This window comes from Eptatretus burgeri, chromosome 4, assembly GCF_056783735.1.
Source record: "Eptatretus burgeri isolate ZD-2024b chromosome 4, Ebu_testis_v1, whole genome shotgun sequence".
In the NCBI taxonomy this organism is placed as follows: Eukaryota; Metazoa; Chordata; class Myxini; order Myxiniformes; family Myxinidae; genus Eptatretus; species Eptatretus burgeri.
In genome coordinates, this window is record NC_140964.1 from 60,891,294 (window position 1) to 60,963,382 (window position 72,089).

General features: G+C 42.6%; 2 protein-coding genes and 1 pseudogene across 3 annotated transcripts; all 3 read right to left on the reverse strand.

The window, feature by feature from the left end:
• Window positions 1–5,843: 5,843 nt before the first annotated feature.
• Window positions 5,844–8,938, reverse strand: LOC147028172 (thread biopolymer filament subunit gamma-like). The gene is made up of 8 exons (XM_085878308.1): window positions 8,094–8,938; window positions 7,918–7,978; window positions 7,721–7,816; window positions 7,426–7,602; window positions 7,199–7,324; window positions 6,838–7,058; window positions 6,294–6,654; window positions 5,844–6,022 (listed from the first exon to the last, which is right to left on the reverse strand). Exons 1-7 carry the CDS (start codon window positions 8,936–8,938, stop codon window positions 6,297–6,299), a joined length of 1,884 nt encoding a protein of 627 aa, XP_085734434.1. The 3' UTR covers window positions 5,844–6,022; window positions 6,294–6,296.
• Window positions 8,939–22,111: 13,173 nt separating this feature from the next.
• LOC147028173 (thread biopolymer filament subunit gamma) lies at window positions 22,112–53,328 on the reverse strand. 2 transcript variants are annotated; one of them, XM_085878307.1, is made up of 8 exons: window positions 52,503–53,328; window positions 52,327–52,387; window positions 52,127–52,222; window positions 51,836–52,012; window positions 51,609–51,734; window positions 51,249–51,469; window positions 49,288–49,663; window positions 22,112–22,299 (listed from the first exon to the last, which is right to left on the reverse strand). In XM_085878307.1, exons 1-7 carry the CDS (start codon window positions 53,273–53,275, stop codon window positions 49,291–49,293), a joined length of 1,827 nt encoding a protein of 608 aa, XP_085734433.1. In that variant the 5' UTR covers window positions 53,276–53,328; the 3' UTR covers window positions 22,112–22,299; window positions 49,288–49,290. The 2 variants fall into 2 exon arrangements, with proteins under 2 accessions (XP_085734433.1, XP_085734432.1); XM_085878306.1 differs by lacking the exon at window positions 22,112–22,299 and adding an exon at window positions 46,783–46,966.
• LOC147028174 (uncharacterized) lies at window positions 31,795–35,906 on the reverse strand (annotated as a pseudogene).
• Window positions 53,329–72,089: the final 18,761 nt, after the last annotated feature.

The following is a 72,089-nucleotide window of genomic DNA, read 5'->3' on the forward strand; positions in this document are numbered from 1 at the left end:
TTAGGTTGCCATGCCAATTGAAAGGTATCGCAGAAACATTAATGCATAACCCTGCAAGGCCGGTAGTCCAAGTGAAGCAGCTACAGCTGTGTCAGAACAGCCCATTGGACCATGGAGTTATCTGTAGTCAGCGGCCTCAGGACCTGGTGTTTGGGACAAAATTGAGTGCTTCCCCTCATGGTGAACCTTAAACCCTAGGCCATAAAAATATAGTCTTTGTCTTCGTACGTGTGTATATATGTATATGTATGTATGCATTTGTATATGTGTGTTTGTGTGTATGTGAGGTATACACATATGTGTGTGTTTGTGTGTGTGTATGTGTGTTGTTATGTCTGGCTTCCTTCTTGGGACTACAGTGCATGAATATGTCTTTATTTTGATCATGTCCTACTCCTCTTCCTCTTCTTCCTTCACACCCGCAGCCATATAAAAGCATCCTTCCAGTATCTTCCTGTTTTTACAATCTCTAATCTCCATCCATACAGAATCCGACACATTAATTCCCTCCTTAATGTCACCCCTTTCTCTCGATGTAATGCTGTCTTTTACCCAGATTTCTTCTACTCCTCCTATTTTCTCCTTCCTATCATACCGATACACCTTGTAGCCATCTAATCCTGTCCTCCAATTACTTTCCTCATGAAACCATGTATCATTTACTGCAAATATCTCTTACTCCTCGCGATGTACTTTTTCCTCAAGCTCTTCCATCTTATTATTCAAACTCCTGACTTTGGTCTAATATATGTTTAAATATTCCCTTCCTGAAATTATATTTTCTTGCCTGGCCTTACTAATCACAATGACATCATCAGTTCCTTCCTTAATCACTTCCCCACCCTTCACTGACCTAAAAAGCCTGAATACCTTCCCACTAAAAACCTTGCTGCCCCCTTTATATTTATTATACGGCCATCATTCTGGAAACACTCCCTTTGTCCCTGAAATGATTCCCACTGCTTCTTCAATGCAAAACCTTCCTTCCTACACCATTATTCCAGCCATTAGTTTATATCTGTTGCTGTGTTCATAATTTATATTTCACTTCCTCATCTTGGTAGAATCACAGAAAACATTACCTCCTTCATTAAGAATCCCAGATTTCTAAGCATCCAGAAAACATTACCTCACAACCGAGTAAACTTTCCCTGAATAATTTGCTCCTTGGTGGACCACAACCAACTTCTTCCTCCTGTGACCCGATAAAATGTCATTTATCCTTCCTTTCATGTCCCTAACTCCTGCTCCTTCAAAATTGCACAGAACTCTATGTCTATGATCCTTCCTGCAGAATGAAGAATCGACATATTTAGTAGTCTCGTCACCCACAAAAACTGTGTCCCAGACCTCATTCCTACCTGTCTCTATTGCTGTACCCTCACCACTGAATCAAAAAAAATCATGTTTGGTTTAAGAAATAGATATGGCTTCACTTAACGCTTAATCGTTGTTATTTTCTTGAATCAATTATATTGAAATGAAGATTTAAGTGTTTTCTTGTGTCCTTTTATGATCAATTGGCACCGGCCCCCACAAAACGGCAATCATATATCGTGTAACCCACCACGTCATCTCAACCTCAGGTTCATACATGTGGTCTTAGAGCACCTTCTACGAAATGATTTTGACTATCGTCGTAATCTGATGATTCTTAATCAGAAAATTATTCTTCAAATTCACTTTCTGACGAGTTTGAAGTGAGTTGTGTGCCCATTATCCATTGTGTGCTGATAATTTTTTCCCTTCATTACATCATGGCAGTTTTCTGAATTATTTTTTTAGATGTGCTACCCGACAGGTTTGCTTTTATAATTGAAATAGCTCAAAAAATTAGAAAAAAAAACATATTCAGTTCATTGTTTATTACTTAAAAATCAACATTATCGCATTAAAATTTATTTATTTATTTTTCTGATTCTGTGGACCTTTAAATAGCAGCATTCAGGTTAGTTCCATTTTTAAAAAAATAACCCCTATGGCAGCCATCTTGAAATACAAAATTTCAATGGCATATGTGCCACCAGGACTTTTGAAAAACTTTCCAATTAGGTGTTCAACTGATAACATCGATGCCAAGGTTAACACAGCTGATGGACGCAACACATTCCATGGGACTGCCCTTGCAATTTACTGAGTCCCTCCAGATTTTCTTTCTTCTTTTTTCTTATGGCCAATATGGGGTACGCTAAAGGTGAATTTCTAGGTTCGACAAGCATGTGGCTACCTCAGGGGTGGGTTGGTGGAGGGCTGAAAGTCCTCCCGATAGCTGCCACAAGGGTCAGTGCAATGTGATGTGTTCCATCGTCTGGACTCCTCCGCAGTCGCAGAGCGCATCCGGTCTCATCCTCCATTGGTGGTGGGTGCTTCCACAACGACTCTGTCCAGTTCAGAGCCTGTTGTGGGCTGTTCATTGCCTATGTTGGAGAATGAAACTGGATGGAGAAATGGTTGGATACTGTATAATATGTTTATTAGGAGCTCTAACAGCCTCCCAGCTGGCCCTCCACAAGTTGGTTTCACATTGATGGGTGTAAGGAGCTTTATACCATTCCATAGTGGTTTTTTGGACTTGAGGCAGCAGCGCGGATGTTCAACTCGGAGGCGCTAGGCTGGAATTGCGGAAACCAAAATGTGGCTCGAGTATCAGGATGACAGTACTTCCCTTTGGATGACTGTGGAGCAATATTGGAGAGGATAGGGAGCCACTCAGTGTTTCTTGACTTGAGGATTCCAGACACGGCTCTCATTGTGGTGCTTAACTGAAGATTGATAGCCTTTCTATGGGCACTCGCTGACCAGACTGGCACACAATACTCTGCAGTCGAGTATATAAGGGTGAGAGTTGCCATAAGTAAGGTGTTAGCGCCGACTGCCCACGACATTCCGGCAAGTTTACAGAGGCAGTTTACCCATGCCCAGACCTTCTCTTTGCATCTTTGCAGGTGTTCTTTATAGATTCGGGTCCGGTCAAGTGCAACCCCAAGGTATTTGGGATAACAGACATTTTCAACTTTCATACTGTGGGATGTTACATCTTCCTCTGCATTTTTTGTGCAGTTATCAAGATGGTGGGTGAAGATGGCTGTTTTTTTGCGGTTTGGCCGGAGCTTCCATTTTTGTAAGTACTTCTCCAATATTCTCAGATCTCGGATGAGTTGGTCCCAGCAGATTTTAGGTCAGGGCCCTGCGATAAAAAAGCAATGTCATCAGCATAGGTGAGTTTGAAGGATGTCGTCATCAGTAGGTCACTGACATAGAGATTAAAGAGGTCTGGGGCTAGGATGGATCCTTGAGGAAGGCCATCATTTCGGGTTCGAGCATGGCTGGCTTTGCTGTTGAGACTAACGTGGATCTTTCAGTCCCGAAGGAATGCCGATAGTAGTCTGATTCTGGCAATGAAGATTTTTAAGACTTTGAGAAGGAGCGCTCTGTGCCACACTGTCGCAGGCCGACGACATGTCCACCAAGGCGGTTGCCATCTTTTGTTTTCTCTGGAAGCCAGCCTCGATGATGGTGGAGACGGAGAGAACCTGATCCCAGGTGCTGTGGCCGGGTCTAAAGGCTTCCATGCTCATCAGGTAGAAAGGCCTCCAGAGTGCGGGATAAATGAGATAGCAGGGCCCACTCCATCAGCTTTCCCGTCACTGAAAGCAGGGCTACAGGGTGGTAGTTGCAAAGCATGTCTGTAGGCTTACCAGTTTTTTTTAGGATGGCAATAACATGAGCCTTCTTCCAGGCTGCAGGAATTTGCCCTTTTTCATGGATGGCAGTAAAAAGGACCGCCAGCCAGGTATGACCCTTTTCTCCAAGTTTTTAGATCCTCGTGGAGGATCTCTTCGTCTTACTCACGTTGTTGTTCTTCATCTTCTTCTTGTGCACTTTTTTGTTTCACAGCCTACAATTTTCATCAAAACTTCCTGAAACTTGGCATATGTGTAAAAATATCCTGCGCAGACAGTAACCATCTCCGATTTTGAAAATTCCTCCGAGAAAAAAAGTTATGACGTCAAAATATCTCCGCTAATGGAAATCGCCTAAAAAATTATCTCCGAAACTAGGCAAGCTTTTTGAATTCTGTTTGCGGGAATCGAATAGGGCATAAGCAGAGATGAATTACTGCACATATGATACATCACTATGACGTCATATCAATTTTTATGACGTCATTCCTATTTTTGACATTTTTTTGTTTCACAACCCAGAGTTTTCATCGGATCTTCGTGAAACTTGCCATGTATATGCAGAAATCCCACGCACAGGCAGTAACCATCTCCGATTTTGGAAATTCTTTCTAGAAAAAAAGTTGACGTCATGATATCGCGGCTAATGGAAATCACCTAGACTATTATCTCCGAAACTCGGCAAGCTATTTGAATTTTGTTTGCGGGAATCAAGCCGGGCATTAGCACAGATAATTTTTCGCAAACCTGTTACATCACAATGACGTCATATTCGTTTTTATGACGTCATCATTAAGAGGACGAGCATCTTAGCTCATTTGAGCTTGTTTCAGCAATTCTCGGAAATTATATTGACCTCTGTTGCTTTGCCTCCAGATGTGTCAGAATGTGAGTGTTGCTGAGCCATTGAAACTGGTGACAAAGCATCAGCAACAATGCAAAATCATTCCCCCCTCCCGACATTCAATGAAATGTCATCATGTACGATTACAGGAAACTTCAAACCCAGTAAAAGTCCACCAAACGCAAATTTCGAAATGGATCGGTATCAAAATAAAGCTGTGGTGCAACACCAGGCATATATCGATACACTTTGGTGCATCATGGGTGGTGAAGGTTGTGTACAAGTTTGATAAAAAATTGTGTGTGTGTCTGTGTGTGTAGTTTCAGAGAAGAGAGTTTCCATCCATTGGGACCAGACTCCTTGCAGAGCGTTGGTTCTGCTTAAGCTGTCTCCTTGGCTATTGGACACAATCCTGGACGGGTCGCCACTCTGACACAGTACACCAGCATGTTGGCACTCATTTTGCCGACCTCGGAAGGATGACAGGCAGAGTCAACCCCACCTGGTATTAATTCAACAGCCGAGTGGGATTTGAACTCAGGACCCTAGGATCCCAAGCCAACACCAGGCATATATGGGTGCATTTTTTTGTTTTTTGAATGTGCAACCTACCTGTTTTGGGGTGTCAAAAAACCTCTCGTCAACATTGTTAATGAATCCAGATTTTGATGCGGTCGATACATTTTGGTACATGATGGGTGATGAAGGTTTGGGTCAGGTTTCATCGAAATTGTGTGTGTGTGTAATTTCGGAGAAGAGAGCAAATACCTCTTATTATTATTATTATTATTTTTTTTTGGGGGGGGGTCAAAAAAACCCTCGTATACCCCCTTGTTGAACATAGATTTTGACATGGTCAATACACTTTCGTTGGGCATCAGATATGAAGCTTGTGGCCAAGTTTCACAAAATCGTGTGTTTAGTTCAAGCGATACTGACTGAAGTGTTTACGGACTGACTGATCACTGACTCGCATATGAACACTACACGATCCCATAAGCTCACCAGACAAGTCCAGGTGAGTTAAAAATGGAACCAAACCCAGTTTTGCGGTTTAGGGTATAAGGATGTTCCACGAATGAAGCAAAATAAATGCAACATCACATCTGACCTCCACTCATACCCATTTGAGTGTGTGAGTACGATTTTATTGTTACGTTGACTTTTATTACGTAAGTGGTAATAAAAAGGTAAAATAAGGACATTCATAGTTGAGGATGACGCAGAATTTTTTGAGAATTAAATATGAACTCCAGTGCCATCAAAGTGATTAAGCATTGATCTGTAGACGTAGAATAACAAAACAACAACACGTGTACCAGGCAATGTAACTTTTATTTGTTTGCACTCAGATAACTGTCAAGTCTCACATTGTTGTCATCATCTGGATTGTGGGAAAGTGAATGAATGATCTGTGAATGTGATATCGGGGTTTATCTTGTGTGGCTGTCACGACTCAAAGTTGTTTCACAAATGTTGTCAAAAGGCAGCGACGCTGGAAAAGAAAATAGGAAATGACATTTCGATAAGTGTGCACAGATGATGAAGAAAAAAAACGAATGATTCACCTTGTTGAAAATTCTAATGTTTCCTGAAGTCCACATTAGCAGAGAGATCCCATTACATTATCGTGTTTAGACAATGAAGAGGTTTATTTATTTTGCACACAAACGCCGTTCAAAAGGCGCTACAGTACATGAATAGTATGCATTCAACACAATCACAATCACATTGGTTTTTGTACTGGTAACAGCTCGTGTCCTTACAGTTTATTGTTGAAGGATGATGGTGCTGTCATGTCCGCTTGTTCCGTAACCACCAGCAGATGCACTGGCACTCTTGGAGCTGCTTCTCTTCATAGAGCTGCTGCTGTACATGCTGTGTCCACCAGAGCAACTACCTTCCATCATTGCACTACTTCCACCACTATAACTACCTCCTACACTGTAGCTTGCTCCTCCACCTGTGCTGTAGCCTGCTCCTCCACCTGTGCTGTAGCCTCCAGAAATTGCACCATGTGCTGCTGAACTGGCACCATAGCCTCCACTACTTGAGGAAGCACCACCAGCAGTTCCACTTCTGACAACAGTAGCGTGAGCAAAGTCATCAGCCATGGCTGTCCTTACCCTGAAAGTAACATTGGAACCCACACTCATCAACAAATCCATCATGAGAAACATAATATAAAGAATGTACATTCCAAATGGAGAATAGCATCCACGAATCGCACAACTGTCAAACAACCAGATATTTGGTAATAAGTGTTGAATTACTACTAAAACAGCCTATGTTTCAATGACGTAGACGTACATTGTCTCTTGTCCTTCAAGGAGTTTCTTGTACGTCGATATTTCAGCATCCAGAGCCGTCTTCACGTCCAGAAGCTGTTGATAAGTCACCAGTTGCCTCTGCAGGTCCACCTGGTTTCCCTCGATCTCCTGTTCATATCTGGTGTAGGTGTTTTGGAACTGGACGAGATCAATGCTCTCCCTGTTCTGTAAATCTGTAAGTCTGTCTCCAAGGGTTTGGTACTGGTGTGGGGATGGAAATATATCAGGAAAAATGGACAATAAATGGTTACACTGTGTTTATTTCAGAAAGATTCTCTGTTCAAAGCTTAGATGTGAAGTTTACAATTGTACAATACAATTCCTGATTAAAGAATCCTCACCGTGGTCAGAAGCCTCTGGTACTCCACATTCAGTGGTTGCAGCTCTTTTTCCAGAGTATTAATCTCTTTGTCCAGAATAGAAATCTGCTCAGTTGTCTGTGTGGAGATTCCTTGGATCTGATCAATCTGCACATGAGATACAAGTCAGGCAATTAGTCCATCGGGGGATAATGCCAGGATATTGAGAGGAACTGGGATTCGTAATGGCCTCAATTAGAGGAACCTACTTGCATCTTGCAATACGTCTCAGCCTCTTGGACGTTCTTGGTGACCACCTGCTGGTATTCCTCACGCATCACATTGAGGGCGTCGGTAAGGTTGACAGACTTCACGTTATCTACTTCAATCACCGATGTCTGTGCTGGTCCAAGTCTGCCAAACTGCTGCTTCAGGGTGTTCAGTTCCTACACAAGAAAAGAGAATATAAATTATTTATTTATTATCAACACTCAATCTCCGTCACATCATGTGACGTTTATCTCCCTGACATTTTGTGAAGTTAATGATTCACAACCATTTTACCTCTGTTTGTGTTTTCTTCTGGAATGTCAGCTCCTCAGTCAAAAAATTAAACTTTGATTCCAGGTCAACACGCATGTCGTTTGCGGCTTCAAGGTCCTACAAACGGAGATTAACAAACATTCAATCGTTTTTGAAAACTCATCTTTAGAAAACAAATTCATGAATTGTTGAATGGCTGATCTTGTCTTTGCACAAACCCGTTTCATGTTTCCAATGTCAGTTTCAAGTTGCATTCTCACACCAAGCTCAAACTCGTACCTACAAAAAACAACATCGAAATGATCACAATAATCATGAAAGTTAAAGTAACCATTCTCAGTTTTGTCCAAGCTTAAAAACAACAACCCATGTGTCTGCATTCATATGGTCTTACTTCGACTTGATCTCGTCGGCTGTGGCTCTCAGATGGTCGACGTCGATCTCCAGACGTACACGTTCCAGCGTCAGGTTGGAAACCTCTGTCAGCATTTCGGTGACTTGTGTCTCCACATTCTCCAGATTGACGGATGCGTCAGGAGAGAAGGGTACTCCTCCAGTCAGGTTCTTCAGTTCTTCCTCCAGTGTCTCATTCTCGATTGTAAGCTGCCTTACTTTATCTACATAGCTGGCCAAGCGCTGGTTCAATGTGCCCAATATGTTCTTCACCTCATCCCTGCTCACCAGTGAAGGAACCATTCCACCTGCAGGACCCAGTGTTCCAACCACTCCTGACATACCTGCTGAGGTGATGGCACGGCCTGCAGTAAATGCTGGGCTTGCCATGATCCCGGGGCTTACACCCCCCATAAACCCACCAGCACCACCTCCATAACCGATCATCCCACCACTAACAAGGCCCCCAGTACCCCCTGACATACCTGTTCCATAGGCAGACATCCCCATGGCACGGCTGGAAATGCCCATACCTCCAACCCCACTACTTCCCATCCCTGCAGAGCCCACTCTGAAGCTTCCTCCCCCCATTGCCAGACCCGCGGCACCCATTCCAAGCCCCATTGCACGGCTGCTGCTGGAGCCTCCATAGCCACTGGAGCCGATCATAGCGCTGGATCCACCGGTGCGGACGGAGCGGTAGCTGACGGATGAGTGAGAGGCCATTGTTGCTTTTTGCTCCAACTTCTCCCAGTTATTTCTCGACTGCAGATCCCATGGAATGCCTTGTGCTTTTATAAGAGCCTCAGCCTCATTGAAATACATTTTTGACAATAGATTATGCATGCTAGCCTCACCTCCACTCCACACCATGCGATCATGTTTGTTTGAGTTCAATCAAGAAGAAACTTGATTGAAAAGCAATGGGCTTGGCTTTGATTCAGTGAGGCTAAAACCTGTGGATACTCTGCCTGTGAATTAAAGGGAATCTTGAAGGACAATGCACACACCACACTCTTGTGTAGCAGCCTTGTGGCTGCTGGTTGCATCATTGGTTGGGGACACAGCTATGCCGCTGATGCAGTGCCCCTATTACCAGAACACTGGTGCTCATTTCGCTGACCTCAGAAGGATGACAGGCTGGATTAACCCCACCTGGTGTTAATTCAGCGGACGACGGGGCTCAAACTCAGGACCCTCAGACTCAGCAGGATCCTAGGCTTCTGGACCCTAGGACTCAGGACCGTAGGATCCCAAGCCAGCCTCCCGAATCACTAAGCAATACCAGGCTTCAAAGGACAATGACGGTGATGAAGAGTTACATACCAATGATGAGTTTGCAGAACAACAGAGGTTTCGTCTGTTGGAGAATGTGGTCATAACCAAACTTTATCAAGGTCGCTTATCAAGCATTGGCTCAATGTGGCCAAGATGTTGTATACCTCATCTGCTCATTGGTGAAGGATCAATTCCACCTGTGTGGCCCACCGGACACATTTGGACACACTAGTGGGCCCGTTGTCCGATGGACCAAATTTTAATTGGACACTCTTGCACACCCGCCTGCTGCCTTTTTGCACACCCGCCTGCTGTGAGCTTGAGCATTAGCTTGACTTTTACAAAGCCAGATGTGATTGGTGCCAGCACAGGGATGATATGTTCGTTATTAGTGATAAATGAAACCAGTATTCTTGTTATTGTTGTAAATATTAGTATTAATTAATATATGCTATATAGCAACGTAATCATTACCTCTGCCACAAAAGGTGGAAGGAAGCTATGTTTTCACACCTCTCTGTGTTTGTCTGTTTGCTGTGTGCAGGATATCTCAAAAAGTTGTGGACGGATTTGGATGAAATTTTGTGGACAGGTTTGGTGTGCGACAAGGACGTAATGGTTAGATGTTGGTGAAGATCCGGATCTGGATCCGACTACGAAATTTTTAAAGTGATTCTTCACCATTGAGAGACGTCCAAAAACGGCATATGACATAATATTTCCAAAAGTTATTGTTCTCGATATGTTCCATGGATCAGGCATTGCGTGACAGAGGTATGCGCTCTACCGAGTGCACTTCCAGTTGTTTTTGTTGTTACCTCCGCCACCGAAGGGAGAAGGAGGTTATGTTTTCACCCCTGTCTGCCTGTTTGTTTTTTTTAAAGTGTATCGGTCAGTCGATTTTGTTATTCTGTGTTCATTTGTCTGTCTGTTTGTCTGTCTGTTCGTCGCCTACAGGTCACAATTCTAAACCGATCATCATGAAACTTTACCAAGTTGTAGAGGTAGTACCAACTGAGAAGCCTATTGATTTTGAGGTCAAAGGTTAAAGGTCATCTTCTGGTCATATTTCTAAAATCGTCATATTTCATCTGATTGACTTGACATTTGAACAAGATTTGCATATTGCGTCAATTAATTGGGGGACCAATTATTTTTGAGGTCAAAAGGTCAAAGGTTAACTCAACGTCGTACTTCTAAAATCAGTTTTTATCTGAAAAATCGTCAATTTGAATCCGATTGACTTGAACATCAAACAGCAATCTCATAGTGCATTACTGAATTGGAAAAGCAACTACTTTTGAGATCAAAAGGTGAAAGGCCAACTCAAGGTCAAACTTCTGAAATCATCAATTTTCAACTGAAAAATCGTCAATTTACCTCCTATTAACTTGTAATTTGAACAGGATTTGCATAGTCCATCACTGAATTGGGAAAGCAACTACTTTTGAGGTCAAAATGTCAAAGATCAACTCAAGGTCAAACTTTTAAAATTATCCATTTCAATCTGAAAAGTAATCAATTTTCATCCGATTGACCTGAGCTTTGATGAAGATTGTCAATTTTAATCTGAATGAAATGGACAATTTGATGTATTCATGACAACCTTTGGAGAGGGGGTGGATTTTGCAAGTATCGTGCTCTGCATGATGTCTTTTGTTTGTTTGTCTGTCTGTCTGTGTGCAGGATATCTCAAAAAGTTGTGAACGTATTCAGTTGAAACTTGATAGGTTTACAAGGACGAATTGATTCGATTTTGGTGAAGATCCGAATCCGGATCTGTACATGAGAATTCTTTAATTGTTAAAGTGATTCTTCACCATTGAGAGGTTGGACCAAAAACGATATATAGCATGATATTTCTAAAAATGTATTGGGCCCATTATGTTCTCTTGGATCAAGCATTGCGTGGCGGAGGCATGTGCCCTATCGAACGCCTATCTAGTTTACTTCCTCCGCCACCAAATGTGAAGGAGGTTATGTTTTCACCCCTTTCTGTCTGTTTGTTACTTGCAAAATCGAAGATTTTTCAAGTATATTGGTCAGTCGATTTTGTTATTCTGTCTGTCTGTCTCCTACCAGTTGCAATTTTAAACTGATCTTCACGAAACTTCGCCACATGGTGGAGTTTGTCGTCTGGAAGAAGCCTATTCTTTTTGAGGTCATAAGGTCAACATAGACCGAAGATCAACAACTTTGGTGAGATTTCTAAAATCCTCAATTTTCATCCTATTGAATTGAAATTTGAAGAGGATTTATATTTCAGATCACTGAATTCAACTCGTCAAATATTTTTATTCAGTCAACATATACCAAAAGGTCAACATCGGCCAAAGGTTAACAACTTACCTGAGATTTCTAAAATCCTCAATTTTCATCCGATTGACATGATATTTGAAGAGGATTTTCATATCACGTCACTGAATTTAACCACCAATTATTTTTGCGGTCAACATAGGCCGAATTTCTAAACTTGTAAATTTTCATCTGGTTGACTTGAAATTTGAAGAGGATATAAATTTCAGGTTACTGAATTCAACCAGGCAATTTTGTTTTTTTTGGTAAACATAGACCAAAAGGTCAACATAGGCCAAAGGTCAACAACTTACGTGGGATTTCTAAAATCCTCAATTTTCATCTGATTGACTTGCAATTTGAAGAGGATTTATATTTCAGGTCACTGAATTCAATCAGCCATTTTTTTTTTAGGTCAACAGAGAAAAAAAAGTCAACATAGGTCCAAGGTCAACAACTAAGGAGGAATTTAAAAATCCTCAATTTTCATCTCATTGACTTGAAATTTGAAGAGGATTTGCATATCAGGTCACTGAATTCAACCACGAATTATTTTCCAGATCAACATCGGCCAAAAGGACAACATAGGCCAGATTTCTAAAATTGTCAATTTTCATCCGATTGACTTGAAATTTGAAGAGGAATTGCATATTTGGTCATTGACTTCAACCACCAATTATTTTTGAGGTCCAATTTTTTTTATGGAGTTCGCAAGTATCGTGCTCTGCACGAAGTCTTCTTCTTGTTGGATGGTCGCGAGACTACCACTATTCTCAGGTTTTCCGTCTGTTAGGTGGTCGCTAGAATACCCTTATTTTAACTTTTTCCATCTGTCTGTATGTCTGTATGTTTGTATGTTTGTTTGTATGTAATGGACAGCTCTGGAGGCCAGAGGAGTCAACCAATTTTGATGAAACTTGACAGGTAGGTTCACACCACTATCTAGTTCTATGCTTTTGAGCACCGTTGCTCTGACACCACCGTTGCCTAGCAACTGGACTTTGAAATTTTTGAAGCTTTTAGATCACTCTGTCATAATAAAAATTGTTATGGATTTAGTCAGGTTCCTTGTGTCCATAATTCGACGTTCGTTGGAATTTTTTGGAGAGTAGCTAACCCCAACATTTTTGGAAAGCTTAAACAATACGAAAACAGAAAATCCATGTTTCACATTTTTTTCAATGCATATAATGTGGTCAAATCGGTCGTTTTGGGATAAAAACCATTTTTTTTTTAATTTCAGCTCTGAAAATTCAAAATTAATCGCAAGCAAGCAACTGATGATGCATAATTGTTAACTAGAGGAAGTTCTTAATACAGAATACATATATCTGTATTTTGAGCAATGGTTGCCATAGAAACGGCTATCATTTTGTCAAATTACCGTTTATTTAATGTATTGCTTTCAAATCTTGAAACAAGTAATGCATGAATATGTGATCAGTGAAATGTACTGAATGTCAAATATGAGTTTGTAGCCAATTGGCATCACTCTCTCTAATGTCACTCATCATTGCCATCGTCATCATCACTATCGTGGTATTGCCGTTCAATGTTTGAGTCCTCGTCATTCTCACACGAAGTGCTGCACATGCAAAGATCAGTGCATGTTAAGTTCTTGGTCCTGCAGGAATATCTCTGTGATGAACATTCTGTCTTGCACTGGCACCTTATCATCTCGATAATTGCCTTTGGTGCAGGGAGAATGTCTGTTGTTGTCGGTTTGAGTTCACCACTCGTGTCCTTGTGGAAGCCATTCTTTAATGGATCAAGAAATGTTTGCTGAGAAATTGCTGCTTGACCCCAAACGTATGCCTGGATATGTACCCGCATGATATGCTGCCTCAGAGCACCGACAGTTGGTGGTAACTTGTCATTCTCAGCCATGTTCTTACAGAAGAGATGCCACCGAAGTTCAGGGATGCTGGAAATATTGACACCACTTGGACAATAACCTGAACAGACAAATCTTGCTAAAGTTGTGTATGGGTCCTCTGACAGTTCAGCATCCTTACAGAGCATAGCAAAGACATCTACCATGTCGTCATCGTCCTTCAAGTAGCACTGGAACCACTTTGCCTTACCATGTCGAGCGAACCGCCCAGTATTATCAGCACCTGTGAATGCGTGGAAGGCTGGCAATGCTTGGGCCCTCTCCTCACCTAGGGCCTTCCAGATTGGCTCGATTTTGACAATGCTAGATGACATTGAGATAGATGTGTGTCTTGGCAGGAGATGATAGTTTGCTATGGCAAGAACCAGAACATCCGTATCAGGTGAGACTATCGTCAGGTCATGAATGTCAAATCTATCATATGTGATACAGCCTATAAAACTCGGGCTGTGTCTATGTCTAGGGCCATATCAAGGGCACAAATAACATTCATCACCATAAAAAGCAAACAGATGAGAAAAACAACATCCTTATTTTCTTTGACTAATTTATTGACCTAAACTTATGTGATTTAAATGGAAGATGCGGGGAAATGTCACAATGATAGAACTTTATTAGAATCCAAAATAAAAACCGCTACTAAGACGTAAAATTACCTGAATAAAATAAAAGCAGAGATGAGTGGGAAATCAACAATACGCGCTAACTACATGCCAGTAAACTAAATAGAAACTCCAAATAGACTCCCTCTGTAATTCCAACCTCCAGGCACAAAGCTAACCTAATCCTATCCTATTACACAGCAGTTAATCTAATGGAACAAAATACGTCAGTGACTGATTACATTGATGGTGACTTTCTTTCCAGATAAATGAAAGCACGAACCAGCACATAAGGACATATTTAAAGATCAACCCGAAATAATAGAAAAAGGATAAACACAGCTATAACATGACGACTGCCCGACTTCCAACGCCTAGCCTAACAGGAAACGCAATTAACACCTCCAACCAATTGGCCATTCAAACCATAATCTTACCACATACAGAAGAACATAAAATGACAAAAAGGTACATACAACTCAAAGGCTATCAGAACTTACCGAAAAAAGGAAGAAAGGTGTTGAAAACTGAATATGATGAAACGAAGCTCTGAAGTAAACCGTCATGAATAAATCGAGAATAAACGAAGCGAATTGAAAATGACGTCATAGTGCTGCACGTGCTTGGACGCGCGCCGCGCCACATCACGACGTCATGCCACGCCCAGCAACCGTAACCTGAGGCGATGGCGTGGCGTCGCGACGTGGCGTCACCTATGTTCCCTATAAGATCACACTTGCAATACAACAAACTACAAAAACTTAAAATCAAACGATTTACTACTGAAGGTGCCGAAACCTTCTGATATTGAACAACAGACATACCAATGTTTCATTGCACAGATGGCCATTTCCATGGCAACCAACTGTTCCAATACTTGAAAATCATAATACTTATGTGTAAGTTAGTCATGGTCACTATATTTAACAATTATTTTGGCCATCCGATGGAAAATATAATTTAAAAAAATATATTAAAAAATGGCAATTCCACTCCAAAAATGCTGTTTCCATGGCAACCGACGGTCAAAATGCAACATTTTATTATCTTATACAATCCATTGTTAGCCATTTAACAGTAATCCATCATCAGTTGGTTATTTTGTATTGTTTCAGATTTTTTAAAATTGGAATTCAAAAAAAGCGTTTTTCACCCCAAAACGACCTTTCCAAAAGTTGAAAAATGCGAAACATCATTTTTTAATTTAAATAGATTTTAAACTTCTCAAAAATCTATAGGTTTGCTACTCTCCAAAAAATTCCAACGAAATTACACAAGGAACCTGACTAATTAGATCCTGCCCATTATTTCACAGCTCCTGGTTTATCTTGGAGTGCAATGTTGAAAATGACAAAACAAGATATAGATTTAATCAGTGATGTAGATATGCTTTTGATGATTGAGAAGTCGAAGAGAGGTGGAATATCACAAGTATGTTCAAAAAGATATGCGAAAGCAAATAATAAATATCTTCCAAATTATGATAGTGAAAAAGATAGTAATTATTTGATGTATTTTGATGCTAATAATTTGTTTTGATGGGCAATGTCTCAATCTCTGCCTTATGGTAAATTAGAGTGGGTGGAAGAAAAGGATTATGAAAAGGCTTTGATAAATATTGTTATTTATTCTCAAGAGGAATTGAATGAGAAAGAAGAAGGTTATTATTTTGAAGTTGATTTGAGGTACCCGAGTGATCTTCATAATAAGCATAAAGACCTTCCTTTTGCATGTGAGAAAGAAACCCCTAAGAAAGAATGGTTAAGTGATTATCATAAAAGTTTTACTATTAAAGGCAAATCAACAGAAAAGTTATTAACAACATTCTATGGTAAAGAGAGATATGTTTTGCATCAGAGAAGCTTAAAACAGTTTTTGAGAGAAGGATTGAGAGTCGCTAAAATTCATAGTTTTAAAATTTAAACAAAGTCCTTGGATGAAAAAGTATATTAAATTCAATACAGATATGAGAACAAATACAAAAGTAAAATTTGAAGGGGATTTATATAAATTGATGAATAATGCTGTCTTTGGAAAGACAATGGGGAATGTTAGAAACAGGCAAAACATTAGATTTGCAACATCTTGGAAAGAAGCTTCGAGATTGATAAAGAAACCAAGTTTTAAGAGAGAAGAGGTTTTGTTCAGAGAACTTTTCTGCTATTCATATGGAAAAGGAAAGTATTGTAATGGATAAACCAATTTATATTGGAACAGCAGTTCTTGATTTATCAAAGATATTGATGTACGATTATTTGTATAATGGCTTAAAGAAAGAGTATGGTGAAAATGTTTCGTTGTTGTATATGGACACTGATAGTTTTATCCTAGATATAAAAACTGATGATGTTTATAAAGATATGAAGAAAAATATTGGAGTATATGATACAAGTAATTTTAGTAAGAAGAGCGAGTTATTTTCCAAAAAGAATGAAAAGGTTATTGGTAAGTTTAAGGATGAGTTGGGTGGAAAAGTAATGAGTGAGTTTATTGGATTGAGAGCAAAGGCATATGCTTACAAGTATGGTGATCAGATTGATAAGAGGTTAAAGGGAATAAAGAAATATGTAATAAAGAAATCAATAACTTTTAGAAATTATTATAATTGTTTGATGAATAAGAAAGAAGAATATAGGAAAATGAATACAATAAGAAGTTATAAACATAACATATATAATGAAGAAGTAAATAAAAAGGCATTAGGAGCCTTTGATGATAAGAGATTTATTTTAGATAATGGAATATATTGTGTTCCATATGGATATTGTATGATAGAGTGTATAAAATAGATTGTGTTTTAACGATGGGAAGATGGGTTTGGGTTTTTTAAGGGCTACCGCCGCATTTTTTCACAATATAGAAATGGTCAAACCAAGTATTAATCAAACTAAAGAGTGGAGAAAATTTCAGTCTTGGTATATAAATGGAAAACATAATGAATGTGAAAAATATCAAATAAGTCTTATTGAAAAAATTACTAAAACAAAGGTAAATAGAACAAATAAGCGAATCAATTTAAAAACTAGTAAGTTAGAGGATGTAAAGAAAAAAATATATATCCTTGAATGGACTGAAAACTTTGATGGTTATCAATTGAACAATGGAAAAACAATTTACTATAATCTCAAAATGATATGTGACTCAGGAGGTGGTCAAACAAGAGCATTAAGAGACGTTTATCATTTTGTTTTTAAATATTTTAGATGGGGATTATTGTGCAAATAAAATTAAACTGTGAAGGAATTTGAGAATCAACAAATCTTTATAGGTTCAATGAGTGAGCTAAACAATATGCATTGGTTATTTGAAAAAGAGTGTCCCGAGGCTTAGATGTTTCAGATATTTCTTTAGAATCACCTCTAACAAATCACATTACTACTTTACTACTTGAACAAGTCTTTATCTTATTTTTTTTTTTTTGTATACCTTGGTCGAGGCTCGTATGAGAGCTAACACACAACTCACAGCAAGGAGGCATGAGACAAGAGGGGCGGGAGTGGAAGGCACAAAACAGTGGGGAACAGACACATTAGGTGAACTGTGGAAGAGAGAGGAATGGGGATGGGACGGGGAACATGGCGAAGAGAAGATGGACATTTCAGGGACTTTCAGGAAGGAAAGCAGGATAAATGAAGGAAGTGGGCTTGGGTGGATTATCGGGGGTAGAAAAGATCGAGGATTTGGATGGGGGAAGATAAGAGGTGGTGGTGAACAGCTGTTTTGAAAGCCTGGAGGGAAGAATGGGAAAGAATAGAGTGAGGAAGTTTATTCCAAAGGCGGGAAAAAAGAGGAATGAAAGAGTGAAGATGAGCAGTGATTCGTGATTTTGGTAGTTTTACCAGAAGGGGGTTGTTGGCGGACCTTGAGCGCCCTGTGGAAATGTGGTGGGGACAAATCGCAGAGAGAGCAGGGGGGCAAGGCTGGAGAGGAGTCGGTAGAAGACAGAAAGACCACCGACCAACCTGCGGTGATTGAGTGAGAGGCCCAAAGACTCAGCTTCATTGCGGGAGATGCCGATGATCTTAAATGCCCTGGTTTCGACAGCGTGAAGCCGAGAAAGGTGGGAGGCAGGAGCAGCAGCCCAGAGGGGAGAGCAGTACTCCATCAGGCTACGGACAAAAGCTTTGTCAGTGGTCAGGAGCTCAAGAGGGCCGAGGAAGGACTTAGCACGATGGAGGATTCCCAGTCGGCGACTGGCTTTTGAGGCGAGTTTGGAAATGTGACTTTCCCAGGAAAGGTCATGGCAGATAGTGAGACCTAGAAGCTTGAAAGAAAAGACTTCTTCCAGAGGATTGTTGAGAAAGTGTATGGGGGGGTTTTGTAAATGGTCCTTTCGAAGAGACATAGTGAGAGTGTGAGATTTTTCTGGATTGAAAGACATGTTCCACGTGTTGGACCAGTTTGTGATTTTTATCCAGATCTGCAGTGAGCGAAGAAGCTGCTGCTTGCCGGTCTGAGGGATGACAGATGGTACGGCAGAGGGTGGAGTCATCGGCAAAGAGAAATAGAGGATTTTCCAGAGAGTCCGAGAGATCATTGATGAAAACCAGAAAAAGAACAGGGCCCAGAACGCTACCTTGAGGAACTCCAGCCTGCACAGGAAGAGGGGATGAAAGAACTCCATTTAGGGCCACACGTTGACTGCGACAGGAGAGGAAGTCTGCGAGCCATGAGTGGAGATGGCCTTGAATACCATGGGAAGAGAGTTTGGTGAGTAGGGCAGGGTGCCAGACTGTGTCAAAAGCACGTGATATGTCCAGGGATTCGGCTCGGATTTCCTGTCTGGCATTGAGGACCTCCATCCATTGATGGGAGAGCAGAAGCAGCATATCCAGGGTAGAGTGACCTGGTCTGAAACCAAATTGATGATTGGAAATCAAGCCATTGGAGAAGAGGAAGGATTTCATGTCTGAAGCGAAGATGGATTCCATCACCTTGCTGATGATTGGGAGAAGGCTGATTGGTCTGTAGTTACAGGGATCTGTTTTTGCACCTTTTTTATGCAGGGCAGTGATGTTAGCAGATTTCCAAGCAGATGGCAGATGACCTTGGGCAAATGAGAGGGTGAATAGAACAGAGAGTGGGTGAGCAAGAGCAGAAGAGCAGGCTTTGAGGACACGTGGGCTGATGCCGTCTGGACCGGTTGCAGAATCTGACTCGAGGTTTGAAAGCAAGCTCTCCACCTTGTTAGGAGAAAAGGACACAGAGTCCAGGGACAGTTGGGTGCGACTCAGTAAAGTGGGTAGAGATAGTGGTATTTATTGCATTGGTACTTTGAAAAAAAGTGTCCCGAGGTTAAAAGGGGAGACAAATAAATATACCTTGGCTTAAAAAGGGGGTTTACTTTTTAGGGAAAAAAAAATGAATCGCTGAAAATCCCCCATTCATTTACATGGGGAAAAGTGAGCCAGAATCAGTATATTCACCCTACTGAGGGCTAGGCCCAAATTTATAATAGACACCAACACAGGCGACGGGAATCATGGTTGTTCGAACCCATAGTTGAAAGTGACAGGCGTATGGGAAAGCCCTGGGGTAGTTTAAGGTTAATAAATGTTAGGATAGTTAGGGAATGTACTCCTTCGCACCATCCATCCCTTCGCTCTCTGTAGACCGCTGGACCCACCTTGGTAGATTGCTGAAATCTGAGGAGGCCATTCTGAGGCTTTGTTGGGCTTCGGGATAAGACACTCGTCTCTCCTTATTCCCCTCCAGAAAGGATTTTAGGGGTTGGGAGTCGGCGAGGTTGACAGGATAGGTTAGCCGGACAAAGACAGAGAGGGGGTTAGGGAGAAGGAATTATAAGAAGAAAAAAAAAAGTAAATAAAAAGGGGCTACATTTTTTTTTGTTGTTATTGCAAATTAAGTGTGGGTATGGACAGTCAGACAGGCAAAGGTGATAGGTTGGGGGGAGACAGTAAGGTAGGTCTGAGCCCGACTTCGGAGTGGCCGGCACCACCACACTCCCTCCCCAGAACCTCCCGGATAATCCCAGAGGCCGGCCAGCTTCACATGCCGGCCTGCTTGTGCTGCATCGTCTGGTCCGCATCTGCCTTGCCATGCCTTGTTCACCTGCCTCTGCCATAACCCTATGCCTGCTACCCTGTTTTGCATTGCCCCTGTGTCCACCAACTATCCATGTGTGCCAGGATCATCCAGTGTTTTGCAAGGACTGCCCTGCAGGCGGCTACACCATCCATATTCTGTGTTTTGCATCATCCATCCATTTCCGTAAGCCAGAGACTGCATTGAGCAGCCTGGCCACCACTTCTGCATGATGGCCAATTGAAATGGCCTGTGGGATGGCACATAGCATGCCGTGTTAGGGTGAGTTGCTTTCAGCAGCTGGGGGTATGAAAGGAAGAGAGCAAAAGGTTCACTGAAAGGAACACTCAAGGGGGACCTTTTGAGCAGGCCCTGAGGACGACTGACCTTCAGCTGCTGAGCACTCACCCACACCCACACAAACTGTTGACATTGCTGTGCCTTTCTTTCCCCACAGATGGTAGGTACTGGGCCATGGTTCGTGTAAATATTAGTTAAGGTAAAAACTGTAAATAAGTTCTTAACCCACCTGTATGTTTGTCTTAGCGCCGGCAATGTATTTAAGTTGTCCGTGTGAGTCTGTTAGTTACGCAGCGCATTAGGTTATTTATTTTTGGGACATGTATGAAAAAGTGTCGCACTCAGGGATCCGAAGGTAAAATGTACTAGGGGAGAACTTACACATGTTGGTCACTCGAAAATTTGATGACTCGGGACGAGTCTGTAAAAATGGGAGGGGGTTGTGTTGCGAATCTGGAAGCCATGAGCACACGACATTCAGGTCCTTATAGCTCAGTTATTTCAATAAGTAAACGTGGAGAGATAGCTCCCTTTCCCTCGTCTAATGGGGTGAATAAATGTATATGTGCTGTGAGTTACTTTGATAGTCAGGGTTTTCTTTTATTTTTGCACCACCACCATCAACTACAACCATGCCAGCACCACCCTCTCCTTCACCTCGCTGTGACTGACACCATTGCATCTGAATGCATCAGTTCGTTGCTGTGTTTCTTCCATTGGCTTAGCGTGATGCGTGTTGGTGAATTATAAAGGCTATTGCCGCTGTAAAGGTACATTCGGACCGAAGGAACTTCGCCAACCGTCCACTTGGGTTGCGCATGGGTTGAGCACGCTAACGGCTCGACTCGTACGAGGGCCGTTGAGGTTGAATTTCCCCGGTAGTTTGGATGACGTGGGTATTTAGGTAAATTGAAATTGGCAATCGACCCCACCCCACGTGGTCGACCTATTGGCGAACTTCGGTCTGATAAGGGACCCGTCGGCCCCGGAGTTAACCAGGGTGCCGACCTATAAATTCCGGGTGTCGGTGGAGTCGACTCTACTGCTCCATCTAGCGGTCGTGCTCATCGTTGATACCCGGTCTGCAACAATAATGCAAGAGGTTTAGGAGACTCACCATTAAAGATAAAGCTTTTAACTGAAAGGCCTGCAGTCACCTTTTTTTGTCCCCCAGCATACAACTATTAGCTTCAACTTCAACCGGAGGTACTGCTGCCAACCCATCTGAGTGACATTTTCCACAAAGGACAACGACTGAAGGGAGACGACCTTGCTCTGATGAGGCTTCTCTGGTCTCGTCGTCATTTGACATTCGTGCAAGTGAATATTTGTTCTGGTTATTCTTACGAACACTAAATCACAACTTTACCCACAGGTTTAAAAATTGCATCACAATACCCCTTTGAGTGTTTGAGTAAGACTTCATGGTATGTCTACTTTTTAATTTTTAATTTTTTTTTTAAAGGGTCAAAGAAAGGATGTTCACATTTTGAGACAAAGCATAATGTTTTGAGAATTAAATATGAACTCTAGTCATCCAATGCTATCCCACTGGTTAAGGATTGATCTGTAGATGTAGAATTACAAATGAATAACACACAGATATACGAGGCAATGTGACTTTTATTTGTTTGCACTCAGATAACTGTCAAGTCTCACATTGTTGTCATCATATGGATTGTGGGAAAGTGAATGAATAATCTGTGAATGTGATTTTGGGGATAATCTTCTTGCATGGGTGTTGAGACTTGCAGTGTTGTTTCACAAATCTTTTCCAAAGGCAGCGAGTGGCACTGGAAACGGAAATAGGAAATTGGATTTAAATAAGTGTGCACATTATTAATAAAAATGATTATTGTTGAAGTGGTTTATATAGTTGCTTTTTCTACCCCACTCTACACCCCCACCACATTTGTCCCCACCACATTTCTGCAGGGCACTCAAGGTCCGCCAACAACCCCCTTCTGGTAAAACTAACAAAATCACGAATCACTGTTCATCTTCACTCTTTCATTCCTCTTTTTTCTCGCCTTTGGAATAAACTCCCTCACTCTATTCAATCGCACTCTTCCCTCCAGACCTTCAAAACAGCTGTTTTCATCCTCCTCAATCATAATAAAAAAACCTCGATCTTTTCTACCCCGGATAATCCACCCAAACCCACCTCCTTCAAATTCCCTGCTTTCCTTCTTGAAAGTCCCTGTAATGTCCATCTTGTATTCCCCATGTTCCCCGCCCCATCCCTCTCCCCTCCACAGATCTCCTAATGTTTCTGTTCCCCACTGTTTTGTCCTTCCCACTCCCGCCCCTCTTGTCTCATGCCCCCCTTGCTGTGCGTTGTGTGTCAGCTCTCATACGAGCCTCGACAATGTGTATAAATTTTTTTTTTAAATACCTCTGCCACCTCCTCCCATAGCTCCTCCAGAGGCAAACATCCCCATGGCACGGCTGGAAATGCCCATACCTCCAATCCCGCTGGAAATGCCCATACCTCCCATCCCTGCAGAGCCCACTCTGTAGCTTCCTCCCCCCATTGACAGTCCCATTGCACCCATTCCAAGCCCCATTGCACGACTGCTGCTGGAGCCTCCATAACTACTGGAGCCGATCATTGCGCTGGATCCACCGGTGAGGAAGCGGTATCTGACGGATGAGTGACAGGCCATTGTTGTTTCTTGTTCCACCAGCTTATTCCAGGTATTGCTCGACTGCAGAACCCATGGAATGCCTAGTGCTTTTATAGGAGCCTCAGCCTTACTCAATTGCATGTGTGACAATAAACTATGCATGCTAGCCTCACCTCCATGCGATCATGTTTGTTGGAGTAAGACGCCTTGGATGAGCACAATTCTGTCATTCCTTGGCTGAGAAACATTCACACCTTACCCCCCAATACAATTTGCCTCTTAGTTACACTGCCATGACTTTGGAGAGGAGATTTACAGGATTTGCAAAAGAAGCAAGAGTAAGAGAATGGAAATTGAAAGTTCAAATGCACTGTGATGACAAATCTTAACAGCCATTGCCTTTTTCATGGAAAAATTAAGTTGAGTATATTAAATTATTTACTTTCATCAGATACATTTCATCGACGAAGTCATCATTGCATCTGATATGTTTGTAAGCAGTGCTGGATCAACTTGCTTGTGGGCCCTTGGCCAAACCTTATCAGTGCCCCCCCCCCAATTTTTTTTGTTATATATATATATATATATATATATATATATATATATATATATATATATATATATATATATATATATATATATAGTAATATTGTAATGTAAAAAAAAAGAATTACAATATAATGTAACACATCAATAATTTTTAATCAAATTAGTTCCATATGAAGTACATCAGTGTACATCAAAGTAAATCAAGTTCCATATCATGTACATCTTACACATAGGAATAATGGAAAAAATACAATTAAATTGAAGCATAATATATTTTGCACGCACATAACAACTATGTGAAGTTCAAAATGACATTTTCCTGCTTTTTTCGATGGCAAATTTGTCAATGATACTCTTTGTGTCAAGGGATTGTTGGAGGTCAGATTCAATGCATAGTAATGAAAGTGAGTTTAATCTCGTTTGTCCCAAAGTTGATCTCAGGTGATTCTTCACCCTAGATAGAGAAGAGAAAGACCTCTCTCCTTGACAATTTGTAATGGGGATGGTACGGAACATTCTTACCAAGATACTAATGTTTGGAAAGGCAGTTGTCAAAATATCATCCTTAGACCTCAACAAAGTGGAAATGTTTGTCACTGACCTGTCAGATTCACAAGACAAAATGTCTTTAAACTGCAAAAATTCATCTAAAACAGATGCTTCCAGGTCACTGGAATAGGTACTGACAAGGAGTTCCAGTTGAGCTTTGTTCATCATAGTTCATACTGTCATACTCTGTTAAAAAGCGAAACAGATTCTTTATGTCTAGATAGATACAGTAGATGGATGGTGGGAAAGGGGCATTTAAAAATGAACTGTTATATTTTTCGTTACCTTATTTTATATTTTATTCATTTTACTATAGGCTCTACGAGCCTACTCCTTGGCCGATCAGAGAACCCACAAGTCTCCGGTGGGCCCCCAGTTACTGGTGGACCCTAGGCCAATGGCCTATGTTGCCTATTGGAAAATCCAGCCCTGTTTGTAAGTACAAAAGCTTCCTACTTTGATCATAAAAGTTCATCCTTTTTTGAAGTAAGAATCTGCTGTCAGGATTACGATATTGCCCTCTTATGAAGATATTTAATTGATTTGTTAATTTTGAAGATTGTTTTTTTTTATTTGGATCTAGCAGGAGTGCCCAGCACTGCTGGGTAAAGCTGTGTCCCTCCTCCCACCCTCCATTCGGACTCCCACCCACCCCTTCCCCTTCCCCTAACACCTCCCACCCCACTCCTTCCCCTTCCCCTAACACCTCCCACCCCGCCCCTCCATCCAGACTCCCACCCACCCCTTCCCCTCCTTCCTCCCATCCCTGCCTTCTCCCTCTGGACTCCTGCCCCATCTCACCCTTTACCCCACTCCAGACTCCCACTCCCCCTTCCCCTGCCTCCTCTGATTGGTGGAGGTTGGCTTTGGGGATTCACACTCTCTGGGAATGTGTACAGTGTTAGTGTTAGGGTTAGCCTCCCTCAGGGAACGTGACCTCCCTCAGGGTCAAACCACATGGTCAACCAAAGTCACCCCGTTCTCGTCTGAGATATTTGCCCTCCTTGCTCTTCCACATCCTCTTCCTCATCCTCATCCTCCTTCTCCTTCTCTTTCTCCTCCTCTCATTCTCACCCTTCCTCTCTATCGCTCTGCCTCTTGCTACAATGTTGTCAGTCATTGTTCTCCAACACACTAAAGCTCACCTGTAGCCCTTTTATTTGTGTGAAAGTTCTGATTTCTGATTGAATAATTAAAGGAACTAGTGTTTTATCTGTGAGGAGTGAGTGTGTTGAATTGATAAGTGAAGTTTCATATTTTCATTGACAGTGTTTTCCGTGTGAACACAAGCGATTTCCTTCATGAAGATTGTGCCGAATGAGGAGAATTGTGTCAAGTGTTTTGGAAAATGGTTAAATGAGACTGAAATTTGGGTGAAAAACAAGCAAAATGTGCTCATAGTTTTGAAGAAATTGTCTTTCTTTTTGCAAATGATCTCAAAGTTTTCCTCATTGTGTTTATAGTACCAGTTACAGTGTGTAAACAATTGAGAAAAACTAATATATCACAGGTGATGAAGGTAGTGCAAAGGTTTCCTCGGAATTGTGTGTCGTTTCTCAGAACAAAGCAAGTACCTATTTGTCATGAACAAACTAATGTCATGAATAAACTTTGGTAAATCATGGGTGATGAAGGTTGTGGTGAAGTTTCATCAGAATTGTGTTTAGTTTCTGAAAAGAAAGCAAATACCTCTTTTGGGGGGAAACCCCCACAGACCCCTTTAGGGCCAGATTTTTCGTAATGCCATGAACAAAATTTGGTACATACATGGTGATGAACGTTGTGGGAAAGTTTCATCAAAATCGTAGGTGTTGTTTCGGAGAAGTTGAAAGTATTTGTGGACAGATGGATGGACGATGCGCCATCCCTTTAAGCTCCCCAGAACTACGTTCCAGGTGAGGTAAAAATAACCAAAGAAAGTAGAAATGACACTACATTACAATGCCACAATATGACACCAGAATCCTCTTTTGGTATTTGTGGGCGGACGGACGGATGACGCACCATCCCATAAGCTCCCTGAAACTACGTTCCAGGTAAGCTAAAAACAACGAAACAAGGAAGGAATGACATCACATTACGATGCCACAATACGACATAACAATTCTCTTCTTTTTTCTTTTTTTTTTTTTTTTGTATACCTTGGTCGAGGCTCATATGAGAGCAAACACATAACTCACAGCAAGGAGGCATGAGACAAGAGGGGCGGGAGTGGAAGGGACAAAACAGTGGGGAACAGACACATTAGGTGAACTGTGGAAGGGAGAGGGATGGGGATGGGACGGGGAACATGGCGAAGAGAAGATGGACATTACAGGGACTTTCAGGAAGGAAAGCAGGAGAAATGAAGGAAGTGGGCTTGGGTGGATTATCGGGGGTAGAAAAGATCGAGGATTTGGATGGGGGAAGATAAGAGGTGGTGGTGAACAGCTGTTTTGAAAGCCTGGAGGGAAGAATGGGAAAGAATAGAGTGAGGAAGTTTATTCCAAAGGCGGGAAAAAAGAGGAATGAAAGAGTGAAGATGAGCAGTGATTCGTGATTTTGGTAGTTTTACCAGAAGGGGGTTGTTGGCGGACCTTGAGCGCCCTGTGGAAATGTGGTGGGGACAAATCGCAGAGAGAGCAGGGGGGCAAGGCTGGAGAGGAGTCGGTAGAAGACAGAAAGACCACCGACCAACCTGCGGTGATTGAGTGAGAGGCCCAAAGACTCAGCTTCATTGCGGGAGATGCCGATGATCTTAAATGCCCTGGTTTCGACAGCGTTAAGCCGAGAAAGGTGGGAGGCAGGAGCACCAGCCCAGAGGGGAGAGCAGTACTCCATCAGGCTACGGACAAAAGCTTTGTAAGTGGTCAGGAGCTCAAGAGGGCCGAGGAAGGACTTGGCACGACGGAGGATTCCCAGTCGGCGACTGGCTTTTGAGGCGAGGTTGAAAATGTGACTTTCCCAGGAAAGGTCATGGCAGATAGTGAGACCCAGAAGCTTGAAAGAAAAGACTTCTTCCAGAGGATTGTTGAGAAAGTGGATGGGGGGGTTTTGTAAACGGTCCTTTCGAAGAGACATAGTGAGAGTGTGAGATTTGTCTGGATTGAAAGACATGTTCCACATGTTGGACCAGTTTGTGATTTTATCCAGATCTGCAGTGAGCGAAGAAGCTGCTGCTTGCCGGTCTGAGGGATGACAGATGGTACGGCAGAGGGTGGAGTCGTCGGCAAAGAGAAATAGAGGATTTTCCAGAGAGTCTGAGAGATCATTGATAAAAACCAGAAAAAGAACAGGGCCCAGAACGCTACCTTGAGGAACTCCAGCCTGCACAGGAAGAGGGGATGAAAGAACTCCATTTAGGGCCACACGTTGACTGTGACAGGAGAGGAAGTCTGCGAGCCATGAGTGGAGATGGCCTTGAATACCATGGGAAGAGAGTTTGGTGAGTAGGGCAGGGTGCCAGACTATGTCAAAAGCACGTGATATGTCCAGGGATATGGCTCGGATTTCCTGTCTGGCATTGAGGACCTCCATCCATTGATGGGAGAGCAGAAGCAGCATATCCAGGGTAGAGTGACTTGGTCTGAAACCAAATTGATGATTGGAAATCAAGCCATTGGAGAAGAGGAAGGATTTCATATCTGAAGCGATGATGGATTCCATCACCTTGCTGATGATTGGGAGAAGGCTGATTGGTCTGTAGTTATAGGGATCTGTTTTTGCACCTTTTTATGCAGGGCAGTGATGTTTGCAGATTTCCAAGCAGATGGCAGATGACCTTGGGCAAATGAGAGGGTGAATAGAACAGAGAGAGGGTGAGCAAGAGCAGAAGAGCAGGCTTTGAGGACACGTGGGCTGATGCCGTCTGGACCGGTTGCAGAATCTGACTCGAGGTTTGAAAGCAAGCTCTCCACCTTGTCAGGAGAAAAGGATACAGAGTCCAGGGACAGTTGGGTGCGACTGGGTAAAGTGGGTAGAGATAGTGATGGGTTTAGGACACAAGATTTAGCTGCAAACACCGAGTTTAGACATTCAGCTTTATCACGTGTGGAATCAGCAGTGCGGCCATTTGAGGTAAGGGAGGGGATGGAGGGGGAACATACACCAGAAACAGATTTGATTAAACGCCACCAGGATTTTGAGGAGGGAGAGAGGTTTGAGAGTTCAGACTTGAGATGAGAAAGATGTTGTTTTCTGGCTCTCCTGAGGGTAGATACACACTTGTTCCGAGCTTTGTGGAAAGAACTGAGATTACCCTCAGTTGGGTTTGCTTTCCATGAGGCAAAGGCAAGTTGTTTCAGGACAACTGCCTCGCCACAAGCTTCAGTAAACCAAGGGCGGGAGGAAGGGTAAGACAACTGAACACGAGAGGGGATAAATCTGTGCATGAGGGAGAGCAAGTTTCTTTGAAAGAATTCCCAGGATGAGTTGATGTTTGAGAAAGTAGTAATAGGAGACCAGTCTGTAAGTTTGATGGCTGCTCGGAGACCCTGCCAGTCGGCTTGAGTGAAATGCCAGACTCGACGGCGGTGAGGTGGTTCTCTGATAACAGCCAGAGAGATGTCCACTTTGACAAGGACGTGGTCAGAAGAACCAATTGGAGCGAAGGAAGAGCAGCAGATATTGTCAGGGAAATTTGTCAAAACCAGATCCAGAAGAGATGGAGTACCATTGGTTGAGATCCGGGTCGGGAAGTTGACCGATTGAGTCAGTCCCAATGAGTCACAGAAAGCTTTTGCTGAGGTGCCATGGCAGGTGAGAGAGGTACCCACACCTAGCCAACTGGCATGATGACAATTGAAGTCACCACATAAGAGGAAGAGAGAGAGTTTGGATGAGAAGATAGAAGATGGTCCATGTTTTCGGATAATGAGGTGTAGATGGAGTCATCACTGTTCGGTGGACGGTACAGTACACATATAAACATGAGGTGGGAGTGGAGGGGAAGCCGAAGCCAGAGGTATTCCTGGGGGTGTGGGGGAGTGAGAGCAGTGCATGGAGAGTGAGGAATAGAGTCTTTGATGAAGAGAGCAACACCTCCACCAGGACGAGGCTCAGGTCTGTCATACCGTAAGAGGGAGTAGCCAGGGAGAGATACTTGGGAGTCAGACACATCTTGGGAGAGGAAAGTTTCTGTTAGGCAGATAATGTCTGGTTTGTCAGTGGCAACCTGTATGGAAAGATCTGAAAGGTTTGAGCGAAGGCCCCGGATATTTGAGGTCCACACTTTTAATGAAGAGGAAGGGGAGGAGGCTTTGGGTGCAGGAGGTGGAGGGGGAGGGGGAGGGGAGGACAAGGGACGAGGGGGGCAGGTAAGGAGGGTTGCTGAAGGAGTGTGGGGTATTGCAGAACAGCGAGGGGAGGGGGCCGAATGAGGATGAGAAAAGGCTCTGTGGTGCTGGGGGAGAGGGGGGACAAGAGACAAGGAAGAAGGCAGTTGAGGATTTCAGGAGGTGGAGTGAAGAGATGGAGGTGAGAGGGCAGTGGAGGGAGGCAGGTTGGTGGATGAGAGGGGGGCAACTTTGAGAAGGAAGAGTGAGGGGGATGAAAGGTGGGAGAAAGGTGAGGGGGAGTTTTTGAGAGAGGTGAGAGGGAGGCTTGGAGGGAGAAGAGTGGGATGGTTGCTTTGAGAGTGAGAGTGAGGGGTGAGGGGGTGAGTTGGCACTGAAGTTGGAAAAAAAGAATGGTTGATGGAAAGCGAGCATCCATGGCAAACTGTGGTTTTTAAAAGTTTTAGGTCAGAGATGCGATTTAACACAATTCTTGATGGGTGCAATGAAGGCGAATTCAGAGCATGGAGAGAAGAAGCGCTGTAATAGTTGGATTTTTTAGGCAAGGAATGAAGGAGAGGTCGAAATGAGAGCAGTCTGTTAAAATAGCAGAAGAGTAGTGCATTGTGAAACAGTAAAGAGTACCACATGTGTGAGAGAGGAAGATGAAGCATTATAAGATCGTTTTTGTTGTTAAAAATAATGTATGAGAGAGTTCAACAGATTAGGTCATGGAAGTGCAAAAAAAAAAAAAAAAAAAAAAAAAAAAAAAAAAATCGAGGAAGAAGACGAGGAGTAGGTTAAGAGGAAGAAGAAGAAGAAGCAGAATCGGGAGAAGGTGAGCGTGTTGTTGTTGTTGGGTATATATATATATATATATTTTTGTTGTTAATATTGATATATGAGAGAGTTCAACAGATTAGAACATGGAAGTGTAAAAAAAAAAAAAAAAAAAAAATCGAGGAAGAAGACGAGGAGGAAGTTAAGAGGAAGAAGAAGAAGCAGAATCGGGAGAAGGTGAGCGTGTTGTTGTTGCAGTAGGGTATTTTTATTTTTATTTTTTTTGAGATAAGAAAGAGATTAGTTGGGAGAATGGGGGATGTTTGGAAAGTGGGGAGGATCAAAATTGAAGGTAATGGGGAGGATAGAAATTGAAGGTAATGGGGAGAAAAAACAAACAAACAAAAAAAAAACGATCGAACACCGAGTGGAACCGGTAGGCCTCAAGCCTAGGCCTCAAGCACAGGTAAGAACGTCGACAAAAATACTCACAAAATAGCACGATTTTTGAAACAAAACCGAACTAGCAACACACAGTAACATGTAGGTGAGAAAATTAAACAGTTAAAACGGGACAAATAACAACCGGAAACTTAGCTTTGAGAACGTCAGCAGGGAGCCCCGAAGGAGATCTCTCGCTGCTCTAAAACCGGAACCGGAATTGCGATTCCGGATTTCTGGTTTAGCATCACAATATATCTTGACATTTTACTTTTGTTGTGGGATTCGAATATGGAGGACATGTAATTCAGTTTCGCAAGCCAATAATCATCCTGAAACTTCGAAGCCTTCTCCCTGTCTTCTTCAAAGAACACAGGCAATTCGTCTTTCAGAGCCAGAACTCGGGAAAGCACTTTACCTCTTGATGGAACTGGACTTCTGCATTAACAGCAGTTTTGTGTGCATCGCATCCATATCTTTGCACAGCAGCGACAACAAATGGGAGTTCGTGGCACGTGTTCGGACAGTATTCACTATTTTTCGCAGTATCTTGAAGGACCTCTTCAAGATCGTTGTTCACAGCCTTTTTCACACAACCAACATTCACAGATCGCCAGTTTGCAGCCAGCACATCCCTATGAATCAAACAGCGAATCAGAAAACAGTTTTGAGATACGCTTTTGATGCGTGTGACCACTCTTTGGTGAGCTCCAGTTAATGCAGCAGCTCCATCAGTAGTCAGAACCACACGTTTGTTCCAATTCAGGCCTGCCTTCTGGACAAATTCATCCATCTTTGTAAATATTGCATCTCCTATCGTTTGCACACCAAGTGGGAGGCAGAACAGATAGTGCTCTGCTAACTTCTTTGCTTGCACATCAGCAAATTGGCAATATGTAATCAGCTAAGCCTCAATGCCACATCAGTTGTCTCATCAAATTGCAGTCTGAAGCAAGGAGTTTCCTTCAGCCTTACAAGCAATTGATCTTTTAAGTTGTCTGCAATTGACATACATCTCCTCTTCATTGTACATTTGGATAGAGGAATTAGCTTCACCTTGTCATTTGCCTTCTTTCCTCCATGGAGATACTCAATGCCCAACTTCCAGACATGGCAGGATCACGTTCTCTGCTTCGATGAATGGCTGCTTCTTCTGGAATAGGATGTGAGCAATCTTGAGAGATGCCAAGACAAGTGCCTTCTCATCTCGGTCCTGGTAAACCACTGGTCTCTCCAGTGAGTTCTGCTGGTTCCAGTGTGCAGCTGGTGTTGTCTCGAAGAAGGATGCTGGATGTTCCAATGGGACTGCAAATTTGAAGGAGGCAAGACAAGCATTGTTGTACCTCACAGGGAAGAAAAGGCACTGTGCCAGAGGAAAAGGGAACCAAGCACTCATCTCTTGGTAAAAATAAGCCGTACTTCACATATTCCTCCTTCCATTTGCAACGCTTAGACTTCGCTGGACCAGAACATCCTGGCAGTCGTTTTCATTTTGTTCCCTTTGCTTTCTGTCTGCTGCAGTTATCATGTACTTCATGCTTCTCTTCGACATCTTCCTCATCATTATTGGGATTCTTGTAATCTGCTCTGCCATCTTCAACATCCACTGCTGACATCTCTCTCTCTCTCTCTCTTTCACGACGAAGGTCACCTTCTCAGTTTCCTTTTCTTTCATCACTGTTGTCTTGAAGTACTTATCCAGAGGCATTGCAAGAAAGGCATGATCTTGCAAGATATGTGGAATTAAACATACAATCTGTCACAATAAGGAATAAACGACCAGAAACCAATTATCATCTTCCTGATGCATATATACACATCGTTAAAAGTAAATAATGACCTCGGAAAATGATCTTATATGATGACATGGTTTTAATCCCTGCTTGATAGAATGCCACATAGTTATTTGGGTGGTGAATCAGTTAACAGACCGCTGCCACGATCACTGAGACCGATTTTCACAACTACCAATCATATACATGTTTACGGACATGGCAGGTGACGGTATGATTTTTTTCCCAAATATAAATTGTGGGTAAAGTCAGGCGAAGTCCAGCCAATGAGTGGAACGGAATGTCACAGACAGACGGGCGGACACACAAATAAACATTTTATTATTAAGACTTTATAAAAGCCCATCAAAACTGACGGGTTGGAGTTATTTTATTTGACACTCGCAAATACCACCTGTCACTTTTGTTGACAGGAACACTAAAAGGTTGGTGGGGGGTGGGGAGAGTGGGGAGAGAGAGAGGAGGAGTGTGGGAAGGGACCATAACATGAGGTTAGAGGAAGGGAAGGCAGACATTCAGTGGAGCATTAATTAATTACAATTCATACTGTATCATCAAAATGATTCTGCATAGAATAACGGTGAAGATGGAAACAAAATAATGTCTGAAATCCATTTTGTACCGGTCATGCTATAAATACCGCCAGGACCTATTCAGAGATAAACACAGTCCAGAAACAAACACTGCTTCGAGATTAACACCATCCGGACATGTCTGGAGACAAACGCTGTCCGGACACGTCCAGAGAGAGGGAGAGGGAGACGGAGACGTAGGAGGGGAGTTCGCAGAGAGAAAATGTTATTCCTTATGAAAACACACACACACACACACACACACACACACACACACACACACACACACACACACACACACACACACACACACACACACACACTCGTGCTTGGGTGATATCGGCAATTTTTCAGGAATTGGCACATAGGAGTCAGTGTGATTACCAATTACAGTACGTACTGTATACATACCAAAAACCTTGAGTAGCCTTCACTATTGTTTGGCGGAATTTTAATAAACAAATTAAAAAACACAATGTTGCATTTGTATTGTTATGTTTGTGGGGTAAATGGAGGAATCTCATCGCAAAGGTAAGATTGTATCAAGTAGCATGGTATGTGGATGAGCAGAAGACATCTCAATGCAAATACGTAGGGAAAATGTCAGCTTAAGTTGTTATGTTTCACCGCATAGGGGCCGGTGCTGTGTAAATTAGGTGAGGATCAAGGCCAATTTCTCCCAGAATGTGATTGCTCCTGTAACCTTTTCCTGTGTTTCTGTATTTACAAGATTGGCGATAAAAAGGAAATACGTCCTTAAAACAACAACAACCAAGCCAAGCGTTCCATGCAATTAAAAACCCTGCCTCCTTACTATTACTACTACCACCTGCACCCATGTCCCCTGCACCTCCTCGTCATCCCCCAGTCCGATCAACTGCAGCCTCTCACTACCCAACCACATATGGCCCTGCCCAATGTGTAGTTGGCAGTCGTGTTCCATCAGGAAACTCAATCCCAGGAGACAATGGTCACATACCTCGGCCACCCATACCGCCACATTCCCCTCCAGACTGCCTAACTCCATCCTCATAACCCCGCTCCCCAATATTGGAGCAGTCGCCCCCGTAGCCAGTTGAAGGCTGTGTCTTACTAACCTATCAATTTTATCCCAGCCTCCAACTCTCTGGTAGAATACATTCGGATTTATAATGGTGTCACTGACCCCAACGTCCACCACACCCTCACAAAATTCCCCCTCAATTTTGCATCTAACCATCAAATTACCTGTGCCAATTCTTCTGCAATTCACTATATTCACCAAAGAAGGGCGCTTCTCCACACAATTGCCAGCCAAACATGACCCCGTATGCTCGGCTCGCTCTAGTTTCCCAGACAAACCGCAGCGGCTGCCGGGCCCACCCTATGCAATGACCCCTTCTCCGGACCCTGTAATCCATTGGGAGGTCCTTCCCTCTCCGAGCTGTGAAGCCTGCTCGGGGGTCTGCGTATGGGTGGGTTCCGACAGTATCGCTGCATGTGCATGTGCCCTCTTCTCAACACATGTAAAACAACTCCCCATAAATGGACCCTTCAGGAATCCGGACAGAGCACTTTGCCCAAATCCCGGGCCAACCTGTCGAGGGTCGGGCTGCCCTGTTGGCGACCCCGGATTGCCCCGCTGTGACTCACCCGCTACAAATTTCCCCTTTGTCAAATTTGACAGCTGCCAGCTGATCCCCCTTAGCAACCGGATAATGTTTGATTCTTCCTGCGTCTCTTCCTCATCCCGTACCTCCACCTGTCGCACCGTAACTAACGGCCTGTCTGATATGCGGTTCGACTTCTTCAAAATGTCAGTCTCTCAGCCGCTCGGTGCACAGTGGTCAGGCCCTGCAGTTCCATTTTTGTTCGGACCTCGGAATCAGGAAGAGCGGCCTTAAATCTTTGTCACAAGCTTGTCCCACGTCTCTTTTGCCAGGCCCCTATATGCAGTCCTCACTGATTGGTATACATCCTGGGCCAGCTCCTGTAACGTTTCACCAGGTTTCATTTCACGATGCTGCAGCTGTGCCCGGATCAGATCGCGCCTCACATCCATCCCAAACCTATGGTTCAAGACATCGCAAATGCCCTCACGCATCCATGTATCCTCTGGGATCATGTTTAAAACGTTGGCGGCTTGGCCCAGCAGTGTCACCACCAGATTTCCCATGTGCTGTCCCCCCCCCCCCAACCATTTAGCTGAGACACGCATTTAAATTGGAAAGCCTCTGGACTCCCTAACCCATCAAAATATATTAAGGGGACGACACTTTTTTTTAAACTCTTCTCCCCAATCCTTCCATATCCAATTCCAGCTCAGGGCCAAGGCACCCCTCGCCCAATATTGTATTTGACTTGGGAGCTTCTGATACCCAAATGTAATTTAAGGTGGGGGTCCCCTGAGTCATTTTAGTCTCATCCTGCATCTGCCTAATAGACCGACTCACTTTGTCTCACAAATTATGTTGGACCCAAGAAACCTTTGCCTCAATGTTACTGTGCACAATGTTCAGCCGCTCCTGTAACATCTCATCCACTCTGTCCCCATTCAATTGGGGCTCCCTTGGGCCTCTATCAATTAATGCCCGTTCTCGTTCTGCCACACTGGCCCCCAGCTTTTGCACCTCTTCAGTCAAACCACCACTCTGGCACTTACAAAATCTCATTTCCTCTTTCTGCGGTTGCTTTATGTCCTCCAGGTCCTCGTTTACTTGGTCAATTATTTTGTTTGTGGACCAAATTTTGTCTTCCAGCTTTTCTCCCATTGTGACTGCCTGGATTTGACCCTATTCTATTTGTCCCAATATTTCTTCCCTCTTTGACTCAAATCCCTTGGCCGTTTTCGTATCCATTCCTCTAAATCGAGAGACCAATTTCGTCTCAAATTCTCCCAGTCTGTCCTCCATTCGGAGCTCTGCCTCTTCCTCCACTTTCCCAACTCGTACCTCCAGTTCTTGTTTTATTCCCTTCTAAATTTCGTTCATTTGATCAGCGATGCCATTTATTTCCGCTTCAATTTTCCTTTCCAATCGTCCATTCATTTCTTGTTTCATTCCTTTGTTCCCTTATTTCATTCGTTAGTTTATTCATTTGTTCTCTCATTTCATTCATTTCTTTTCATTTCATTCCTTTGTTCATTCATTTTGTTTTCCATATAATTAATTTGTCCCATCAATTCTTTCGTTTGCTCAATCATTAGTTGTTTTAACATGACCTGGAAAGTCATTGCACCTGCTCCTTGTGTCTCATCCTCTATTGTGTCTCATGAGAGGAAGGGGAGGCTCCGGTCAAATTTGCAGCCAACAAGGCCAATTATACCAACAATGTATATTTCACGGGTTATTGAACTTTTGGATGTCTCCAGGGTTGTTCTGCATGAAGTAGAAACTCTTTTGTGAATGAAGTCATTATGCGAACAAATTCATTTTATTTCTTTAACTGCTTCGTGTGCCGTGAAGACCTGCTTTGAAGTTAAATGGATCCTGTATGGTATGCAGCCATAGCATGGCCAGCTGTTCCTTTCTGAACCATTTAATTGGAGTGCTTGCTTGAGTGCTTAAGCCACTTGCCAAGCACCCTATAGTCGACAGCGGAACCACGACACATCATTCTGAGCTCATCGTTCACTTCCTGTGATCGCTTTTGCCGTGCCACATCATTCAGAGCGAGTAGTTCCTGCTCCGTCATTCTGGGCAAGTAGTTCCTGCTCTGTCATCCTGAAGGAGTGATTCGTGATCCGTCATCCTTCGCGAGTGGTTCCTGCTCGTCATCCTGGGCAAGTAGTTCCTGCTCATCATCCTTCGCGAGTGGTTCATGCTCCGTCATTCTGGGCAAGTAGTTCCTGCTCATCATCCTTCGCGAGTGGTTCATGCTCCGTCATTCTGGGCAAGTAGTTCCTGCTCATCATCCTTCGCGAGTGGTTCATGCTCCGTCATTCTGGGCAAGTAGTTCCTGCTCTGTCATCCTGAAGGAGTGATTCGTGATCCGTCATCCTTCGCGAGTGGTTCATGCTCCGTCATTCTGGGCAAGTAGTTCCTGCTCGTCATCCTTCGCGAGTGGTTCATGCTCCGTCATCCTGGGCAAGTAGTTCCTGCTCGTCATCCTTCGCGAGTGGTTCCTGCTCCGTTATTCTGAGCGAGTTGTGAAATAACCCCCGATTTCCAAGCCGTTTGCTGTATTAACATGTTTTCTAAATTGCCGAGCCAAATTACTTTTCCACCCCTCACTCGCAGCTGTTTATGAAGACTAATGTTTGTGAACATATCCCTGAAACGTCGATATAAATGTAACGTTGTTTTTCGGTGAAAGCAACTCAAGGTTTTTGGGTTGTATGCATGACGTACAGCAGTCGGTAATCACACTGACTCCAACCTGCCGATTCTCGAAAAATTGTCGATATCGGCTCAGCGTGTGTGTGTGTGTGTGTGTGTGTGTGTGTGTGTGTGTGTGTGTGTGTGTGTGTGTGTGTGTGTGTGTGTGTGTGTGTGTGTGTGTGTGTGTGTGTGTGTGTGTGTGTGTTTTGTTCCTAACGCATAACATATTCTCTCTTGTGCCATCCAACACCCTCCTGCCACTCCTCTCTCTCTCTCTCGGTCTCTCTCTGTATCTCTGTCTCTCTGCCCCTCTGTCTCTGTCAAGCTGTCTCTCTCTCCCCCTCTCTCTCTCTCTCTGTCTCTGTCTGTCTCTGTCTCTCTCTCTGTCTCTGTCTCTGTCTCTCTCTCTCTCTCTCTCTCTCTCTCTCTCTCTCTCTCTCTCTCTCTCTCTCTCTCTCTCTCTCTCTCTCTCTCTCTCTCTCTCTCCTCTCTCTCTCCCCCTCTGTCTCTCTCCCCCTCTGTCTCTGTCTCTCTCTGTCTCTCTCCCCCTCTGTCTCTGTCTCTCTCCCCCTCTGTCTCTGTCTTTGGACATATCTGGACGGTGTTTGTCTCCAGACGTGTCTGGGCGAGTTTTGGCTCCGGACGTATCCAGATTGCACTTATCTCCAGATGTGTTCGAATGGTGACTTACTCTTCCACAGACCTGTGAACCCAAGGGGCATAGCAAGAGTGCTTGTATCACCTTTTTATTTCGGGGAACCTGGGGGAATATAAACCTTCTTAACTGCAATGAATAAGGCAAGAACTGCTGGACAAGAAAATAATGATGATAACATAATCAAACAGCTGCTTCTCCAACAACTGCCAACCGATACTCAGCACATCCTTGTTTCAAACAGTGACTTGATTACCATTGACCAACTCGCTTACATAGCTGACACAATCGTCAAAGTCGCCACCGCAAACATGTTCTCCATCAGTATTGTCACATCCCAGTCAGGTGATGGATGTCTGCCCCAGCTATGTCCAACATGCAAGGACTGCAAGCACGAGAAGACCTCTTCAAACACGAGTGGAGTTTCCAGAAGTGTGTTTTATCCAACAAGGTGCATGCTCTTAGATGTCATTTTAAGTTGAAGTTTTAGAAAAATATCAAGGGCAGAGACAACAATCTCTTCTGCTTGATGCGCAGCAACATGCTGGAGGAGCGGTGGGTTATCATTGTCTTTTGGAAAACATACCCATAAATGTGTTCAGCCCTGCAGTTTTGCCTGCTCGCCCTGTTTCACAGTCAGGAAGTGTCACACCCAAATGAAATAACTTTATTATAAATCGAATTAAGTGCAGTAGATTTGCAAGTAAACAGTTACAATTTTGTTTTCTGCCTTTATAAATTGTCATTGGCTGACTAACCATTCAGTTGTTGTAGTGACTGTTTCAGAATAAAATCAGCTGTTCCTGTATGTTTCCTCTGCTGGCTCGTGCATTTCACAGCAAAAACTCAACCATGAGAAGCAAGAAGCTTTCAAAAGACCTCTGGGATAAAGTTGTAGAAAGGCACAGATCAGGGGATTGATATATAAATATTTCAAAGTCCTTGAATATCCCTTGGAGCAGAGTGAAGACAATCATTAAGATGTGAAAGACGTATGGTACCACCAAGACCCTGCCAAGATCAGGCCGTTCTTCAAAACTGGATGACGAAGCAAGGAGGAGACTGATCAGAGAGGCCACCAAGAGGCCCATGGCAACTTTGAAAGAGTTACATACCTTTATGGCAAAGACTGCTCACTGTGTGCTTGTGACAAAAATATCCCAAGCACCCCACAAGTCTGGCCTGTGCAGCAGGGTAGCAAGAATGAAGCCATTACTCAAGAAAGCCCACCTTGAGTCCCATTTGAGGTATGCATTAAAAAAACACCCTGGAGATTCTGAAGCCATGTAGCAAAAAGTTTTGTGGTCTGATAAAACCAAGATGGAACTTTTTTTGTCGTAATTGCAAAACATTACGTTTGGCACAACCCCAACACAGCACATCACCCAAAGAACACCATCCCTATTGTGAAGCATGGTGGTGGCAGCATCATGTTATGGGGATGTTTCTCATCAGCAGGGACTGGGGCACTTGTCAAGATAGAAGGAAAAATGGATGGAGTGAAATACAGAAAAATCCGAGAGGAAAACCTGCTGCCCTCTGCAAGAAAGCTGAAATTGGGATGGAAGTTCACCTTTCAGCATGACAACGACACGAAGCACACAGCCAAAGCTACACTGGAGTGGCTAAGGAACAAAAATATAAATGTCCTTGAGTGGCCCAGTCAGAGCCCCGACCTAAGCCCAATCGAAAATCTGTGGCATGACTAAAAATTGTCTCTCAATGCGCCTCACACAACTTGACTGAGCTTGAATAGTTTTGTATAGAAGAATGGGCAAATATTGCCCAATTAAGGTATGAAAAGTTGGTAGAGACCTGTCTCAACAGACTCACTGCTGTAATTGCTGTTAAAGATGCTTCCATGAAGTATTAACTCAGGGGGTGGACGCTTATCCAACCAACCAAGATATTCTTGTTTTTTATTTTAAATTAATTTTGTGAAATTTGTAGAATTTGTTTTTCACTTGGAAGTTGTGCGTTATAATGTGTAAATAAATGTGGGAAAAAGTCTGATTTAATGCAATTTAATTCCAGACTATAATGCAACAAAAGGTGAAAATTTTGAAAGGGGGTGTAGACTTTCCATCGGCACCGTATATGGTCCAGAATAAAACACTTGGTGACTGGAGGCCCTGTGCTGACAACTGAGCACCGGACCAGACAGGTACCTCATACCACACCTACAGGATTTTACTTATCAGCTGCAGGGAATGCAAGATTTCTCCAAGATCGATGAGTCAGAACATATCGTCAGATTCCTGAAGAGCCTGCTGCACATACAGAAGACAGCTACTTCAACTCCTTTTGGCTTGCTCAAATTTGTGTGCATGCCTTTCACACAATGAAATGCTGCTATAGTTTTCCTGCGTTTCATCGATGAGGTTATTTAGGATGCCGAAATTGACGAGTTGCTCATAGCCAGTGAGACGTTTGAGGAGCATGAATGGCATTTATAGCTCTTGGTCTCTCGCTTATCGCAGTATAGCATCATTATCAACCCTGCCACATGTCAGTTCTAGTGCCCTTGTTACAGTTTTTGGGACACCTTATCAACTAAAATGGCATCCTTCCACTGGCCAACAAGGTTGATGTGTTCCAGGACTACCCACAGCCAGCATTGGTGCATGAGTTACAGGTGTTTCTTGGCATGTTAAATTTCTGGAGGAGATTTTTCTCGAACTGCTCAGACCCTCATCATCTGCTAACTGGCGTCTTCACACAGAACAGGTCTATGGTTTGAACCAAGTAATGTGCTGCAACTTTTACCCCAGTAAAGTCTACTCAAGCAGAGGTGACAATGCAGCTCAGAGACAACCCCACATGGTATTAGTTCAGCGAAGTGCCGATTCCTACTTTTGAAGGGACAGTTTCTTATTACCACTACCCGTCCTTACAATCCTGCCAAATTCAGATGTGTGTTTGACGCAATCTGTCTCATTAAATCTGTCTCATCCTTTTATCAAAGTAACACAGCAACATGTGACTCAGTGTTTTGTCTAATCTGGTGTAAACTGGGACATGAGGAACTGGTCCAAAACTTGTTTACGGTGTCACCGAGTGCAAGCACATCATCACACTGTGACAACGTTCAGTACCTTATCATCTTCTGATGCTCCTTTTAACTGTGTGTGCATTGATTTAGTTGGTTTAGTTAACATGATTTAGTTGGTCCTTTTTCCCCATCCGACGGTAACACGTCTGCTCACATTGTTGACTGTTTTACTGTGTGGTCGAAAGCTTTCATGTTCCCTCACATAGTGGTGGAGACAGTAGCTAAAGCTTTAGTTTCCAGATGGGTAGCAATGTTTGGTTCCCCATCCATTTTTGCTACTGACAGGATGGCAATTCAAGTCCTCACTTTGCAAGGCACTGACTGAGTCACTTAGGAGTAAATGCACCAGATTTACTTCCTACCACCTGGCTGTAAATAGACTTGATGAATGCTTCCATTGACAACTTGTCTTCCCTCAAAACACAAGCAGAACTGCAAGGTAGTGCCGTCAAGCATCTGTGCTCCTGTGAAAGCTGATCTGGGCTACATCACAGATGAGTTAGTGGTTGGATCAGCACCTGCCCTCCTGGGCAATTTGTTACCCCTGATAAGATCCAAACCAGTTTTGACCCAAGCATTTACGTCGGCAGACTGCAGAAGAAAATGAGCAAGTTACATCCAACTCCCACTGCAGTTTAACATCATGTCATGGAGATAGACAAAAACCTTTTGGTCTTGTACTCACATGCTCTTATGCAACGATATTGTCTGACTCCGAGCTGCAACCTTCCTGGTCCCCTTTCAGGTTTACCAGAAAAGAGAAGTACTTCATCTGACATTTCAGTGGGAAGTCCAAAACTGCAAAAACTGTCAGTTAAGTTGTCTGCACTGACAAAGAATCTGAGTCACCTCGAGCCACTGTTCAAGTGATGCAGATTCAAGCTACAACAAATTGTGGCACTGTTCCCACTTGCTTTCAAGCAACACTGATTCCAACTTGATCAACTTCTGCATAAACTCATTTGCCACTGAAAACTGCATCAGATGTGAGATTTGTGCAGATATGGGATTAGGGCTTCAGCTTTTATTACCTCCATCACCCAAGGTGAAGGAGGTCATGTTTTCACCCCTGTTTGTCTGTTTGTTAGTTGCAAAATGGAAGATTTTTCAAATATATCAGTCAGACGATTTTGTTATTCTGTCTCTGTCTGTCTGTTTGTTTGTTTAACGGTTTGTCGCCTACAGGTCACAATTTTAACCCAATCTTCACGAAACTTCATCATCCTTCTTCATCAAACTTCATCATCACTTAGTAGACTTCACGAAACTTCATCAAACTTCATCATCACTTAGTAGAGTTTGTCATAAGGAAGAACACTCTTGTTTTTGAGGTCAAAAGGTCAATATAGGCCAAAGGTCAACAACTTAGGTGAGATTTCTTAAATCCTCAATTTTCATCCGATTTACTTGAAATTTGAAGAGGATTTATATTTCAGGTCACTGAATTAAACCAGCCAATTATTTTTGAGGTTCACATCGGCCAAAACGTCAACATAGGCCGAACTTCTAAAACTCAAATTTCATCCGATTCACTTGAAATTTGAAGAGGAGTTGCATATTTTGTTATTTAATTCAACCACCAATTATTTTGTAGGTCAAATTTGTTTTCTGGATTTTGCAAGTGTCGCGCTCTGCATGACGTCTTCTTCTTGTTAATTGCTGGAATCCTTTGGATTTCGGCAATTATGTTGGTCGGTTCTGTGTGTCTGTCTGTCTGTTTGTTTGTGTGTTTGTTTACCCTGTAGCAGCCACACCATTTCAGCGATCATGACGAAACAGACGTCGGCAATGGTCCAACTTCGACACTTGTCATTTTTGGTGAATGTAGGTCAAGGTCACCGAAATTCTTATTTTCGCAATAACGTCCGCTAAAATGGTCGTATCGACTTCAAACCAAATCCAAAATGTGCACCTTCCAATTCTGCATCCAACCATATGTCTCATTGGGGTGTCACACCAACACCCTTCTTAGCGGTCGGGGGTCGAATGTCAGGGGGGGGGGTCGGGTCAAAACTTTCAAATTGCGATAAAAAACGCCATTTCAAGTCCGATTGACTTCCAAGTTATGATCATGACCAAACTAAGTGCTATAACTCATTAAACAGTAGCACTATCGACTTATAAGAACCAAATTGATTTCCAGGTTTTTGTTTTTTCAGAGATCATGGAGATATGACAAAGTTATTCCGGCAATTCCATGCTCAACGAGCAATTTCATTGGTTTGTTTGTCTGTTTGTTTGTGTGCAGGATATCTCAAAAAGTTTTGGATGGATCTGGATGAAATTTGGTGGGCAGGTTGGGTGTGTAACAAGGACGAACTGATTAGATTTTGGGTGAAGGTCCGGATCCGGATCCAACTATTATAATTTTAAGTGATTCTTCACCATTGAGAGATCGGGCCAAAAATGATATACAGTGTATGTGTGTGTATGTATATATATATATATATATATATATATATATATATATATATATATATATATATATATATATATATATATATATATATATATACACACACACATCACAATGTCTCAAAAAGTTGTGGACAGATGCAGGTGAAACTTGGTGGACATGTTGGGTGGGCAAGAAACAATTGATTCAATTTTGGTGAAGATCCGAATCCGGATAAGTGAATTTTTTAAGTGATTCTTCACTATTGAGAGATAGGTTTAAACTACAGGGTGCCCCACAGAAAACCAGGAAATTTGAGATTTTGAGATTTATTTTGCCATATTTTACCATATCAATAAACTAACATATAAATTTTCTAACCGTTTTTTTATTTTATTTCAGAATGCAGCAGTTATCAAATTTTCAACTTGAGGTGATTGTTTTACACTACATCTAAGTTTGCTTTTGTTTTGTTTTAAATAAACTGTACCAAATTTCCTGGTTTTCTGTGGTGTCCCTGTAATATGTAGCATGATATCTCAAAAAGTTGTGGATGCATTCGGATGAAACTTGATGGACAGGTTGGGTGTGTGACCACGACAAATTGTACGATTTTGGTGAAGATCCGAATCCGGATCTGGATATGAGAGTGATTTCATTTTTAAATGATTCTGCACCATTGAAAGATAGGGCCGAAAACGATACAGCACTGTATTGCATATTTCAAAAATGCATTCGGCCCAATATGTTATTGTGGATCAGGCATTGCATGGTGGAGGTATGCGCTCTTCCAAGTGTCCTTCTAGTTATCTATCAATTAACGTATTAATTCATTTTTTGGTCCATAGGTTTGAGGCTCAGGGAGGTGCAAGAACACAGAACGGACCAGGACATAACATAACAAAAAGAGCAGCAGAAAAATAAGTGGGAGAGGGGACACACTGATTCTTTAAACTCATTGATCCAGATACTGTAAGAGCTGGATATAGTGACTTATTATTTCTTATTATGCACACCGTGGCTGTAATTATTTATGCATCATTAATTTTTCCTCACAAATATAATCTGTCGCTTTTCTGATGGGACTATTAAGAGGGAGGGGGGATGGGAAGAGGAGAGCAGAGGGGAGAGAAGGGTGGGCGAGAGACAAGGGGTAGAGGAGACTGGTGAGTGGGGGGGGGAGAAAAATTCTGGCAGTTGTGATGCCTCGAATAATGTCCATCCAAGAGACGAAATACACATTGATGAATCGCCCTGCCTGTGAAACACCGGGATGACAGTTTATAGCTGGGTTGAGATTCGCGATTCCAACCTGTGCTCCACAGCTTAGAGCGAGCATGCATACCTCTTGGCCATCATGCCATGGTTTGGGGATTCATTGTTTTGCAGCCACTGAAAACATTTTTCAATTCTCTCCTGAACTCGCATTTCACTTGTCCCGTCGCTTTACTCATTGTAATCTGATGATTTTTTTTTGCCTTCCTAACTCTTGAGATGTCTCCATGGATAACTGATCCATCGTATCGCCATGGCAGCTTGTAAAGATCGAAGCTTGTAGAGTGCTCACCAAGTGGCCAAAGCACTCAAGCAAGCATTCCAACAAATCGGTTGAAGAAACATTAAAAAATGAAATGTTTAATCTTTTTTTATATGTATCCATCTATGTCGAAGTAATGGGTCATGTAATAAATAATAAGCAGATGGCATTGCACAACATTTTCAGCAGGCGAGGCACTGCATGACAATGCTCAGCCCAACAAATGTGGGTGGGACCTGAACTTTGTACGTCGATTCAGTGACAGTGCACATACTTTTCCTGGGTATCGCCATGGCTTGCAAACGAACAACCAAGCAGCAAGTAGAGCACTCGCCAATTGACTTAACCACTCAAGCAAGCACTCCAACAAAACGGTTAATAAGGAATGGCTGCTGGCTTGGCAAGCAGCAGCAAGCTGATTGGAAATGTCACCCACCCACAAAAACCAAAACATTGCTTAATTCTTCACATTTTCAGATTTCACTCCAGATTTTGACAGTTATTTAGTCCATGTGATCCGATCCTCAAAACCGTAATCATATTTCCGTTAAATACTTTAATTAGTCCGTGATAGTATATCTTGGAAAATCGCATCATATAATGCATAAAATTGCTCCAAGATCCTAATTTATAAACTATAGCACCTAAAAAACAATGTATACAGCGATTTGTTGGTATTAAGACCAGGCATTCGATGATGTGAGTGAGGAAAGTGGAGAGAAAAAAAATTGGAGCACTTTATCATTAAGAAACCATTGCGGCCTGTTCCAAGTCAAGGTATTGTTGAGAAGGCCAAAACAAATGGCGAACTTAGTAAGACCCCTGCGAGTGTGAGCGTGCTCACCAAGAATCCTTTTGTATGCATGCAAAGTTTCAGGCCGCTAGGTTTCATGGTTTTAGAGTTATGGAGGAGACACACTGACACACACACACACACTTTTATTATTATGGAGGATACACACCCATGAAACTAATCATTCATGCCTTGGCAAGAAGCTCACACGATCACGATTGGCAGATTAGCAGGAGATCCCAATGACATTTCTGTCTCTTTTTTTCCAATGCTACCAGAAATTTGTTTTTGATGGGCATGTGAAGTGACAGGCACGGTGCCAACACGTGACACACAGCACTGTTTTTAGGGTTCTCCCTTTATTCGTCGGCATTCAACGTGTCAGGGTTTCACAGAACAAAGCAGTTTTTGCTTTTCTCGGAGTGGATTGCGACGCCAATGTCCAGGAACTTTCACGAGTGCATCTCGGATCTGTAATCACCGACACTAGCACCACAATGGATCATAATTCATTAACACCAGCGGAAATTTGGATGCTGGCTCATCGACATGACAACTTATGTGGACTCATTCGAGTTCAGATTTGACTTTGTTGGTTGATACTGCATCCAAGCTGTCTGAGTGACCATTTCCATGAAGTGTGACGACCGAAGAAAGACGACCTCACTCTGACAAGGCATCCCAGCCCACTTTATAATTTAACATACATGTGAGCAAATAGTATTTCTGGTTATGCTAACCACCACTGAACCACAACTTCATCCACAGGTTTAAAAATTGCATCACAATACCCCTTTGACTGTTTGACTAAGACTTCATGTTGTGTTTCTTTTCTATTTAAGATTGGGGAATAAAAGGGGAAAAGGATGACATTCATTGTGAGGATGAAATGTAATATTTTGAGAATTAAATATCAACTTTAGTGCCATCCCAGTGATTAAGCATTAATCTGTAGATGTAGAATTACAAAAGAACAACACATGTACCAGGCAATATAACTTTTATTTGTTTGCACTCAGATAACTGTCAAGTCTCACATTGTTGTCATCATCTGGATTGTGGGAAAGTGAATGAATGATCTGTGAATGTGATTTTGGGGATAACCTTCTTGCATGGCTGTTGAGACTTGCGTTGTTGTTTCACAAATCTTTTCCAAAGGCAGTGGCACTGGAAAGGAAAATAGGAAATTGGATTTAAGTAAGTGTGCACACATTATTAATAAAAATGATTATTGTCGAAGTGGTTTATATAACATTCGTGAAGTTTTCATCACAATATGTGTTGAGCAAAGATTATTTTTTGGATAACCATTTCCAATGCACCCTCCTGTGATCGTGATATATATATATATATATATATATATATATATATATATATATATATATATATATATATATATATATATATATATATATATATATATATATATATATATATATATATATCATATGCATATTCAGCTGAGATTTTATCTGTTATGAAATCAAAGGAGTTCAAGATGTTTTAACAGCAGCCATCTGAAACTTTGCATCGATGTGAGCATTCCATCACGAAAAGGTAGTTGTGAGTCACCTTTTTGTGAAAATAACTCAAATGTGTACAAATCAAAGGAGAGACATTGAGTGATTATTAATGAGACAGGTGTTTCAAATAGGTTGATGTCTCATAAAACACAAATTAAAACACCCATTGTCGCCTAGTTCTTGTTTTACTATTTATATATCCAGTAAGACATAAAAGGAATGCATTCAATGTAAATGACATGGTGTGTGAGATCGAGATTACAGTGATGACTAGTTTCCCATGAGCAAGCGAGGAAGCCCTCATGATGTGCCTCCATAACATTGTGTGTGAGTAGCTGTCGATAATTATGCCGTATCTGATACCTCTGCTAATGAACAGGTTAGTGTTTTTTGTGGAGATAGTCAAGGCTTGTGGAAGAGCTAGCACACTGAGTGAATCAGGACATCACAGACAAACACCAGAGGAAAATCGCACATGCATGGAGTAGGAATTCATTCAGGAGGAAAAACTGGAAAATAAGGAGGGATTTGGGTGTGTTTAACGAGGTTAGAAAAGAACATGGTTTTGGATTGGGGAGGATCTGAGATGGTGGTGAACAGCTGTCTTGAAGACTTGGAGGGAAGAATGAGATTGAAAAGAGTGGAAGTTGATTCCACAGGTGGGAAACAAAATGAGGAACAAATGAGTGGAGGTAATCAGTAATCTTGGCTTTAGGTTGTTTTAGCAGAAGAGGGTTGATCGTGGATTGTGTGGGCCCTTCAGAAACCTGAGGGTGGGTGGGTGGGGGGGGGGTGGGAAACACGGAGAGTTGAGGGTGCAAGACCAGAAAGGAAGCGGTAGAAGACAGAGAGACCACTGACTTGTCTGTGATGGTGAAGTGAGAAGCCCATAAACTCGGCTTCAGCGCAGGAGATTCCAATGATGTTGAAAGCCTTGGTTTCTAGTGTAAAGATGAGCAAGATGTGAGGCAGGGAAGCCAGCCCAGAGGGGAGAGCATTACTCCTTCAAGCTGTGGATGAAGGCCTTGCCGGTGGATCGGAGTTCGGGTGAGCCAAAGAAGGAATTTGTATGACAAAGGATGCCCAGTCAATGGCTGGCTTCGGAGGACAATGTTGAAATGTGGTTTGTCCAACAAAGATCATGGCTGCTAGTCAGACCCATGAGTTTGAATGACTGAACCTCTTCCAGAGGTTGGTTAAGAAAGTAAATAGGAGGGTTTGTCTTGCCAGATGATCCTTTCAGAGAGACATAGTGAGAGTGTGAGATTTGTCAGAATTGAAAGACATGTTCCAAGTGTTTGACCAGTTTGTGATTATTTCAAGGTCTGAAGAGAGGGAAGAGACTTCAGCCTGCCTGTCTGAAGGATGAGGAACATCAAGGTAGAGGGTGGAGTGATCAGTAAATAGTTAAAGAGGATTTTCCAGAGTCAGAGAGATCATTAATGGAAATCAGGAATAAGACTGGGCCCAGAACCCTGCATTGGGGCACTCCAGCCTTGACAGGGAGAGGATATGAAAGTATTCCATTGAGTGCTACATGTTGGCTCTGAGAGCAGAGGAAGTCGGTACGCCATGTGTGGGAGTTGGCCTTGAATGCTATAGGCAGACAGTTTGGAGAGCAAGGCAGGATGCTAGACTGTATCAAAAACATGGCATGAGTGTGAAATTTGGTGTAAACTAACTTTCATACCTTTATGAACAAAAATTGTTAGTTTTGAGTTCCTTGACATGTGCATTGTCACGTTATCCGTTAACATAGTCATAAGGTTTATCTTCTTGCAAATTCTGACCATTTCTGAAGTACCCATTAGGAAAGGGATTCCGTTACATTATCTAAGATGGACGATTTTGATGCATTAAATAATTTCACAAACAAACACTTTTCAAAAGGTGATCATTAATTGTATTCATCAATGCAATTATAATAATATTGGTTTTTGTGTTGGTAATATATTGTGTCCTTACAGTTTATTGTTGCAGGATGATGGTGCTGTCATGTCCGCTTGTTCCGTAACCACCAGAAGATGCACTGGCACTCTTGGAGCTGCTTCTCTTCATGGAACTGCTGCTGTATGTGCTTTGTCCCAGCATGGCGCTTCCACCAGAGGAACCACCTTCCATTACTGCACTAGCTCCACCACTATAACCACCTCCTACACTATAGCTTGCTCCTCCACCTGAGCTGTAGCCTGCTCCTCCACCTGAGCTGTAGCCTCCAGAAATGGCACCATGTGTTGCTGAACTGATACCATAGCCCCCACCAATTGAGGAAGCACCACCAACAGTTCCACTTCTGACAACAGTAGCATTAGCAAAGTCATCAGCCAGAGCCGTCCTTACCCTGAAATGAACATCAGAACCCACACTCAGCTGCAAATCCATCATGAAAACATAACATAAACAAGAAAAAGAGCAATCAGAGAGTGCAGACCATCGCTGGGACTTATTTTGTGTGGTGTTTGTTTAGTTTTGTATGGTGTTTGTGTACTGGTGTGTTACATCATTAATAAGCGACATAACTAGACCTAACTTCCACTTTATAACTGCTGGCAGTGATGACTGGGTACCAAGATGTCCCTCTTTGATGCAACCCCGCTTTGATTGGACACCCTGACCCATGACGTTTTTAAAATTATTATCCAATTGAATTCAGAAAGGGTTTAAAATAAATGAAATTCAAATCAAATGGAGGACCAAAGAGGTTCAGTCCTGCATTGCAGTAATCATATCATAAGGAACCTAAACAAGCAAAAAGCAAATATTAAGTCATCAGGAGGAACCTGGATAGGATTCGCATTTCAGCTGCTACTCCTCTACCCTCAAATCCATCCAGGCACAGGCAAGTGAGCCTTATACCCCTCCTCCCCCCCCCCACCAAAAAAAGAACCCAGATCAAAAATAAAATAATCATGGCTGTCAGACCATTGTCTGATCAAGTTGAAATTTAAAATATGTATTTTCCTTCACTACGAGATCATAGTTGTGAAGTTTCACGTCGATTGATTAAGCTGTGCCAGAGGAAACATTCAATATGTTTTCGTAAATCAAATACGGCTGCCAAGCCATGTGACCTATCAATTATTCATAAATTTGTGCACCTAAGGCTTGAGGAAGATTTGTGTTAAGATTCCCCTCGATCTGTCTGGCCGTTCTGGAAATGAAGATTTTTTCTATAGGTTTTAGGGTAAATCCAATATGGCTGCCAAACAATGTGACCTATGATGTCATGTGTGAACGTTTTGTTCCTCGTGCATAAGAGGTCATACTTATCAAGTTTCACCTTGATCTGTTCAGTCACTTCAGAGAAGATGTTTGAAGGTTGTTTTTTTTTTTTTTAAACAATATGGCTGCCTAATCATGTGATCGCTGGCATCATCAAATATTTTTCCTTCGACCATTTTATCCCTAGATGACCCTAAAAATTTTTCATACTGATCAGATGTAGCATTCTACATATGCAATTATGACGTCATAATGAAGGCACCTATAATATCATAAAAAAATGACACTTATTCCCCATGAAGAGTACTTGCCATTTCCCAAATTTCAATTTTTTCTGTGATGTGGTTTCACAGATACAGGGGTCCAATTTTTTTTTCCGTTTTTCCAATATGGCTCCACACCACGTGACATATGACGTCATAATTATCATTAAAACATTCTACATGTGCAGTTGCACCTATTTTGTAAATATTGTCTCAAACAGTCAAGCAGTTGCGGAGAAAAGCATGAAAGTTCTGTGCGGATAAGCAAACAAACAGACCCAAATGCAATTCCCTCTCCTGCGGTGAGGGTAACAATGTACATCCATTTCATCATGGAGAAATAGCCTCCACAAATTACACACCTGTCAAACAACAAGATATTTGATAATAAGGTGTGACAAACAACTCAAACATCGTATGTTTCAATGCCATAAGACATACATTGTCTCTTGTCCCTCGAGGAGTTTCTTGTACGTCGCTATTTCAGCATCCAGAGCCGTCTTCACGTCCAGAAGCTGTTGATAAGTCACCAGTTGCCTCTGCAGGTCCACCTGGTTTCCCTCGATCTCCTGTTCATATCTGGTGTAAGTGTTTTGGAACTGGACGAGATCAATGCTCTCCCTGTTCTGTAAATCTGTCAGTCGGTCTCCCAGGGTTTGGTACTGGTGTGGGGATGGAAATATATCAGGAAAAAAGAACAATAAATGGTTATACTAAATTTATTTCAGACAGATTCTCTGTTCAAAGCTTAGGTGGAAGTTTACAATTGTACAATACGATTCCTGATTAAAGAATCCTCACCGTGGTCAGAAGCCTCTGGTACTCCACATTCAGTGGCTGCAGCTCTTTTTCCAGAGTATTAATCTCATTGTCCAGAACAGCAATCTGCTCAGTTGTCTGGGTGGAGATTCCTTGGATCTGATCAATCTGCACATGAGATACAGGTCAGGCAATTAGTCCATCGGGGGATAATGCCAGGATATTGAGAGGAACTGGGATTCGTAATGGCCTCAATTAGAGGAACCTACTTGCATCTTGCAATATGTCTCAGCCTCTTGGACGTTCTTGGTGACCACCTGCTGGTATTCCTCACGCATCACATTGAGGGCATCAGTAAGGTTGACGGACTTCACGTTATCTACTTCAATCACCGATGTCTGTGCTGGTCCAAGTCTGCCAAACTGCTGCTTCAGGGTGTTCAGTTCCTACACAAGAAAAGAGAATATAAATTATTTATTTATTATCTTCACAATCTCCCTCATCTTGTGAAGTTTATCCACCTGACATTTTGCGAAGTTAATGATTCAGAACCAATTTACCTCCATTTGTGTTTTCTTCTGGAATGTCAGCTCCTCAGTCAAAAACTTAAACTTTGATTCCAGGTCAACACGCATGTCGTTTGCGGCTTCAAGGTCCTACAAATAAAGATTTAAAAAAACATTCAATTGTTTCTGAAAAGCTCATCTTTTGAATACAAATTCGTTAATGGATGAACAGTTGATCTTGTGTTCATACAAACCCGCTTCATGTTTGCAATGTCAGTTTCAAGTTGCATTCTCACGCCAAGCTCAAACTCGTACCTAAAAAAAATAACATTAAAATGATCACAATAATCATGGAAGTTAAAATAACCATTCCCAGTTTCATACAAGCTTAAAAACAACAACCTATTTTTTTGCATTCCAAAGGTCTTACTTCGACTTGATCTCATCGGCTGTGGCTCTCAGATGGTCCACGTCGATCTCCAGACGTACACGTTCCAGCGTCAGGTTGGAAACCTCTGTCAGCATTTCGGTGACTTGTGTCTCCACATTCTCCAGATTGACGGTTGAGTCAGGAGAGATTGGAACACCTCCAGTCAGATTCTTCAATTCTTCCTCCAGTGTCTCATTCTCAATCGTAAGCTGCCTTACTTTATCCACATAGCTAGCCAAGCGCTGGTTCAATGTGCCCAAGATGTTCTTCACCTCATCCCTGCTCACCAGTGAAGGAACAATTCCACCTGCAGGACCCAGCGTTCCTACCACTCCTGACATACCTGCTGAGGTGATGGCACGGCCTGCAGTAAATGCTGGGCTGGCCATGATCCCGGGGCTTACACCCCCAAAATACCCACCACCAGAACCACCTCCATAACCGATCATTGGCACCCCACCACTGACAAGCCCTCCAGCACCTCCTGACGCAGCTCCTCCATAGGCAGACATACCCACGGCACGGCTGGAAATGCCCATACCTCCAATCCCGCTGGAAATGCCCATACCTCCAATCCCACTGGAAATGCCCATACCTCCTATCCCTGCAGAGCCTACTCTGAAGCTTCCTCCCCCCATTGACAAGCCTGCGGCGCCCATTCCAAGCCCCATTGCACGACTGCTGCTGGAGCCTCCATAGCCACTGGAGCCAATCATGGCGCTGGTTCCACCGGTGCGGACGGTTCGGTAGCTGGCGGATGAGTAACTGGCCATTGCTGCTTTTTTGTCCACAAACTTCTCCCAGGTATTGCTTGACTGCAGATCCCATGGAATGCCTGGTGCTTTTATAGAAGCTTCAGCCTCATTGAAATGCTTTTGTTACAATTGATTACACATGCTGGCCTCACCTCCATGCGATCATGTTTGTTGGATTTTGATCCAAGACGCCTTGGATGAGCACAGTGCTGTCATTCCCTGGCTGTGAAACACTCACACTGTAAGCATCTCTCTTTAACGCTCATTTTAGAATTTGCACAGCTGATGAAGATCGCTTGAGTTTTACCCTTTATCACTCTAACCTGACCTTGCCAAGTCATCTTCTCTTGTCCTTTTCTACCATATCATACATCAGGGATCTATATTTTGGAAAAACGTTTTTCTTCTTCATACTTGTTGGTTTGAAGTCACAATTAGACTTATCTTTTGCCACATTTTCTCAAACGAGTCATGACCTCATCTGCCTTGTCAGCCATGGAATATATGAAACTTTTTCATCTGCCTTATCCACCGTTGTGTCCTTCTGGTTATAATGTAACCACCTGAGAGTTTCGCACTTTAATCCATGAATGGCCAGTTATCCCTCTGCAGGAGCCGCCCTTCTTTTACATGTCTTGTTGTTTTATCCAACAATGTATCCAGACACCCTCCTCCATGAGTGGTCTCAACGTCCATCCAAGGGGGGCTGATGGTTTAGTCGTGACAGCTCGACCAAAGCACAGAGCAGTACACTCACATGGTGCTGTAGCCATCCTGCGGTGCTGACTGGCTTGAACGTCTTGTACGCCTTGTTTTTTAATTTTTTTTTTTTATCAAATATGACGTTCATAGAAACATCTTGTCTTGTCTCATGCTACGATCTTTGTGGTGTACGCACGAGCTTCCTCACTCATAATTAATACTAACATGAACCTTTATTTCCTTTTCATGCCGAGCACAGCATCTGTCTGTCAAACATGGTTTTCACCATTCAGACCAGGTAAATAATTCACCTGACGAGAAGACCCTTCAAATTTTCCAAGATTTTTCACATCCCATCCATCCATTGGGACCATACTCTGTGCAGAGCATTGTTGTTGCCGAAGCAGTCTCCTTGGCTGTTGGGCACAATCCTGGACAGGTTGCCCCTCCGACACAGGATACCAGCAAGCCGGCACTCATTTTGCCGACCTCGGAAGGATGACAGGCAGTCAATCCCACCTGGTATTAATTCAACAGCCGAATGGGATTTGAACTCAGGATCCTAGGGTCCCAAGCCCACCACCCGAACCATTAAGCCACCACCAAGCATTTTCACATAACAGAGGCCATTTCATTTGCAGTGAATTTCCATGATCGTTTCTGATCGAGCTTTCCTTTTGTAAATGGAGATGATATATTATGTACAGCAGGAATATTATTAAATTATTGTGGACGTTCCTCACCATCCCATCATGTACGATAATATGGGTAAGGCCTCATGGAGATTATCTCCACGGTCCTTTAAGATTTGACCAGAATTCCAGCAAGACCTCTGGTTTTACCTCTCCAGATAATCTTAATCGCAGTTCCAATTTCTTTGATTGGCAGAAGCGCATCAAGGCCATGTCGTAAAGGTAGATATTGGATTTTTCTTTTCGTGATCATTTAGTAATGCTTCAAGGATGGTGCAACAGATCTAGAAACCCATCTGTCTAAGACTTGATCTCTCTATAAGCAGCATTGTGTTCTCATCTGCACTCTTCACAGATGCTACATCATTATCCTATGGTCAGTAAACTTCCTCAAATGCAGCAAAGAAAGCTTTTGTATCATCTTTGTTAGAAATTTTGAGAATCACTCAGTTTAGTATAAAAAAAAAACAGAACCAAACTTTGGCTCTGTCAGCTTTTAAGAGCCGTCCGTCCCTTAGTTCTCATCGAATAACCGGACAATAACCCCGCTCAAGCTTTTCATTTTTTTTGAAAGGGGAATCTGAGTTAAATCATCAGAATTCACCAAATCAATCTGCATGGCACCTTATCGGCCACCTTAATGTCATCGCAGAAGTTTGGTAAGTCATATCGCACATTGTTTTACACTGCTCATTAACATTGCAGGTGGAATGACGGAACCAAATTGCTCTAGCTTGGTGGCCAAGTTGATCTCAAGTTGATCCCACGTACCTGCATTGTCAGGTCAGGGTTAAATTTTCTCATGACGTTTGCAAGTCTTCGGTAGATGCTTGATGGCAAAGGAACACTTCACGCAAATGATTACATGGTCAGTAGAACATATTGCTGCACACATGGCTTCAATATCAGAAAGATCCTTTTGATGCACGAGAACATCATTTTCGAACATGAGTGTTGCCAGGTTTACTGCCGTTTGACCGAAAGTTGGAAGTGCATCATTCTTGGCAACGGTGAAGTTGTACTCTGCACACATGCACAGTGTCACCTTACTAATAGAGTTGGCATCTTTCCTAAACTTCCCAAGAACACGATTCCAGGCTTGGTAGCTGTTTTGCAACTCTTGTGTAAAAAGTCACCCATATCATGGATTTTGTGCATCTTTGGGATGCGAGAAAGTATTTTGTGCATCTTTGGGATGCTGGCAAGTATTTTGTCTGCCTTTGGGTGGCTGGCAAGTATTTTGTCTGCCTTTGGGGTGCTGGCAAGTATTTTGTCTGCCTTTGGGATGCTAGCAAGTATTTTGTCTGCCTTTGGGTGGCTGGCAAGTATTTTGTCTGCCTTTGGGGTGCTGGCAAGTATTTTGTCTGCCTTTGGGATGCTAGCAAGTATTTTGTCTGCCTTTGAGGTGCTGGCAAGAATCTTGTCTGCTTTTGGGATGCTGGCAAGTATTTTGTCTGCTTATGAGGTGCTTGCAAGTATTTTGTCTGCTTTTGGGGTGCTTGCAAGTATTTTGTCTGCTTTTGGAGTGCTGGCAAGATTATTGTTTGCATGAGGGGTGCTGGCAAGGATTTGTCTCCTTTGAGGTGCTGGAAAGTAATTGTCTGCCGATGAGGACGTGCCGGCAATACTATTGTCTGACTTTCAGGTTCTGGCAAGATTATTGTATACCTTTGGGGTGCTGGTAATATTATTGTCTGCCTTTGGGATGCTGGCAAGTATTTTGTCTGCTTTTGGAGTGCTGGCAAATATTTGGCTGCCTTTGGGGTTCTGGCAAGATTCTTGTTTGTCTTTGGGGTGCTGGCATGATTCTGATCTGCCTTTGTGGTGTTTTCAAGTGTTTTGTTTGCCTTTCGACTGCAGGAGAGTGTGGTGATCAAAAATGCGTAGAAATTTCCTTTGGTCTTATCAGGATTAAATAATTTTCATAAATGTGCCATCATACGTTGTTCATACATTCAGTGTTTGCATGTAACAGCTCTGTTTTGAATGCCAGTATTGATTACATCTGGAGAAGCCACATCTTTGCCACTGTGTGAAGATTTATATCCTTGATCTGAAGCTTCCCGCACTAAATTTGTTACGTTATGCCATGTGGGCGTTCATTAAGCATGATTCATTGTTTGCATATCATAAAGAATATGCAGGCAGGCCACCTCATTTTGGCTGGCAGTTTGGATGAATATGATTAGTTCAGGGCCTTGGCTCCCTGAAGCAGATTCATCCAGGTTATGATTGTATGATGAATACACCATCAGTGGCATGGAAGCTTTTAGGTCCAATATCATCCTGAGGATCGGTGGACATATACAGTGACCTGCAAAAGCATTCACCTTCCTCTTTGCTGCCACCTGAGCTTATTTCATGATGCTCTCAAATCAAAATCAATATACAAGTCTTCACAAACTACTCCAAAGTGATAAAGCTAAAAAGATGCAGATAAAATTTGACTGAGTTTGATTTACAGAGAAAATCAGTTGATTCTCAGTTGCATAAGTATTCAAACCCATTGCCTAATTAACCCTGAATCACTTTTGGAGCAAATTATTAACTTGAAAGGTTACAAAATAACCATAATAGGTTTCACCTGTATACATACAGTGGTTTAACTAAAAAATTAAGTTTCCCCACTTATCTAAGGAGTTTTAAGGTGCAACTCACTTGGTCAATAAACAAGGCAAACATGAACACCAAGGAGCTTTCCAAAGAAGTGAAACATAAAGTGATGGAGAAACACCGTTCAGGAGAGGGTTATAAGAAGATTTCAAAGTCACTCATTATCCCTTTGAGTATGGAGAAATCTATCATTAAGAAGTGGAAGACGTATCGTACCCCCCCCCCCCCTCCCCAGACTCTACCCAGATCAGGTTACCTATCCAAACTCAGCAGCCAGACAAGAAAGAAACTGGTTTGGGAGGTCACAGGCAATCCAGCAATGATTTTGAAAGATCTGAAAGGCTCTATGTCTGAGATTGGGGTCGGTGTTCATCAATAAACGATATCTTGTTCCCTTCACAAAGCTGGCCTCTATGGACAGGTGGCAAGAAGGAAGGCATTAATGAAAATGACGCATCTAAAAGCTCATATGGAGTTTGTGACAAAGCATCTCAATGATACTGCAGAAATGTGGAGAAACGTTTTGTGGTCTGACGAGACAACAATTTAACATTTTGGTCTGAATTTAAAGCGTTATGTCTGATGCAAGCCTAACACTGCACATTACCCAATCAACACCATCCCTACTGTCAAGCATGGTGGTGGCAGAATCATGGTTTGGAGCTGCTTTTCATCAGTAGGGACTGACAAGCTTGTCGGGATAGAAGGGACAATGTTTGGTGTAAAGTGTAGGAGAAACCTTGATGAAAACCTGCTTGAGTCAGCCATGAATCTGATTCAGCAGGTTGGAGATTCACATTTCAGCAGGACAATGATCTGAAGCACAAAGCTAAAGCCACACTGGAGTAGCTGAATAAGAAGAAAATAAATGTTTTTGAGTGGACCAGTCAAAGTCCTGACTTGAACCCAATTCAACATTTATGGCGATATTTGAAGATTGCAGTCCATTGACGATCCCCATAAAACTTGGCAGAACGAGAACAATTTTCACGAGAAGAATTGGTAAATATTTCACCATCTCACTGTTAAAAGCTGGTAGAGACCGACGCAAAAAGACTCAAAGCAGTTATTGCTGCAAAAGGTTGTTCCACCAAGTACTGACCGAAAGGGCTGAATACATTTACAACTCGAAGGGCACGCGGTAGAGTGCATACCTCCGCCACGCAATGCCTGGTCCACGAGAACATACCGGGCTCAATACATTTTTGAAATATCATGCTATACAGTACAATATCATTCTTGACCCTATCTCTCAATGGTGAAGAATCACTTTAAAAATTAAATAAATCTCGTATCCAGATCCGGATTCGGATCTTCACCAAAATCGAATAATTTTGTCCTTGCGACACACCGAACATGTCCACCAAGTGTCGTCTGAATCCATCCAAATTTTTTGAGATATCGTGTTACATATCATATTTCATCTCTCAATTCTCTCCATCTCCATATCTCTCTCTTCCTCTCTCTCTCTCTCTCTCTCTCTCTCTCTCTTTCTCTCTCTTTCTCTCTCTTTCTCTCTCTTTCTCTCTCTTTCTCTCTCATTCTCTCTCTCTCTCTCTCTCTCTCTCTCTCTCTCTCTCTCTCTCCTCTCTATCTCTCTATCTCTCTATCTCTCTTTCTCTATATCTCTCTCTCTCTCTTTCTCTCTCTTTCTCTCTCTTTCTTTCTCTCTCTTTCTCTCTCTTTCTCTCTCTTTCTCTCTCTTTCTCTCTCTTTCTCTCTCTTTCTCTCTCTTTCTCTCTCTTTCTCTCTCTTTCTCTCTCTTTCTCTCTCTTTCTCTCTCTTTCTATCTCTCTATCTCTCTATCTCTCTCTCGGATCTGTCCACAACTTTTTGAGATATTCTGTACACAAACAGACAAACAGACAGGGGTTGAAAACATCACCTCCTTCACCTTCTAGTCAGGTTCTTTGTGTAATTTCGTTGGAATTTTTTGGAGAGTAGCAAACCTATAGATTTTTGAGAAGTTTAAAATCTATTTAAAATAAAAAAAATGATGTTTCACATTTTTTTCAACTTTTGGAATGGTCGTTTTGGGGTGAAAAACGCTTTTTTTGAATTCCAATTTAAAAAAATCTGAAACAATACAAAATAACCAATTGATGATGGATTACTGTTAAATGGCTAACAATGGATTTTATAAGATAATAAAATGTTCCATTTTGACTGTCGGTTGCCATGGAAACAGCATTTTTGGAGTGGAATTGCCATTTTTTAATATACTGTATATTTTTTAAAATTATATTTTCCATCGGATGGCCGAAATAATTGTTAAATATAGTGACCATGACTAACTTACACATAAGTAATATGATTTTCAAGTATTGGAACAGTTGGTTGCCATGGAAACAGCCCTCTGTGCAATGAAACATTGGTGTGTCTGTTGTTCAATATCAGAAGGTTTCGGCACCTTCAGTAGCAAAACGTTTGATTTTAAGTTTTGTAGTTTGATGTATTGTAAGTGTGATCTTATAGGGAACATAGGTGACGCCACGTCGCGATGCCACGCCATCGCCTCAGGTTACGGTTGCTAGGCGTGGCATGACGTCATGATGTGGCGCGGCGCGCGTCCAAGCACATGCAGCACTATGACGTCATTTTCAGTTCGCTTTGTTTATTCTCGATTTATTCATGACAGTTTACTTCGGAGCTTCGTTTCATCACATACGGTTTTCAACACCTTTCTTCCTTTTTTCGGTAAGTTCTGATCGCCTTTGAGGTGTATGTACCTTTTTGTCATTTTATGTTCCGTATGGGGTAAGATTATGGTTTGAATGGCCACGGGGTTGGAGGTTTTAATTGCGTTTCCTGTTAGGCTAGGCGTTGGAAGTCGGGCAGTCATCATGTTATAGCTGTGTTTATCCTTTTTCTATTATTTCGGGTTGATCTTTAAATATGTCCTTATGTGCTGGTTCGTGCTTTCATTTATCGGGAAAGAAAGTCACCATCAATGTAATCAGTCACTGACGTATTTTGTTCCATGAGATTAACTGCTGTGTAATAGGATAGGATTAGGTTAGCTTTGTGCCCGGAGGTTGGAATTACAGAGGGAGTCTATTTGGAGTTTCTATTTAGTTTACTGACATGTAGTTAGCGCGTATTGTTGATTTCCCACTCATTTCTGCTTTTATTTTATTCAGGTAATTTTACATCTTAGTAGCGGTTTTTATTTTGGATTCTAATAAAGTTCTATCATTGTGACATTTCCCCGCATCTTCCGTTTAAATCACATAAGTTTAGGTCAATAAATTAGTCAATGAAAATAAGGATGTTGTTTTTTCTCATCTGTTTGCTTTTTATGGTGATGAATGTTATTTGTGCCCTTGATATGGCCCTCGACATAGGCACAGCCCAAGTTTTATAGGCTGTATCACGTATGATAGATTTGACATTCATGAGCTGACAATTTATTTTTATATTTGCAGGACCAACAACATGATGGATGAAGTACCACTGAGTGGCAAGGATTCATGCCAGATGAAAGGATCAACGAACTGGACAAAATGCATCCTGTGCCAAGATAATTCTTCCCTGAAAGGGTCCTTGGTGTTGCAACCAAAAGTCGAGTCGTTCTGCCGTTTGATAGAGACAATACAGGAGCGAGCCACTTTACAGGATGGTGATTATGTACAGATTCATAAACGACTTGAGGGGATGTCAGCAGAACTGTTGCAAAAGGAGAAGGCTGTCTGGCACCGAACATGCTATTCCAAGCCGGTGAAGAACTCAGCAAGATATTTTTTGCCATGGACAGAATCAAGTACAAGCGGCTCTGGTCAAGGTACATATCCGACATGTATGCGCTTAAGACTAGCCATGCAGAGACCTGGGGGGAGCTCGAAGCAGGCAATATTTCGGTCACCAAGAATACTATCCCATTTGTATCCATCGGAGCAGACCACTCTGTTGAACATCTGAACAGGTCGCTGAAGGTTCACTCTGGTCTGATTGGCATATCAAATAATGCAAATGCCAGACAGCGATTCTTGGCTGCACCTGAACTGTCACGCCTGTCTTACGAGTTTAAGGGACAGTTTGGTCTGAAGGAAGGTGAGATCACTGAGCACCATGGCCTGTCTCCAAGTGTCGTCAAGCGTGAACACAATGCAATTGACCGAATCAAGGCTGCCATACTTAGTCATGAAAATCCATTTGAAGTTCAGGGTAACCAGCTCTTCAACGTGGTCACCCACGCTTATGTGCCAGAAGAATTTGTACCACAGATACTGAACATTGATGAAACGGGACAGAATCTCTATGAAGATTTTGTTGCTAAACGGATCAATGGTGATGTCAGCCGATGGGCGCCAGTGAAGAAGGAGAACAGAATGTACATGTCTGGCAATACAACACGAGCAATCAAGATCAGGGACAAGACAGTAGATCTAAAAGAAACCAAGGATTTGTATGGTAGACTGATGGTCCTCTCCAGATCCAGCATGGACGTCAACCAGAAGGATGCAATTGGCAACTTTGAATTCACTGTGACACTGAGGGCCCTGTTTGCACCAAACGGTAGCTTACTGTCATGCACCGACAAGTCGAAGCTAATCAACAACTTGGAGAAGTTTGCCAACAAGGAACCGTCTTTACCAGAAGATGAGCATGATGCCACATGGAACCAGCACCCGCTGATGCTGTAATTGATGGCAGCACTACACGAAGGTCGCAGTCGTGGTTGGAATGGTAGTTTTCCAGAAAATGACTAAGAAACCAGCAATAGTCGTGACAGTGAAGGACCTCAGTGAATGTTTCAATGATAGGGTGATGAGTCTGATCAGAGGCTTCAACCATGCAATTCTTGTTTTTGATATGTACAAGCAAGATTCCCTCAAGAGCACAACCAGAGACAAACGACATCAAGGAAAGGCACCAGTCCAATATCAGGTCAAGGATGATACCAGTATCAAACACATCATGATGAGTTGATTTCTGTCCCATAATCAAACCAAGGCTGATCTGACGGAGTACTTGGCAGAGAAAACTCTAGAATACAACCGCGATTCAACAAAGGTGGCAGTCGTTTCGGCATCTTGGCGGACGTCGAGCAACAGGGGTCTCCAATTTGAGGAGAATAACCATGAGGAGGCCGATACGTTGATGATCCAGCAAGCATTAGCTGCATCACAGCAACACACGGGAGATATTGAGCTGACGATATTCTCACCTGATACGGATGTTCTGGTTCTTGCCATAGCAGACTATCATCTCCTGCCAAGACACACATCTATCTCAATGGCATCTCGCATTGTCAAAATCGAGCCAATCTGGAAGGCCCTTGGTGAGGAGAGAGCCCAAGCATTGCCAGCCTTCCACGCATTCACAGGTGCTGATAATACTGGGCGGTTCGCTCGACATGGTAAGGCAAAGTGGTTCCAGTGCTACTTGAAGGCCGATGACGACATGGTAGATGCCTTTGCTCTGCTCTGTAAGGATGCTGAACTGTCAGAGGACCTATACACAACTTTAGCAAGATTTGTCTGTTCAGGTTATTGTCCAAGTGGTGTCAATATTTCCAGCATCCCTGAACTTCGGTGGTATCTCTTATGTTAGAACATGGCTGAGAATGACAAGTTACCACCAACTGTCGGTGCTCTGAGGCAGCATATCATGCGGGTACATATCCAGGCATACGTTTGGGGTCAAGCAGCAATTTCTCAGCAAATATTTCTTGATCCATTAAAGAATGACTTCCACAAGGACACGAGTGGTCAACTCAAACCGACAACAGACATTCTCCCTGCACCAAAGGCAATTATCGAGATGATAAGGTGCCAGTGCAAGACAGAATGTTCATCACAGAGATGTTCCTGCAGGGCCAGGAACTTAACATGCACTGATCTTTGCATGTGCAGCACTTCGTGTGAGAATGACGAATACTCAAACATTGAACGGCATGACCACGATAGTGATGATGACGATGGCAATGATGAGTGACATTCGAGACAGTGATGCCAATTGGCTACAAACTCATATTTGACATTAAGTACATTTCACTGATCACCATATTCATGTGTTACTTGTTTCAAGATTTGAAAGCAATACATTAAATAAACGGTAATTTGACAAAATGATAGCCGCTTCCACGGCAACCATTGTTCAAAATACAGATATATGTATTCTATATTAAGAACTGTCCTCCAGTTAACAATTATGCTTCATCAGTTGCTTGCTTGCGATTAGTTTTGAATTTTCAGAGCTGATATTAAAGAAATGGGTTTTTACCCCAAAACCACCTATTTGACCACATTATATGCATTGAAAAAAAATGTGAAACATGGATTTTCTGTTTTTGTATTGTTTAACCTTTCCAAAAATGTTGCGGTTAGCTACTCTCCAAAAAATTCCAACGAACGTCAAATTATGGACACAAGGAACCTGACTATTCGGTGGCGGAGGTAACCAGTGAATTTTGATTTATACATGTTTTTTGTGGGTATTCCTGTAACCTCCTTCAACTATAACAGTGTTTCGTTTGATCTCTCCAGTTTGGAAGAAAAAAGTTGAATTGGAAAAATTGTTTCGATATCATTCGTAATTCATATAAATGTGACATAATTGGTCGGGGTGAATACTTTTGCAGGTCACTGTCGGTCTTGCCACAGCTTTGACAGAACAGGGTTATTTAATTTTGCACTGATTTATCGATGCATGACTTGTTCATTACCTCTGCCACCGAAGGTGGATGGAGGTTTTGTGTTCACCTGTTTGTCTGTTTTGCTTGTGGCCACGGTGTCTCAAAAGGTTGTAGATGGATTCCTATTTTGGTGAAGATTCGGATCCAAAGATCCTGATCCTGATTCGGATTCGGATTCAGATCTGGATACGATAATTAGTCTTGCCAGAAAGGGGATGCGAGACTATCGCAATGTTTGTGTGTGTGTGTGTGTGTGTGTGCGTGCATGCGTGCGCGCTCGCGTCCACCCGCTTCTATATATTTTCGCTTTAAAAATGGTTTTCTCTGCAACCATTTATCTGATCGATGTGAAACTTTAACATTGGAGGGACTCATCATGGAGAATATGTTACTGCGAACTTGACGCCAAGTCACATGGTATGGCAGCCATATTGAATTAAAGGAAAACATTTGGACACAATTTTTTTTTCTGAAACCACTCAACAAAAAAATTTGAAATTTTGCGTACGTCATCTAATCCCCATCGGGTATACAGTATAGGGTGATAACAATGATGTCATCAGTGAAGTGATGTTCTAGCGATAATTGATTGAGTTGAAATCTTTATCCGAAAAGTCTGAACCATCATATAACTGATCTATGACTCTATGTGAGTGAAGAATGAAATGTATTATGTCATTGGTCACATGGCATGGCAGCCATATTGGATTAAAGAAAAAAAAATTGGACATTTTCTACAAAACTGCTCAATGAAAAAAATTTAACTTTGCGAATGTCGTCAACTCCCCATGGGGTATATAGGATGTAAATGATGACGACATCAGAGAATTGGTATTCCAGCCATAATTGATCGAATTGAAATCCTTATCCAAAAAATCTAAAATTTCATATATCTGATCTTTGACTGGATATGAGTGAAGAATTAAATATGACATTCATAACTCATGCCAAGAAACTTGTGACATAATAAAGTGCATGGATTATAATACGTGTATATGGTCCATTGTATTGTATTCAGTTGGCGATGGTATTTTTGTTCAGAATGAATACGTGAAACGAGACTATGCACTGTACGACTGCCATTCTAGTTTTTTTTAAAGTGAATCTTCACCATCGAGTGATTGGGCCAAAAACTACATATAGCATGATATTTCAAAAAGTTATGGACGAGTTATGAAAAACGTGGTGGATGAGTTGGGTATGTGACAAGAACAGGCCGATTAGACTTTGGTCAAGGTACGGATGTGGATCCAGCCTATCAGTGGGATACAAAACGTAAACTGCAAAAAAAAAAAAAAACATAAACTAAACTGTTACAAAAGAAAACAAGAAAAGAGCAATCAGAGATTGTGGACCCTCACCAGAACTTGTTTTGTGGAGTGTTTGTTCAGTTTTGTATTGTATATTTTGTGTGGTGTTTGTGCACTGGTGTGTTACCAATTAATAACAGACATAACTAGAACTGCCACTTTATAACTGCTGGCAGTGATGACTGGAAACCAAGATGTCCCACTTTTATGCAACTCCTCTTTGAATAGACACTTGACACTGACACATGACCTTTATTATTATTAGCCGGTGATGGTGCAGCAGGAGTAGGCAATGGTGACGGTGCAGCGGGACCGGGCAGTAGTGTCAGTGCAGCAGGCGTAGGCAGTGGTGATGGTGCAGGCAGCAGTGACAGTGCAGTGGTTGCAGGCAGTGGTGACAGTGTAGTGGGAGCAGGCAGTGGTGATGGTGCAGTGGGTGCAGGCAGTGGTGACAGTGCAGTGGGAGCATGTAGTGGTGACAGTCAAGTGGGAGCAGGCAGTGGTGATGGTGCAGCAGGTGCAGGCAGTGGTGACGGTGCATTGGGTGCAGGCAGTGGTGACGGTGCATTGGGTGCAGGTATTGGTAGTAGTGCAGCTTGTGCAGGCAGTGGTGGTTGTGCAGCAGGTGCAGGCAGTGGGTGAAGACTGTGGTGGCAGTGCATAGGGTGCAGGTAGTGGTGGCAGTGCAGTGGGTGTAGGTCGTGGTGAAGTTGCAGCAATAGAGATTGGTAGAAATGAGTTATGGGAGACAGTTTTGTGAGTGATGAGACAATTAAATATTTAGATTCTTCATTCTGCAGAAAGAATCGTAGATGTAAAATTCTGTGCAGTGTTGAAGGAACAGGAGTTAGGGACATTTAAGGAAGGGTAAATTATATTGTTGCGGACCGGGGTCGGGACGAGAAGACCACGAGGGTGGGAAACCTATGTTGGGTACCCACCATACTCTCTGGAATCGCAGGCCGTCGCACACGGATAACGCCTTGACGCGGCGGGTCGCTAATCGACCGTGAACGCCAATAACTCAACCACGTAACCTCGGGTCCCCCGTCTGAGGTTTATCCAGTTACCTAAAATAATCACATGACTTAATTAATGGGGAACCACCCTCGGTATGCCTTGTCCAAACCGGGTCACCTTACCGGGTCAGATGCAGCCGAGCGACACTGCCAAGAACGGATCGTTGGGAAATAAAGTCGCGGCGAGGCTAAGATATGGACCATGCTGAACCAATGAAATAATAGACAAAAACGAGCTGGGAACATTTCTACACAAGCATTTATTACAGACAGGCGAGGAAAAAATACGTGGCACAGTAAATGGATTTATTGTTGTATGCAAGCAGGGATAGTCAGGAATTTGTGGCGTGCGACAAAAAGAAAGCAAGCAACTTACCAAAGCAGACACAGAGCAGACTTATCCCGATATATTTATTCTACACACTTAACTTGGGCAAGGCTAGGTGCTATGACACACACACATACACACACACACACACACACACCAACACACACTCACAAAACCCGATGAAGAGGAAATAATCATGAGAAAGGAGAGGATATGAGGGCTAACGGTCTCGTATTACCTTGCAGGGTCAGCCAGCCGTGCTACCCAGTACACTTTCGGGGAGGCTCCGCTGAGCAATCCGACCTTGAGGGTCGCCACGTTGTCTCCTGCTTGGTTACTGTGCCGGGCGTAGTGTGCGCACCGGTCCAGAGAATAGTCAGAGCTGACAGGCAGGGAAGGCAATGGGTGGAGCCAGCAGATGAGAAGGTGGATAAGTCAGTCGGCAAGAAGGCAGTGGGTGGAGCCAGCGGACGAGAAGGCAGAGCCAGCACGTGAGGCAGGTGGAGCATCCAACAAATGTTGAGATCCCAGCTTTTTGAACGGCTTCACGATCCGCCTTTTATGAGGTCCATGGTGTAGGGTGGGGGTGACGACCCGAAGCGATGCATTGTCACCAAAGTTGTGCGTTCCTGTTGAACTCTGGCCTTACGCTGCCTGGCCCCAATGGCCAGAAGTGGTCTCATTCGTACATTTCAAATACAAGTCCCAAAAATAATTAACCTAATGTGTTGCGTATCTAAGCTAGCAGACTCATACGGACATCCTTATGCCACATTTCCGGAATGAAACAAAACAAAACACATGGGTTATAACTATTCTACCGGTCTAAAGTTTTAGAAAACCCCCATTTTTCAGTTTTTACTGAAATTTAAGCAGTTCATGTCCATTGAATAACCTGAAAATGGTACAAAGCTAAGCGGTAAACTGCCAGAGGTTAAAAAAATTTTAGGTTACCAAAAACTGAAAAATAATGTAAATTTCAGAGTTGTTAAAAAGGCCCTTTTCAGGGAACAAGTAATGGGTTAGCAACTGCAGCTGTTTTGCAGCAATGGAAGCAAATTAAGCCTTGACAGTTGATGCAAACAATTCCTACAGGTGTCCCAACTTTTGTTGATTAGTTACAAATCCTCTGTCTGTATAAAAGCAGTGTTGGAACAGACTATGTTGCTTCCTCCTCTGAAGCATTATTTGGACAATATTGCACGGAAGAAAGTAGTATATTGCTATCATAATTGTGAGAAAAAGACAATTAACAAAGGAAGACAGACAGATCATTATAACCCTTAAAAGTTTAGATCTTTCCTTTAAAAAAATTGCAAATTAAGCCTAGGTGTCAGTGAGTACAGTTTCCTATACCATCAAAAGGTACTTGGAAACTGTAGGAAACTCTGACAGGAAGAGGTCTGGCAGACTCAAAGCCACAACACAATCAGAAGACAAGTTTCTGAGAGTCAACAGCCTGCGTGATCGGTGGCTCACAGGACAGCAGCTTCAAGCACAGCTTAACACTGGTCGAAGTAAGGAAGTCTCAGTTTCACCTGTGAAGAGAAGACTTCGAGCTGCAGGTTTGACAGGTCGAGTGGGAGTAAGAAAGCCATTGCCAAAATGGCAAAATAAGAAAAAGAGGCTTGTCTGGGCCATGAAGCACCACCAGTGGACTACTGAAAACTGGAAGAAGGTCTCATGGACCGATGAATCAAAATTTGAAATCTTCGGTTCATCACGCAGGGTTTTTGTACGCCATCGAGTAGGCGAAAGGATGGTTCCTCAGTGTGTGACACCAACTGTCAAACATGGAGGAGGAAGCATGAGAATTTGGGGTTCTTTCGCTGGATCCAGAGTCGGCGACTTGCATGGAGTGACTGGCATCCTGAACCAAAAGGGCTACCACAGCATTTTGCAGCGCCATGCAATACCCTCTGGTCTCAGCCTAGTTGGTCAGGAGTTCATCCTACAGCAAGATAACGACCCAAAACATACCTCCAGGCTATGTCAGAACTACCTTCGAAGAAAAGAACAAGACGGTAGGCTTCAAATCATGGAATGGCCAGCACAGTCTCCAGACTTAAACCCCATCGAGCTGGTTTGGGATGAACTAGACAGAAGGTGAAAGCAAAGCAACCTACGAGTGCAACATATTTGTGGGAACTTCTGCAACAGTGTTGGGAAGAACTTTCCAAACAATATTTGATTTCCATTGATGAAAGAATGCCACGAGTATGTTCGGCTGTTATATCTGGAAAAGGTGGCTACTTTGATGAGTGAAAAGTTTAGATTAAATTTTGTTCAACAAAACAACTCCATGATTTCCTTTTTATCTGCAATTGTTTATTTGTTCTATGCTTTAATTTCAGAGTACATTGAAACATTAAACTGCTTAAATTTCAGTAAAAACTGGGAAAATGGGGGTGTTCTAAAACTTTTGACTGGTAGAATATATACATATCTAATATTTATATTACTCATGGCCCAGGACCTGTGATCAGTACTCAGATCATGAATATTCATGATTTGTATCAACAATTTGGATAGTTTGGTGAAGAGCAAGCTTTCCAAATTTGCAGATGACACAAAGCTTGGAGGTAAGGTGGATAGCTGAGGGGTGGTGATCAGATTCGGGAAGTATTGATACTTGCAGAGATTGGGCAAAAGATTGGCAGAAGGAATTTAACCTGAGCAAGTATAAGGTGTTGGGGATGGGAAAGAACAAGTAAAATATAAATTACAGGATGCAAGGGCTAATTTTGGAGTGTGTCAAACATGAGAAGATTCTGGGGGTGATAATAGATATGGGAGGTAAGCAGGCAGCACAATGCCAGGCAGCTATAGAAAAAGCAAATAGGGTTTTAGGTGGTATTCAGAGGGGGATCAATTATAAATCAAAAGAGGTGGTGTCAACATCATATAGAAATTTATTGAGGCCACATCTGGAACATTGTGTGCAGTTTTGGTCAACACAACTCAGGAAGGATATAGATGTCAGAGAGTGGGTTCAGCACAGGCGGATCTGCCTTATAAAAGACGGATCGCGGAGCCGCTCGCCCTCTTCTTCGCCTCTCTGCTTCGCCCTCTTCTTCACTGCTCCTCGTTACTTCTGCCCATCGCTGGCTCTTCATTGCCTCTGTCCATCGCTGGCTCTTCACTCGCGCTTGGTGTGCGACTGAGACGTGTTTACTCCCGAGGACCAGTGCGGAGCGCACGTTGACACGAGTCCCAGCAAAGTGACTAAGCTGTAGATAACGTGCCAACTCTCAAGGTGGGAAAGCTCAAGTGGAGCGTCACAGGGAGGTACACTCTACACTAGCAGACCTATGCATGACTTGGTTTGGGATATTTTGCTCATTTATCCTCATCTGCTCCCTTTCTTTCTGGCTATGTAATCTTCCGTGTGTGTGTGTGTGTGTGTGTGTGTGTGTGTGTGTGTGTGTGTGTGTGTGTGTGTGTGTGTGTAATGGCGCCTGTCATCACTTAAGTTAAGAATGTAGAAGTTCTATAGGGATAAGTCTGCTCTGTGTCTGCTTTGTAAAATTGCTTGTCCTTTTGCCGCAACCCACAAATTTCTTGCTATCCCTGCTCTACATACGAATAAACCCCAATTTACTGTGCCACATACCTTTCCTCGCTTGATTGTAAATTAATGCTTTGCATAGAAATGTTCCCAGCTCGTTTTCATCTTTTCCTTCATTGGTCCAGCATGGTTCGTATCCTAGCCGAGCCGGGACGTTATTCCCCAACGATCTGTTTTTTTTATAGCCGGTAGGTCCTTGGACAGTTACGCTTGGCTGCATCTGATCCGGTGCGGGACGTTATTCCCCAATGATCTGTTTTTCTAGCCGCTAGGTCCTTGGACAGTTACGCTTGGCTGCATCTGATCCGGTAAGGTGATCCGGTTTGTACAAAGCGTACCGAGGGCATGTCCCCCAGCAATTAGATCACGTGATTATTTGGTAAACGGTATTTAAAGACTGAGGACCCTAAGTCACGTGGTCGAGTTATTGGCGTTCACGGTCGATTAGCGACCCGCCATGTCACAAAGTTATTCATGTGCCACGGCCTGAGATTCCAGAAGGTCTGGTGGGAACCTGAGATGGCTTCCCCCCCCCCCCCACCTCGTTGTCTTCTTACCTCGACCCCCGGTCCCCAACAGTATTTGTGGTTTTTTTCTGCAGCGTTTAAAACCTATATTTTATTTCAATTGAATTATATACTTTAATACAGAGAGCACAAATCCCCTTCTTGTCACTTCCAAAAACCTCAAATTTTGCAGTACTTGGCCAAAATATAATGCAGTTTTATGCCTTATCGACCAATCAAATTTGCCGTTAACGTTCTCAGCGTTGGGGAATATCGAGATTCAGGCAAAATGGCAGCTCATAGGAAATATAGATTGTGCTCGGAAATGCAAAGCAAGTGTTTACAAAACCCTTCCCCATGTCCTTTTTCTTAAGACTGTGCAGGATGATGTGTTCTATGAACTCTAGTTTCAGGAGTTAAACAGCACGTCAATATTTCATAGTGACTTTCATTCCACACCACCATAACTATTGGTGAAGTGGATTTCGCTTGCTTGGCTGAGAAACCACGATGACGACGAACGAGCACTTTCATCCTTTACATCCAGCACCATCTTGAGGTCTCAGCGTTTCGACATCAAGGAATCCATCCTTCTTAGGAAACGGTTGGAGAGGCGATGGGAAGGATTTTTTGTTTCATCAACCGGACTTGATTTGAAGCAAGTATCTCAAAGTGAGTTTTCTTTTTGTCTTGGTTTGTACAACATTTCATAACCAGCACACAAATAGGGAACATCACCATAGAGATTTTGTTGTAGTTGTCATTTACATCCACAGGGCGGTGTGCTTGCACCATAATGGTTGCACACTATTTAAATGGCGGTAAAGACCTATTGAGTCCACAGATCTGCCAGTATGAGAAGGATTATTGCATTTCATTGTAGCACAACACATTTGTACATTGCATTGCATTTGCTATTGATATGAGCGTGACAACAGGGATTATTTATTACGTACGCAAGTTATGGGGTTATTCATGAGCCTCCCTCCCTACCGCTACTCTGCACGTACATGACCCTTTTTTCCCCACCCACATCTTATAGCTATGATATTCCACCTCCCGAGCTTATTTCCCTTCTGCTACCACTATAATCACACTCTATCCTGATTATGATGCCTGGTGTTCGCTTAATGGTTAGGGTAGTGGGCTTTGGATCCAAGTGTCCTGAGTTCAAATCCTTCTCATCTGTTTAATTAATGCTAGGTGGGGTTAACTCAACCTGTCATCCTTCCGAGGTCGGCAAAATGAGTGCCAGCTTGCTGGTATCCTGTGTCGGAGTGGCGACCTGTCCAGGATTGTGTCCAATAGCCAAGGAGACTGCTTCGGCAGCCCCAACGCTCTTCACAGAGTATGGTCCCAATCTCCTCCTCCTCATTATTCCTCTCGCTTTTCAAAATTTAAATTTTCTCATGTATGCTTCACCTGTACTTACGTATTAAGTCGATATCCCCTTCGGG

What these genes read in the sequence shown, in the direction of transcription:
- LOC147028172 (XM_085878308.1), bottom strand. Translation starts at nt 8,938, where the DNA reads ATGCATAATCTATTGTCAAAAATGTATTTCAATGAGGCTGAGGCTCTT. An exon ending in ACCAGAGGCTTCTGACCACG is followed by an intron (nt 7,059 to 7,198) that starts GTGAGGATTCTT and finishes TCCCCACACCAG; the next exon opens with TACCAAACCCTTGGAGACAG. An exon ending in CTTGAAGGACAAGAGACAAT is followed by an intron (nt 6,655 to 6,837) that starts GTACGTCTACGT and finishes TGTTACTTTCAG; the next exon opens with GGTAAGGACAGCCATGGCTG.
- LOC147028173 (XM_085878307.1), bottom strand. Translation starts at nt 53,275, where the DNA reads ATGGCCAGTTACTCATCCGCCAGCTACCGAACCGTCCGCACCGGTGGA. An exon ending in ACATTGCAAACATGAAGCGG is followed by an intron (nt 52,223 to 52,326) that starts GTTTGTATGAAC and finishes CTTTATTTGTAG; the next exon opens with GACCTTGAAGCCGCAAACGA. An exon ending in AGAAGAAAACACAAATGGAG is followed by an intron (nt 52,013 to 52,126) that starts GTAAATTGGTTC and finishes TTTCTTGTGTAG; the next exon opens with GAACTGAACACCCTGAAGCA.